General features: G+C 36.9%; 2 protein-coding genes across 2 annotated transcripts; both read right to left on the bottom strand.

Annotated features, from left to right (window-relative positions):
- Positions 1–1,281: 1,281 nt before the first annotated feature.
- LOC132556456 (glutamine synthetase-like) lies at positions 1,282–17,512 on the bottom strand. The gene is made up of 6 exons (XM_060220868.1): positions 17,335–17,512; positions 12,736–12,897; positions 12,178–12,324; positions 4,587–4,714; positions 3,983–4,182; positions 1,282–1,576 (listed from the first exon to the last, which is right to left on the bottom strand). The coding sequence occupies exons 1-6, from the start codon at positions 17,510–17,512 to the stop codon at positions 1,282–1,284; spliced, it is 1,110 nt and encodes a 369-aa protein (XP_060076851.1).
- Positions 17,513–30,073: 12,561 nt separating this feature from the next.
- Positions 30,074–42,644, bottom strand: LOC132556455 (uncharacterized). Its single transcript, XM_060220867.1, has 11 exons — positions 42,247–42,644; positions 37,593–37,806; positions 34,638–34,750; positions 33,564–33,597; positions 33,320–33,406; positions 33,062–33,141; positions 31,786–31,935; positions 31,144–31,327; positions 30,702–30,855; positions 30,331–30,422; positions 30,074–30,145 (listed from the first exon to the last, which is right to left on the bottom strand). Exons 1-11 carry the CDS (start codon positions 42,642–42,644, stop codon positions 30,074–30,076), a joined length of 1,578 nt encoding a protein of 525 aa, XP_060076850.1.
- Between the last annotated feature and the right edge of the window lie 18,304 nt (positions 42,645–60,948).

Genomic DNA, 60,948 nt, shown 5'->3' with positions numbered 1-60,948 from the left:
GTTACGCCCATTATAGTTCTCTGTACTAGAGATCGTAACCTCTGGAGTACCGATAAGCTAGATATAAATAGCCCTAGTGCTGATAAAACATAGGGTGAGCAAAATTAGCATTTAGTTTATGTAAATAAGATTACGTACCAGGGATAGACAGAACGGGGAGAGATTTTTTATCCTTCGTAAAAACTTACGACACGCAGAGTACGTTCATTGGGCAGAATATGGAGTAAGTCTATCAGAGTTGTTTCCCTTGTTTATTGCAGCGATAGGATGTGAAAACCAATTAACCTGACAATATAGGTTCCTAGTATTTGTTGAAAAGAGAAGGAATCGTTCTATAATACCATATTCAAATTTTCAAAAATAAGAGTTTAGAATTGGACTTTTCGGCATTTTTTAAAAGTTAGATTTGGTGCGTGTAACGGTCAAGTGAAATAAATAAAAATAGAATTTTCAGAAGATAAAGATGATTTATTTCTTAACGACAAAGTAGATGTAAAGTCAAGGGCAAAAAATCTTAGACTTTCTTCTGTATATAACATCATAGAAAAATATTATCAAAATATATTAAGGTATTCTGAATAACAAAATACACAAAATTCCGATAGTGATATTTATAAATAGAAGATAATCTTTTTATATATAAAAAATAACATTAGGATGAAGCATGGCAAGATGACAACACTATATTGAAATTGATATGTTCATGGACGTCAACCAATCTGAATCCAATTAGACTCGGCAAGGACAAGTCTTATTTTAATCTGTTTGGTGTGTTAATTAAATGTAACAAATGGAGTATTTAAATGTATCAAATCGATTTTGATACGAATTAAATTAGTATCAAAAGATATCATCACCTCCGTAAACAGTATAAGAAATTTATTATAGATAAATATCATAATATGTGTATTGGTGATAAAGGTTGTAAAGTTAAAATAAATCCATAACGTACCAGTACATACAGTCAAACCTGTACTAACGACCGCCTTCATATAACGACCCCCTGCTCATAACGACCATATTTGAACCGGCCCTTGAGATTTACTATATATTTGCACCTTTTATAGCGACCCCCTGCTTGACGCGACCGCTATATTCACTAGTTTTCGGAAGTTTTTCCATTCATTTTTGACAAGTGTCAGTAGTAATGAATGTACCATATTCAACCAACTGGTACGTAAAAAAATATTTTTTCTATCTTATTTTTTTTTATCATTTCATTAATTTCCTAAATAACAGCTGCATATTTAAAATACAAGTTTTTTTTCTTATTAACAGAGTTCAATCTGTCTCGTCTAGAATGGTAGTTCTGACTAGAAGTTCAGTTACTCGGTAGGGATCACAGTTTGAAGATGGTCGTCGATCTTCCAGGTATCCCTGGTTATCGGCTGCCACCTGGCGGGGTATCCGGATACTGGCCCCTCTATTGGCGACACCTGCCGAAAACGCATCTATATGAGCCGTTTCGTGCAGTCCGGTTAATCTTCGGGCATTGTCGGCACCATCCGTAGGATCGTATCCTTTGATATGTGTCTTGTGTCTTTTTTCCAGTTTTGGGATCGCTTCTTCTATATGTCTGAAAAATTAAACAATCTCATGAAGACAATGATGGTGCAAACGAATATCAACACGCTGGTCATAGCGACGACATCATCATCATAGTGTGTTTAGACTGATGCCAAAATAAACTCGCATTTTTTTTGACAAAGAAGCTTAACGAGGCAGCACACAATACACAACGTCATTTTAGCAAATAAAATCAACTCGCGTCTTCAGACCGTCAAAAGTACAGAGAGAATACAATAAACGTAACGAGACAACACACACTGATGTAACGTAATGAGACAACACACACTGATGTAACGTAACGAGACAACACACACTGATGTAACGTAACGAGACAACACACACTGATGTAACGTAACGAGACTACACACATTGATGTAACGTAACGAGACACACACTGATGAAACGTAACGAGACAACACACACTGATGTAACGTAACGAGACTACACACACTGATGTAACGTAACGAGACAACACACACTGATGTAACGTAACGAGACAACACACACTGATGTAACGTAACGAGACAACACACTGATATAACGTAACGAGACAACACACACTGATGTAACGCAATGAGACAACGCACACTGATATAACGTAACGAGACTACACACTGATGTAACGTAAAGAGGCAACACACACTGATGTAACGCAACACACACTGCTGATGTAACGTAACGAGACAACACACACTGATGTAACGTAACGAGACAACACACTGATATAACGTAACGAGACAACACACACTGATGTAACGTAACGAGACAACACACACTGATGTAACGTAACGAGACTACACACACTGATGTAACGTAACGAGACAACACACACTGATGTAACGTAACGAGACAACACACACTGATGTAACGGAACGAGACAACACACACTGATGTAACGGAACGAGACAACACACACTGATGTAACGTAACGAGACAACACACACCGATGCAACGTAACGAGACAACACACACAGATGTAACGTAACGAGACAACACACACTGATGTAACGTAGCGAGACAACACAGTGATGTAACGTAGCGGGACAACACAGTGATGTAACGCAACGAGACAACACAGTGGTGTAACGCAACGAGACAACACATACTGATATAACGTAACGAGACAACACACACTGATGTAACGCAATGAGACAACGCACACTGATATAACGTAACGAGACTACACACTGATGTAACGTAACGAGACAACACACACTGATGTAACGCAATGAGACAACGCACACTGATATAACGTAACGAGACTACACACTGATGTAACGTAACGAGACAACACACACTGATGTAACGTAACGAGACAACACACACTGATGTAACGTAACGAGACAACACACACTGATGTAACGCAACGAGACAACGCATTGATGTAACGTAATGAGACAAAACACACTGATGTAACGTAACAAGACAAAACACACTGATGTAACGCAACGAGACAACACATACTGATATAACGTAACGAGACAACACACACTGATGTAACGCAATGAGACAACGCACACTGATATAACGTAACGAGACTACACACTGATGTAACGTAAAGAGGCAACACACACTGATGTAACGTAACGAGACAACACACACTGATGTAACGTAACGAGACAACACACACTGATGTAAGGTAACGAGACAACACACTGATGTAACGTAACGAGACAACACATACTGATATAACAATTAGACAACACACTGATATAACGTAACGAGACAACATACAGATGTAACGTAACGAGACAACACACATTGATGTAACGTAACGAGACAACACACTGATGTAACGTAATGAGACAACACACACTGATGTAACGTAACGAGACAACACATACTGATATAACGTAAAGAGACAACACACACTGATGTAACGCAACGAGACAACGCACTGATATAACGTAACGAGACTACACACTGATGTAACGTAAAGAGGCAACACACACTGATGTAACGTAACGAGACAACACACACTGATGTAACGTAACGAGACAACACACACTGATGTAACGTAACGAGAAAACACACTGATATAACGTAACGAGACAACACACACTGATGTAACGTAACGAGACAACACACACTGATGTAACGTAATGAGACAACACACACTGATGTAACGTAACGAGACAACACACACTGATTTAACGTAACGAGACAACACACTAATGTAACGTAACGAGACAACACACACTGATTTAACGTAACGAGACAACACACTGATGTAACGTAAAGAGGCAACACACACTGATGTAACGTAACGAGACAACACACACTGATGTAACGTAACGAGACAACACACACTGATGTAACGTAACGAGACAACACACACTGATGTAACACAAGGGGACAACACACTGACCATCTAAAGCGAATTGATTCCTGTGATCGATTTTACAATAGTTACCGTAGTCCGTCCTTTTCCCTCATAGCTATTGTACTGTAGTTACAATGTGCCCCGGAACCATTCCAGTTCCCAGTGATAGGTTTAGGGTCAAGGGTCACAATGACTCCAAAGTCTTCAGCGACCCGGTCCATGATGTAACGAGCAATCCATAGGTGGTCCCCCATCTCCATTCCTTCACAAGGTCCCACCTGGTATTCCCACTGGAACATGCGGAAACATTTGATACTTCAACTATCTACTGCAAAATCCACATTACAGGCTCTGACTGACCATCGTTCTAGTTAGAAGGAATTCATTTAATTTTGTTACCTGAGCTGTGGAGCTAATATATTTCTCATGTTGTCGTATACGTGTTTCAAAGTAGGTACAGGACCTTGCAATTAAGCAGTGCTGACGGTCCACCTGTTCTCGCCAATGCACGCGTTTCATTTATCGGTGTGGGGTGGGAATTGGTACTTCGTGAGAATAGGTCGGTGACCAGTCCTGGTATAACGGATTTGGCTTGAGAATAAATTGAATAAAGCAGGTCGATTTTACACTATACTGAAATGATATACCAAAATGCATTGTAGTAAGTCAAGAAACAGTGACGTCAACGACTCACCTGTCCAGGCATCACCTCGGCGTTACAACCAGCTATTTTAATTCCTGCGTAAAGACATGCGCGGTAATGTGCCTCAACGATATCCCTTCCGTACACCTTGTTGGCCCCAACTCCACAGTAGTAAGGCCCTGTCAACAACAACAACAACATCAAAAATTGCATTTATCTCTTATTTTGTGAAAGTCTGTCTCAATTATACACATACTGATGTGCGAGCAATGGAGGGCACAAACAATAATTAATACATATCCAAATATTTTTAACGATGTTAGCAAATTATCAGATTATTTTACAGGTGATCAATTATCCCCTAAAACTAGAAAAGGTTGATATGGGAGACAGTATCAGGAAGATACAAGAAATTATAAACGCCACAGCGGATTTGCAAGGAACATGCCGCATTCCGGAACACTAGATTCTACATATCGTTCCTGTATGAAAAAATACTTCGGTTCGTTTCATTACATATGTTTCACATGTAATTATGATGTTCTTCGTAAAAATCATGTTAAATATTAATGAATAGATACTGACTTCAGGTGAGGTGCCCTACATAGCACGTGAGGGAGGGGGCATTCGAGTCATATACCATTAAAGAGACGCGTTCAAACATACCAAACTGACACAGGAGTTCGAAGTCTTATGTTCATATTTGTTCTTAATTTAACATGAATGTCGAATTTATTTGTATAACGCTTGTAAACAAGGAAGTCGTCATGACGGAGACGAACTTTACACTTTCTCCAACTAAGACAGCATCTGGTTTTATATAACTCAACATTTTGACACTATGGGACGAAGACTCAAGTTTCCCATCATATCTAATTAGGACTCTACCACCTATCCGTCCAAAAGTGCCTATATTGTTATAGCAGGTAGGCAATCCTGATAGACGAACAGGCAAAATACATTGTACAATGTATATATGTATGCCAACTGTAGGTGCCCTAATCCGATTGTGACATTTCGTATTTTTCATAAAACCAGCGCGGAAAAGGAATGTCGACATAATTGGTGCTAGTATTTCTTGCCGGAAAATAAAACATACATGTCCTGATATTTATACATGACTTTTCCTTGTTGTCTGTTCAAGAAGTTAAACTATATGCGATGTATGATTCCAATAGGTCCAGTCTTTAAATTCATTTATCTGACTTTTAATCAATTGCTGTAAATACCATCCTGTCGGTATGATGTATGATGCAGGGCCTCTCCCTTAATATGGATGTCAAGGTTATGTAATTCATATTGGTTGATATTGACATATTCGAAATAACCTCGCGAAATCTTTCCAGCTAACAAAAATAGACTTTATGGAGAGTAGGAAAAACATCAGTAAATATTCAGTTCTGGACAAAACGTTATAACGCAATTCATAGTATATTATACCTTATGTGGAGAGAGAGAGAGAGAGAGAGAGAGAGAGAGAGAGAGAGAGAGAGAGAGAGAGAGAGAGAGAGAGAGAGAGAGAGAGAGAGAGAGAGAGAGAGAGAGAGAGAGAGAGAGAGAGAGAGAGAGAGAGAGAGAGAGAGAGAGAGAGAGAGAGAGAGAGAGAGAGAGAGAGAGAGAGAGAGAGAGAGAGAGAGAGAGAGAGAGAGAGAGAGAGAGAGAGAGAGAGAGAGGAGAGAGAGAGAGAGAGAGAGAGAGAGAGAGAGAGAGAGAGAGAGAGAGAGAGAGAGAGAGAGAGAGAGAGAGAGAGAGAGAGAGAGAGAGAGAGAGAGAGAGAGAGAGAGAGAGAATCTAGTAAGTAATATCGACGGTCCAATATTGTTACTGGATCCTAACAAAACAAATGTTCGTTGGATGCGAATTACTGGAATAGACATATGATCAATGAAGTAATAACATCAGTGCAAATGTCAACTTTTTGAGGCAACCTCCCCCTTTATCAAGACGCAACATTACTCAAATGCATCCCATGGACCTGGTATCTGAAAGTTAGGCACTTTATGTTTTGTAAGTTCTAGAATGTGTTTTTATCATTTCGGGTACGGACTATGTTCGATAAGACCGAGAGGATGAATAATTTACAGTCAATATTAGGCGAGACTATGTTCGTTTGTTTATAAGTCAGTGAATTGCAGAACTCGATATCAGCTCAAAATATTATCAGATTTGTCGTGATCTCGTGTTCATTATTGACTGGTTCACGTGTATATCCTTGTTCGAAAGTACACTTGAATCAGTCAGCCGTGGTGAACACGAGGTCATGTTGTGATCGAGAAGTGTTTCCCTTGAGATTTTAATATATAAAGGATGCTAACTACCAACCGCGTAAGATCTGACGGGTAGCACGTGCTCTCCTAGTACTATCGGGTTATTCTCTATTTGTCCATTTTTTTTTACATATATAAAGATTTAATGGGAAATGTTGTTTCTCTCCTTTATAGGAAAACTGATAGCTACACACTCCATACAATATGTTATATAAATCACATAACACAAATTTCAGAAAAAATACAGTACCAAACGAATGTATATGGAATATCTTTACCAATAAAAAAGTTCGTTTTTTTATCCATAAACTGTGTTATTGTCCATACATTGATAGATTTGTTTGTAAGAATTCTTAGTGGAAATATACGGAAGTGAGTGTTTCATACCGGTCAAAAACTGGGTCACAGTTTCAAACTCTACCAAGGCTTCGTCATGGGAGATTAACATGTGTACGGTAATAATGTATTCATCGTTTTCGCTCTAATAATTTTTATATAACACTGACATACTGGGACACATTTCTTAGGTCATGGTTGTAAACATGGCATCGATGTGGCTATGTGCGTGATCTTTGGAAGGCCAAATAGAAATTAAGTGTGTGCAACCTTAATGTTATACTTTTCTGTCTCGCATGGAAATGATGAATGGAAATTACCAAGATCCGTGAACTTTGCATCCAGTGAAGGTTGTGTAACAAATTAAGGTTAACGTTTATAGATCGTAGCGCAAAAGATTTGTAATTTTTGTGACACGTCATGAACCAGATCTATGTGAGATCAAGAAATCCAGAGATGAACACTAGTAGTTGACACATCTTTGTAATGGCAACCATAAACGTCCTTCTAGTTTTTCATTTGTTTAGAAACGCAAATCTTTATTCGTAAATATATATATATTAAGTATATATTTCTTTTATAGCTATCTTTACGGTAACGTGCATGTTTGTCCAACGAGTCCCTATATAGAATTTCTGTTTTCAGTGACCTGATGACTATGTAGAATTTCTGTTTTCAGTGACCTGATGACTATGTAGAATTTCTGTTTTCAGTGACCTGGTGCCTATGTAGAATTTCTGTTTTCAGTGACCTGATGACTATGTAGAGTTTCTGTTTTCAGTGACCTGATGACTATGTAGAATTACTGTTTTCAGTGACCCAGTGACCTGGTGCCTATGTAGAATTTCTGTTTTCAGTGACCTGATGACTATGTAGAATTTCTGTTTTCAGTGACCTGATGACTATGTAGAATTTCTGTTTTCAGTGGCCTGGTGCCTATGTAGAATTTCTGTTTTCAATGACCTGATGACTATGTAGAGTTTCTGTTTTCAGTGACCTGATGACTATGTAGAATTACTGTTTTCAGTGACCCAATGATTATGTAGAATTTCTGTTTTCAGTGACCTGATGACTATGTAGAATTTCTGTTTTCAGTGACTCAGTGACCTGATGACTATGTAGAATTTCTGTTTTCAGTGACCCGGTGACTATGTAGAATTTCTGTTTTCAGTGACCCAGGGACCTGGTGACTATGTAGAATTTCTGTTTTCAATGACCTGGTGACTATGTAGAATTTCTGTTTTCAGTGACCGAGTGACCCGATGACTATGTAGAATTTCTGTTTTCAGTGACCTGATGACTATGTAGAATTTCTGTTTTCAGTGACCTGGTGACTATGTAGAATTTCTGTTTTCAGTGACCCAGTGACCTGATGACTATGTAGAATTTCTGTTTTCAGTGACCTGGTGACTATGTATAATTTCTGTTTTCAGTGACCCAGTGACCTGATGACTATGTAGAATTTCTGTTTTCAGTGACCCAGTGACCCGATGACTATGTAGAATTTCTGTTTTCAGTGACCTGGTGACTATGTAGAATTTCTGTTTTCAGTGACCCAGTGACCTGGTGACTATGTAGAATTTCTGTTTTCAGTGACCTGGTGACTATGTAGAATTTCTGTTTTCAGTGACTCAGTGACCTGATGACTATGTAGAATTTCTGTTTTCAGTGACCCAGTGACCTGGTGACTATGTAGAATTTCTGTTTTCAGTGACCTGATGACTATGTAGAATTTCTGTTTTCAGTGACCTGGTGACTATGTATAATTTCTGTTTTCAGTGACCCAGTGACCTGGTGACTATGTAGAATTTCTGTTTTCAGTGACCTGATGACTATGTAGAATTTCTGTTTTCAGTGACCTGATGACTATGTAGAATTTCTGTTTTCAGTGACCTGGTGACTATGTAGAATTTCTGTTTTCAGTGACCCAGTGACCTGGTGACTATGTAGAATTTCTGTTTTCAGTGACCCAGTGACCTGATGACTATGTAGAATTTCTGTTTTCAGTGACCCTGTGACCTGGTGCCTATGTAGAATTTCTGTTTTCAGTGACCCAGTGACCTGGTGCCTATGTAGAATTTCTGTTTTCAGTGACCCAGTGACCTGGTGACTATGTAGAATTTCTGTTTTCAGTGACCCAGTGACCTGGTGACTATGTAGAATTTCTGTTTTCAGTGACCCAGTGACCTGGTGACTATGTAGAATTTCTGTTTTCAGTGACCCAGTGACCTGGTGACTATGTAGAATTTCTGTTTTCAGTGACCCAGTGACCTGGTGACTATGTAGAATTTCTGTTTTCAGTGACCCAGTGACCTGATGACTATGTAGAATTTCTGTTTTCAGTGACTGAGACTACTTTCAGATAAACCCAGTTACACACTTGCACCAGGACGAGGAAGAACCTGACTATCACATATAAATGTCACAGTTGAAGTTCCACTGGTACTTGTAATTGATGCTGACTTTGTGTTATCTCTGGATTTTTTTCTAATGACTTTTCTCTCCAAAACTACTCAGATTCAATCGATACAGTGCCAACGTGGCCGAATATTTGTCATCACCACTTCAGTGACAGATAAACTACAGAAAAGTGAGAAATTTCGTTCAGGTTATGAAATTAACCCAGATTTGTGATTGTCTACCAGAGCAGGCATGTGTTGTACTCCTCGCTTCCTCAGTCTATCTGCCCGATGTGTTACTGTCATTGGTTGTGTCCTGCAGAAGTGCAGGGGTTAACATGACCTTATTGTGTATAACATGAAAGGGAGATAACTGTATGTACACTACAGGCCTAGTTGTCTGAAGGCAGTTAGTGCTGATGTACCAGAAGATGAGTCACACTTGTGGGTAAATGAGGTTGGATATATTAGGGTTTATCCGAGCCAATCATGTAAGACTTAATTCAGTGCTCCGTCAGATAACAATCCATATAAACACCACCAGCAAAACATACCACATTAAATGTAAATTTAATAGGGTTTATCGGTTAAACATGAACTATGTAATTTTGGATTTAATCATATCTGATTAAACCAAAATGTATCTAATGAGAATACTTTTTTTGCAAACGTACACGCAACGTGTGCATGACGTATTTATTCAAGAGTTGTGTATATATTTGGTATTCAGTTTCACCTTAGTTAGCCCATTAATGTTAGATAAAAAACAATTACTGAGTCAATTTCGCATGCAAGGACACAATCTTAACATTGAACTAGGTCGTTAAAATAACATTCCCAGAAGTCAGAGAATTTGTACAGTTTGTGATCAAAATGATATTGAGGATGAAATACATTTTGTACTACTTTGTCCTACATATTCTGATTTAAGAAGTAGATACATTAAAAAGTACTATTATCGCCATCCAACTGTCTATAAACTAATAGAATTATTTTCCTGTAAAAGTGTGAAGGTTTTAAACAAACTTGGTAAATATCTTTTGCATGCTACACATAAAAGGGAAAACTCTCCTCGGTCAATAATTGTTATTATGTTGGAATAATTTCTGAAAAATTACTGTTGTTGGATTAAATGTAATAGACCTCTAATGTTCGTTAATTGCATACTGAAATATACTTTAAACAAACCCTTCGTGTATTTTTGGATAATTTAATTTCTGTAGTGGTGTTGCATTTGTGTTACCGAATTTCATAACGTCATGTTTATTGCTATGTTGTTTGTTTACGAATATTTGCTACAGTGTTTCTGTCATGCTGTAATGAACGAAACGTCTGGACATAATTATGTCTTCGTATAGAATTGTCCTCCGCCATCTTGTACGTTAATTAAGAATTTGACACAATTAATTATGTATATATATACAAATTCTACAACGTCCCCCTGACAACCATTCAGAATGTCGGCGTCCATGACATCTTTCTCGACAACCATTCATGTCTTTAACAAGATCTCGAGTTCCATAGCATCCCCCAAATTGTTCTGTTGCTTTCCTCACAACAGGAGCTGGGCCCATACTAGCTTATCACATTCAGTTGTTTGTTTTAGTTTACACACTTCAGTAGTTGTATCGTTTACATTTGACAATTTCTGTTGTAAACAGTTAACAAAAATGTACCTGATGCTTTGGGCTATGATACACACTGATGTAGCGGAAAGTGTCTCGCTGTGATTAAAAAAAATCTTGTAATTTACTGTACACATTTAAATTCTTTTGAAAGAAGTAAAATGTGTACAGTGCAGATAGAAAGGACAATCAGTCGACTGTTAAAGCATACATCTTTATACTGTATCTGAGAGCAACAGTTGGCAGTCTGAACGATATCGCTGGCCATTATGTTCTCTCGACCAAAACGACTCTGGACCGAGACCATACCCAAGAGCACTGGAGGTGCGGAGAGCCACATTGGGCATGACTTTTTCATGGCTTTAAGGCTATATCTTGGCTTGAGGATTATCACTGCACCTGAAACTGTTTTTTTTCTAGGATACCACTCGAGAACAGAAAAGGAAACTCATTGTTTTTTTTTCTATTAGCCATTATCAAAACCAAAACGACCCGAATTTTGTTCAGGTCAATTACGCAGAGATTCACAAGACATGCGGCAACACGACAAAAAACATTCACATAAAATGCAACGTCACCGTTTTTGATCTTACGTTCATTATCTTCAAGCCAGTGATGTGTGGCAGCTTAAGATACATCATATACAAATCAGCTTGATATTGAGTTTTGTAAGTTTATGCACGAGTTGTCACTGATTGAATCTCCAGGGACTATCGAGTACTTTGTATCACAGGAACTTGGCACGGATTTCCAATCCTTGGACTATATATATATATATAATAGTGACAAGGTCACTATGATAAGTATATATGGTCCATGGGTGGGAAATTCGTGCCAGATGCTTATGGTTTGAATAGTTTGGAGTGTTGATGAGGTTTATTGAGATATGGATGTTACCGAGACATCTGCGTTAGGGGAAACGATATAAGATACGGGGGCAAGGGCAGTCAGATATTTATTTACCCTGGGGTCGGGAAATTCAGACTAGATACCTATATGAGTACAATGTAGTTACCCTGGGGTCCTGGGAAACCATTCTTCGGCCAGCCGTATGGATGTCCATCACTGTCCAAGAGGATGTATTCCTGTTCTATTCCGAACCATGGTCTGGAAGACTTGACCATCTCCATGGCAGCAAGACAGGTGTGACGGTGGTTCGTCTCTGTTAATTCAGGAACAAATGTTATGGTAAAGTATCACTGTTACCTTGGTAACATATACAACTGTACAAACAGGAAGTGTAACCAGGGCAACATACAAACAAGGATAAATGTTATGGTAACATACCACTGTTACCTTGGTAACATATACAACTGTACAAACAGGAAGTGTAACCATAGCAACATACAAACAAGGATAAATGTTATGGTAACGTATCACTGTTACCCTGGTAACATATACAACTGTACAACAGGAAGTGTTACCATAATAAACATAAAAACAGGAACAAATGTTATGGCAACAGACCGCGGAATTCAATAAGTAATTTTTTATTACTGACTTTGTCCAAAAATATGGAAAATATTTTATACTGTTAAAACTGTAGTATGAAATATGATACATGTATGCGTACCAGCCGGCAGATCGTTGTATTTGTACACATCACAGAGACACAGTTTGTTATTTCCCATCCTGAAGGGGTCAGGGAAAAGGGCCACAGGATGCAGGTACATGTCTGAGTTTGATCCCTCTGACTGACCCGTGCTTGATCCGTCAAAGTTCCATACCGGACAATCTGTAACAAGAGATGCTTACTATAGAACGATCAGGACAACAAAAGCTGTGGAATATGGCGTATTATGTATGAATTACCAACAGCAAAACCAAAAGAGGTGGTATCATTATTTGGATAAAATCACAGTATCCTGATGACACATTACCTAGGGCACTGCCAATTCTCCTTTACACCTATCTAGGGCGTTGTCTATTCTCCATTACACCTACCTAGGGCGTTGCCTATCCTCCATTACACCTACCTAGGGCGTTGCCTATTCTCCGTTACACCGACCTAGGGCGTTGCCTTTTCTCCATTACACCTATCTAGGGCACTGCCTATTCTCCATTACACCTACCTAGGGCGTTGCCTATCCTCCATTACACCTACCTAGGGCGTTGCCTATTCTCCGTTACACCTACCTAGGGCGTTGCCTTTTCTCCATTACACCTATCTAGGGCGTTGCCTATTCTCAATTACACCTACCTAGGGCGTTGCCTATTCTCAATTACACCTACCTAGGGCACGGCCTATTCTCCATTTCACCTACCTAGGGCGTTGCCTATCCTCCATTACACCTACCTAGGGCGTTGCCTATTCTCCATTACACCTACCTAGGGCGTGGCCTATTCTCCATTACACCTACCTAGGGCGTGGCCTATTCTCCATTACACCTACCTAGGGCGTTGCCTATCCTCCATTACACCTACCTAGGGCGTTGCCTATTCTCCATTACACCTACCTAGGCTTTGCCTATTCTCTATTACACCTACCTAGGCTTTGCCTATCCTCCATTACACCTACCTAGGGCGTGGCCTATTCTCCATTACACCTACCTAGGGTGTTGCCTATCCTCCATTACACCTACCTAGGGCGTGTCCTATTCTCCATTACAATTTAACTAGGGCGTTGCCTATCCTCCATTACACTTAACCTATGGCGTTGCCTATTCTACATTACACCTACCTAGGGCGTGTCCTATTCTCCATTACACTTTACCTATTACGTTGCCTATCCTCCATTACACCTACTTAGGGCGTGGCCTATCCTCCATTACACCTACCTAGGGCGTGTCCTATCCTCCATTACACCTACCTAGGGCGTTGCCTATTCTCCATTACACTTTACCTAGGGCTTGTCCTATTCTCCATTACACCTACCTAGGGCGTGTCCTATTCTCCATTACACTTTACCTAGGGCGTGTCCTATTCTCCATTACACTTTACCTAAGGCGTGTCCTATCCTTCATTACACCTACCTAGGGCGTTGCCTATTCTCCATCAGTTGGCTACATGAAAGCTACGAGATATTATTGATATGTATTCAGATGTAGGTTTTTTCATTTTTGTAACACACGATCTCATCCTCAATCAGAAAAATAGATTCTTGATAATTTTCTAGTCATCGAGGTTACCATTAACATTCTACTGAGAAGATCATCCAGTATGAATTGGTGTTTTTTTAATAGTTCAATCTGCATGTGTCAAACAGGAAATCACTGTCGATAATGATATTTCTTTGTGATGATGTTCTGGAATGATATGAAAGACACACACTCTTTATATCTATGCTTTTATGCTGTATATTAATTTCATTAAATCAACCACTGTTCCGCGCATGTCTATTATGATTCCGATGCACTTGGTAACATCCGCGTAGTCACTGAAGCGCGCATACACAAGAGGTATACATCAAACACCGATAAGAATTACAGTTGTTGTGTCATTTGTATGAACAACGCTGCTCTTATTATAAAACTACCTTAACAACTCGCTAGCATCATTTATTAAGTTGCATGTAACATGCTGTGATTTTATTGTTATTGAGCAAAACCTTAATTTCACTGTTGAATGAATCTGAAATGTTTGATATGATAACGAATACAATCATATCTGGTTTTTGAACAACAAAACGCATGTATCATTACCAACCTGTTTATAAACAACACAGAAAACAAATCTATGTACAAATGATACCCACACCGGCAATCAGCCAGGCGACGAGAGCACATGTATTAGCTATATGAAGAGAATAAAACGACATGATCGCCCTATCTCCTGTTTTGGACTTGTAATAACAATATATACATATATGTAAAACACACTCAGCTTTCAAACAAATAACAAAAATTTTGATTGAGTATAAATGACGATAATGGAAGATACGGACAAATGATAACACGCCTTCTGTCGCCGCTATTCTTGTCCTTTTCACATAATCTATATGTTGTCATTGTGTTGTAGAATCCGAGTCGGAATTTTGATCTTAATCTTTGTTGTTTTATTCTGAATGTTTACTCTCGTCCTTGACACGGAATTTCTATGCCATTGTAGGTTTGAGTGGTTATTTTGTAATGTCAGTTCATCAAATGTTTCTACTTCGACAACCGTCACTACATCTGATGTTTCTACTTTAACACCCGTCAGTTCATCTGATGTTTTTAATTGGACACCCGTCAGTTCATCTGATGTTTTTAATTGGACACCCGTCAGTTCATCTGATGTTTTTAATTGGACACCCGTCTCAACATCTGATGTTTTTAATTGGACACCCGTCACTACATCTGATGTTTTTAATTGGACACCCGTCTCAACATCTGATGTTTTTAACTGGACACCCGTCACTACATCTGATGTCAAATCCGCATAATATCAGATGAGAAACGGAGAAATGACGACAGAACCACAAGTCAAAATCGGAGCATATCAACATTCTGCATCTCTCCTATTTGTTGTGTTGTGAGATTAAGCTTTTCGCAAGTACTTAATCATTGTAAAGAATGTCGTGGTATTCTCATTAAGTTTTGCAAACTTGCATTGATGTAGCTCTTAACTTACCTCGTCAAGCTTGGGATACAGCCTATCGGCGCGACGTCTGATGAGCGTATTTAAGTTCGCCATGATCAGTTTGATACATGCCGTCTTTTTCAGACTAATTGCACGAATCTTACAGATTACGCTTACTGTTTATAAGAAGATACCATAATCAACGTGGTAATAGCTTTATGTTTTAGTTTGACCTTTTCTTTCCACTTTTACATATCTGATGGTCTTCAGTCGGTACACAAATCACGTGATAGCCCTATCGTTATGTTAGAAGGTGTTAATAGGGAGTATGTTTACCTATTAAAGTAGCAATGGGTAATGAATACAAAATGTAACATGCTAAACAAGCACCGAATCTATGGTGAAGAGTGATCATCTGTCCGGCACAAACGGACAGCGAACCAATGGTGAAGAAACAGAATTTGTTCAGTACAAACGGACAGCGAACCAAAGGTGAAGAAACAGAATTTCTTCAGTACAAACGGACGGCGAACCAATGGTGAAGAAACAGAATTTGTTCAGTACAAACGGACAGCGAACCAATGGTGAAGAAACAGAATTTGTTAAGTACAAACGGACAGCGAACCAATGGTGAAGAAACAGAATTTGTTCAGTACAAACGGACAGCGAACCAATGGTGAAGAAACAGAATTTGTTCAGTACAAACGGACAGCGAACCAATGGTGAAGAAACAGAATTTGTTCAGTACAAACGGACAGCGAACCAATGGTGAAGAAACAGAATTTGTTCAGTACAAACGGACAGCGAACCAATGGTGAAGAAACAGAATTTGTTAAGTACAAACGGACAGCGAACCAATGGTGAAGAAACAGAATTTGTTCAGTACAAACGGACAGCGAACCAATGGTGAAGAAACAGAATTTGTTAAGTACAAACGGACAGCGAACCAATGGTGAAGAAACAGAATTTGTTAAGTACAAACGGACAGCGAACCAATGGTGAAGAAACAGAATTTGTTCAGTACAAACGGACAGCGAACCAATGGTGAAGAAACAGAATTTGTTCAGTACAAACAGCGACAATGGTACAGAAACGAATTTGTTCCTCAGTACATATACGGACATGCGAACCAATTTTTTTTGAAGAAACAGAATTTGTTCAGTACAAACGGACAGCGAACCGAAGGGGGAAATGAGAATTTGTCCAAGCCAAACGGGGGAAAACGATTACAACATCGTTATCCATGAATAAGATTCAATACTTTTGATGTATAGAGGTATAGGATAAACTGGTAGTTTATAAGGTAATCCCTCAATATAAACTCGTGGAAGGCGTTTGGTCCCTCGTTTTCGTAATATTCCGAAAACCAAAAAGGATAATTGCCACATAATGTGTATGTCATTTAAGTTTTTTTTAAAAACATGTTCTTTCTAATCATAACAGCGTACAATTACAAAACGGATATTGATCCGTGCTAACCACATAATATATACATTCATGTGAATACCAATTTTTTTAAAGTAAATGCATCATGTTTGTGTCAGTGTACAGCAAACTAGAATATATATATTTGTAGTTTCACCTTTTTATTCCAACCAAACAAACCGCACCAATAGGGACACTGACAAGCAAACCCTTGATCATAGCTAACGACCCTACATCTATTTGTTACCTTTCGGGCTTTGGGGTTCGAAGTCCATGGTTTTGCACTTGCTCCTGATGCCGACCCCCGTCCCATCGATCCAAACGTACTCCACCTGGACTGTCCTATCAGGCTGGGGGATGTCCAAATACCGGGACAACACCTGCTTGTCCGTGTTACTTCCGGAAAATGGGAGAACTGTCGCCATCTTGTGTGTTGTTCTAACTGTCTGAAATGAAGATCGACAATTCATAATACTTTGGAGATGGCAGAGATTTTATATTCAGTAGCATATATATGTACTCGCTGAGATATGTTTCTTCAGATTAACCTACTAAAGTCTGTATGTTTTGTTTCCGAAAACTTACAAAATCCATGGGGTTCTGTCGGAACCATTAGTACAGAATGCAATTGTTTCTTAAATAATCATCGAAACTTAGGAAAATATTGAATCCATGAGTTACTGTTCCTGCCTAACTAGGGTAAGACATTTGCAACGATCAATTTGGATTTTCTTCCGACGCCTCCTATGTTTCAATAACGTAGGCCTTCCCTGACGAATTCTAGCTAGAAGGATGAAACAGCTGTATGATGTAGCATCACTGACGAGTTCTAGCTAGAAGGATGAAACAGCTGTATGATGTAGCATCACTGACGAGTTCTAGCTAGAAGGATGAAACAGCTGTATGATGTAGCATCACTGACGAGTTCTAGCTAGAAGGATGAAACAGCTGTTTGATGTAGCATCACTGACGAGTTCTAGCTAGAAGGATGAAACAGCTGTATGATGTAGCATCACTGACGAGTTCTAGCTAGAAGGATGAAACAGCTGTATGATGTAGCATCACTGACGAGTTCTAGCTAGAAGGATGAAACAGCTGTATGATGTAGCATCACTGACGAGTTCTAGCTAGAAGGATGAAACAGCTGTATGATGTAGCATCACTGACGAGTTCTAGCTAGAAGGATGAAACAGCTGTATGATGTAGCATCACTGACGAGTTCTAGCTAGAAGGATGAAACAGCTGTATGATGTAGCATCACTGACGAGTTCTAGCTAGAAGGATGAAACAGCTGTATGATGTAGCATCACTGACGAGTTCTAGCTAGAAGGATGAAACAGCTGTATGATGTAGCATCACTGACGAGTTCTAGCTAGAAGGATGAAACAGCTGTATGATGTAGCATCACTGACGAGTTCTAGCTAGAAGGATGAAACAGCTGTATGATGTAGCATCACTGACGAGTTCTAGCTAGAAGGATGAAACAGCTGTATGATGTAGCATCACTGACGAGTTCTAGCTAGAAGGATGAAACAGCTGTATGATGTAGCATCACTGACGAGTTCTAGCTAGAAGGATGAAACAGCTGTATGATGTAGCATCACTGACGAGTTCTAGCTAGAAGGATGAAACAGCTGTATGATGTAGCATCACTGACGAGTTCTAGCTAGAAGGATGAAACAGCTGTATGATGTAGCATCACTGACGAGTTCTAGCTAGAAGGATGAAACAGCTGTATGTGGCTGTTTCATTATTTGACTCTAGCGTATCTTATTCAAAATTTGCATTGAAAGGTGCTATTTACTTTTTGTCTCTTCTACAATCTGAAAAAAAATTTTTTTTATCTTTTACATAAACACATAATACCTATCACGGACGCACGTAATACCTATTACGGACGCACATAATACCTATCACGGACACACGTAATACCTATCACGGACACACGTAATACCTATCACGGACACACGTAATACCTATTACGGACGCACATAATACCTATTACGGACGAACATAATACGTATTACGGACGAACCTAATACGTATTACGGACGCACAGAATAGAGGAATATACCTATGTCCCCTCTGTACCAAAGGTTTTATTATAAAATGTCATGCAATACGTTTTCTTCTTCACTGGGTCATGTCGGCCCTAGATCAACTTTTGCGTGTGTATGAAAAATAGATATTGAAATAGCTCGGAAATAACTTTTAGTAGTGTGTCAGTGTTACCCGACAGTTGCAGTTCTCACATTGATAATATTACCAGAAGAGTAAGGGTGGAATGTTACATATTTTATAGCTGTCTGTATAATCAACCCTTTAAAATAATATAATGCCTGGATGTACAATCATTTTTCATATATCTTGTTCCACATCGCTGTACAGGTCAACTGTGTGAACTGACACCTACACCCCGTACCCATCAGCATTCTAATATTGGACATGCATGCCTTAACATAGCTGGTAAAGTTAAAAAATAACCCCGCTTGACATAGATGTGCACGCCCTGTAGCTGACCTATAAACATGATGTCACTTTGTTCCCTAACATTTAGTCGAGTTTAAAAAAAAATCAGCTTTCATCCTTAAAGGACATTTAAGGTAAACAGACCATGCTTCAAACACGTGTAATATTAAACTCTAGATTAGATGTTTTCTTGCATACAAATAAGTTCTCAAGCACGAAAGGTTCGTGTGTTCCAAATCCTTCCCTTTCCGATTACCTAAGCAAAATTGTCAAAGTTCAACATACCATATATGTATATCTCTAATCTTACAATGTTTAATGGGAATCTTTTAGGGCACTTATTGAAACATAAAATTTATCAATTGAGAAAATTTAATCAGTGCTTCGCATTTTGCACAAAAACGTCTGGCTAAAATGTTGTTATAGTCGTGTCACTTTCAACGATTTCATACAAATATACAAATATATATCGTATGTAACGATACCGTTTTATCTTCCTTCAGCATTTCGGGGTATAAGTTCTCTGACTGTGTTGACTTTAGGTATTGGCAACGTATAGAGAAACATTTTGCTGTAAATAATTCATCTTCGGGGTTACAACATGGATTAGAATGATGCAGAGACGTACATGACACCAGACGTCGTGTCTTAATGTGCTTTCACAGACGGAAGAGCTAGAAAAAGTAATAAGCCAGGAAACTTTGGCCATATGTGGTCTGTTTCTTTTCAGAAGGTGCGCTTAGATACACTTTGTGACAGTCTTTTGATACATGCATCAAGATGTTTCCAAATTTCTTCGATTTTGTAGAAGACAATGGAATCTTATGCCAAAGCTTCTAAGTTCATTTTTTCGTGTTTCTGGTAATAAGACATCCCCGAAACTGTTGAGTGTTGAAGATATGAGTAGTTTTCTGTAGATTTGACCTCGACCTTGGTGTTGGTACTTTCTTAAGGCTCAACATTTAAGACAAACATGTTGATACTAACACCTAATTATTCAGGTTTTAGTTCTTTACTAGTATTTCTACGCGCGTTTAAAGTCCTCTAAACAGCCAGGGTAAAAAAAAAAGACGACCTTCAAAACGGACAAAAAGTGGTAAGGACAGACAGGAAAGAAATGACAAGATCGAGGTGTCAGTGTTGCAATGGGCAACAACTCTATTTTGACCTCCTCGGTGCCCCATTGATGATTGGTGGAAATCACAAAAGAAAATCCTCGATTCTCTATCGGACCAACTTTTAGTCGCCTCAGACGATCATGCACAGAAATACAACAGGCCTATCGTTGGGCTCTCATATATCACTTTAACAGCTAGATGACGCCAGAGAAATTCTTTCCGACATGCAAGGACTGAGGTTGAACAATTAGTCGTCCCGTATGATATGCAGTTAGATACACGAAAAGGTACACTGTCTCCTGCAGGTTTATGGACCATGAAAACAGTAAACGTTGACAATATTTTAAAATAATTCGGTTTATATTGCGCAATTTTTCGTTAATTATCATGTCACGATTAATATCCTGGATACAGCTAGGAACAGATTCTATCATCTGCATATTCCACTAACTTCTGATGTGTAATTCATAAGTTATGTACGTGATATGAATATGTAGGAATGTTTGCATAATGTGCGCTGATTGATTGTTCAGATAAGGAAACATCTAATGGTGTTTTCTCGGAAAATGAGAGCCCAACCCTATGTGTTATTTAAATCATGAAGGTCAATGTTCTCAAGGGTTTATACAGTGAGAGTTTCTTATACTCCACGCTCTTACTATTAACATGACAAAAGACTAGACGATAGTCATAGGCTGAAATCAATATTCACTCAAAAGTGTTTATTACGGTATAAAAATGTAACCGATAATTTATTAGGAACCAGCAGGTATTTTGTCATCAGTTTATTTTTTTCAAAGGAAATTTAGAAACACGATGTGAATGAGAAATATTACATCGATGATAAATCCTTAGGTATGATACTTCCCCAAACATCCTCCGTGATGATTAATTTAAAAGTTTGTGTATCGATATTGCGAGTAACCAAAACCTACCATATTGTTAAATAGGACGGATAATTATCACAACAGGAGTGATTATGTTGTGACAAATAGGAATAACCCAATTGTTTCGTGCAAATTACAAAATGGCGCCATCGTTTACGTTAATACAGGATTAACCGTACCTCATGTGACGTTCGTCCTGACCCGAACGATGTACCCTCGTTTTTTGTCATAGTGATATGAGAGTACTGACAATCCGATGACGGGTATCACGTGACTCTATAGGTAATTATCCAATATATATACTTATATATTTTTTACTAAAGTGATATCGACTTAATGCCACTCCGGTCAACCGTGAACTTTATTCAATGCGATTAATGCTACATCAAAATTATCTCATATATTGGTAATATTATAATGACACTCCTAACGGCCCGTCAACACATAAAAGGAGCATTACGGCCTCGGTAAAGTACATTGCATACCACATCACATTTCTGAAGGAAACACTACACTTGTGTAATTAAAGTAAGCTTTATTATCTACAAGGTACCATAACATATACCCTTTAAATGGCGTACGGAGCTAACAAAGGTAAACAAGTTATTTATATGTATATAAATCCACAGAAGTGTATATCTATATACAAACAACGAGTCACACTTAAGGTTTTCAATCCAGAATAATTGCTCCAACTAGACAATATTTGTTACCAATTCTGTGACGTGGATTTATTTTCTACTTCCTGGTCTAAGGATTACAAGTTCTTTTAAAAATAACTTCAAAATTTCCAGAGAGAAAAAAACGTTGTCTCCATTCATATTGAAATAGTACAAATTTTTACACACATTATGATCTAGATACAAAGAAATTTTACCAAAAATCAGTTAAGATTTAATCGGGATCAGAAATTCTGATCCTAGAAGTCGTGGTGGCACTTAATATAGTATGATATCTCTATATCATTCGTCATACAGTTTGTCAATTATAAACAATCGAATATTTTTGGACAATTGTTATTTTAGGTAAAGTATTCATCATAATGAATGTTCTATACAGATCCTTCATGAAGACAGAATAAAGTTTCGATCCTCCAATAATAAAAATGTATAATTTTATGGAGTTATTAAACGTCTATATAGATACATACTTCACTCTACATTCCATCATTTCTCTCTCTGGTTTATGATCCTTGAATTAAATTTCAAAATACCACAGGGAAAACTCAAATGAACCGATGTTACATTACCACAGGGAAAACTCAAATGAACCGATGTTACATTACCACAGGGAAAACTCAAATGAACCGATGTTACATTACCACAGGGAAAACTCAAAGGAATCGGTGTTACATTACCACAGGGAAAACTCAGATGAACCGGTGTTACATAACCACTGGGAAAACTCAAAGGAACCGATGTTATATTACTACAGGGAAAACTCAAAGGAACCGATGTTACATAACCACTGGGAAAACTCAAAGAACCGATGTTACATTACTACAGGGAAAACTCAAAGGAACCGGTGTTACATTGCCACAGGGAAAACTCAAAGGAACCGGTGTTACATTACCGCTGGGAACGCTAGATAGAATTGATACATCTCTGTACATTACCATCACCAACTGTCGTTTTATGACAAGAAATGATAACTTCCATATACAGCAAATCATGCCTTGGACTTTTTTTCATGAAGTTAATTACCTATTAATTATCTATATATATATATATATACATATATAACGATTTAAATCAAGCTTACCTTTATCAAATGAAAGAATGGAAACCTGTCTTTCACCTCTGGGATCTGTACATTTAAGCTGTAAAAGATCTACTGAAGTTCGTACACACTATGATGAGCTCGCTGGTTTTATACCGACCCGTAACGCTCTGTAAGTCAAACAGGTTTGTATCGACTAAAAAACTTTCTTACAAGGCCGTGTTCACGTGCTACAGGCGTGAAAAAAGAATATTGTTGACTATTTTTTCAAATTTGTGTAGACATATATATATGTAGATATATGATCCCTTAATAACACATGTAGATATACATCCATATACTAATTACATGTCCTATATGTTAGGTATGTGGTGTATACATAAACACTTTTATAGAACACAGACACTTCGTCCGTGCACACTTCCGGGTACATACAAACATGCACATATACATTATTCCGGGAACGCATCCATACACTTGTATTTGGTGGCCGGGTAGAGCAATGGTAACGTTCCCGTCTATCATCTACACGTCTGGGGTTCGATTCCTTAAACGGACGTGAAACGGTAAGGGTCGCGTGCCCGAATACGAGCGCTTCCCACGGGTACCCTAATAGTACGACTACCATCGTGTTCCAATCCGGACCAACAAGAGTGGTTAACATAAGTTGAACTGCTTGTTTGGCCTTTGTTGTGCAATGAGTAGTTTTCTTATATGTTAAAGTAACAGTAATAATAAAATTTGCCCTTCCTCACGCCACCTTTCGCGATGATGCACACTGCAGGAAGAACGGATATTCATCGTATCCTTCTAGTAACATTTATATACATACACACGGGTATATTTTCACTTCCATGTGCATGAAATTCCACAACTCACTTACTGACCATTTTATATTATCTATAAAAATAATAAATATATATGATATATAATGAAAAACTATCCCTTGACTCAGTCTAGCATTGTGTTTCCACACGGACTTTCCTATGTCAACCACATTTTTGCTGTTATTGAATATTAAATTACCTCACTGAAGGACAAAAGAAGTGTATCATTCAGTTTAATTTCAGCATTAATTGATATATTTTGTGTAATCCTTCACAAAATCTTGGGACTTAAGTCGTCCTTTTGTTTGCTGTCTCGATATACCCACATCAGGTTAATATTGGCATCACACCATGACAGATTGGTGGAGCCACACCATGACGAAATAACATTGTCATTCCATGACAGATTGGTGGTGTCACACCATGACGATTTAACATTGTCATTCCATGACAGATTGGTGGTGCCACACCATGACGAATTAACATTGTCATTCCATGACAGATTGGTGGAGCCACATCATGACGAATTAACATTGTCATTCCAGGACAGATTGGTGGAGCCACACCATGACGAAATAACATTGTCATTCCATGACAGATTGGTGGTGTCACACCATGACGATTTAACATTGTCATTCCATGACAGATTGGTGGTGCCACACCATGACGAATTAACATTGTCATTCCATGACAGATTGGTGGAGCCACATCATGACGAATTAACATTGTCATTCCATGACAGATTGGTGGTGCCACACCATGACGAATTGACAGTGTAATTCCATGATAGATTGGTGGAGCCACACCATGACCAATTAACATTGTCATTCTATGACGGGTCGACTGTGCCACACCATAACAGACTGACATTGCCATGACGATGAGAGATTGACGGAAACTGATTATCCAAATATAACTCTAAAGACTTCTACTGGAACATTTAATATCATGCCAAGCTGTTGTTGCCGTGATGTATCTAGTTTATTGTCGTCGTTCCTCTGTATTGACCCTAATGTTTGGTCGTCATTTCTCTCCTTCAAAATATCATCAATCTTTCCTAACTTATTCCTAGCCCCTTGTGTATACAATATGCTTAGTGATAATTTTTCTGAGCATTTTCTTCAACCTTTCCTTCCTTATTCCTAGCCCCACCTTGTGCTTACAAAATTGGTCCTAATGCTTAGTGATAATTTTTCTCTAACCATTTTCATCAATCTTTCCTACCTTATGTGTTAAATATTAGTCTTGATGCTTAGCGGTCACTTTAGTCTGTCCATTGATTGAAGAAGGAACAAATCTTGTCAACGCGACGCGAGTTTTCGCGGACAAATGACATAGAGTAACAACTGAATATGTCTAAAAGAAGAAAAAATAAAATCTATCAAAGTCTACAAATCTATTCTCAAACCGGAAGAATCCCTCATCGCAGAAAACTGATAAAATGAATCGACAAATTAAAAACTGAACTAAAAGAAACACGTGATCTGAAAGAAACACGTGATCCAATTTACGTCATTTCTTTGATTTGCTTAAAGAAATAAATAAAAAAAATATCGACTTCAATCTCATGTAAAGACGCTTTTCCAGTAAATGTCGGATATATTCGAAGAATGTCTGATAACGAAGAGATCGTTGGACAACAATTACCAGTAGTTTGACATTTCTCGCCTTGTCCACTTCTTTTCATAATTACGCTACTGACTTATAAAATCGCCCCCATTTCAAAATACTTCCTGATCGCGATAATTGCTACACAGAAAATTCCGTTTTATATTAATCTGTCCCTTGCTTTCAACCATAACATAAAGTATGTAAGCGTGACTGTCATAAATTTCAAATGAAATAAATCAAAGTTACGAAATATATTTTATGGCCCGGATGATAAAAACTTTGAAGTGATTTGAAAGGATTTTCACTTTAAATTTTTTCAATTTATCGAGAGAGAGTGGTGATTATGCTCTTCATTTACATGCATCGCTGCCTTCCATCAGTGAAATGTAAATCTTGGTGATATACACAGGACTTAATTTCATTCTGGATTTAATGTTTTGTTGACGTCTTGTTGATCTATGTGATGTCAGCGTTTGTACATCAGATAACAGAACTATACTAAGCGTTCACATCACTCTGATTTTAACTTTTCTTATATATGTATATATATAATGAAAATGTCAATAGCTCAGTATCCGGTTCAATATATACATGAAAGCGCTCATGCTTTACACTTAAATGCACATCGTGTTTCTGATTATTATTCTCATATATTTTTTCAAAGGAAATCAATAATATTGAACTCAATTTCAAAACTATCCGGTTGGGATGACTTGATACAGTCAATGTGTACTAAAATCATCTCATTTATGAAAATTGCGAAAAAAATATAGGCTCTCAGAACCATTGACGCGTGTTAGAGGGACGAAACAGCTGTATGATTTAGCATCACTGACGAGTTCTAGAAAGACGAAACAGCTGTATGATTTAGCATCACTGACGAGTTCTAGAAGGACGGACAGCTGTATGATGCAGCATCACTGGCGAGTTCTAGAGGGACGAAACAGCTGTATGATGCAGCATCTCTGACGGGTCCTAGAAAGACGAAACAGCTGTATCTTGTAGTGTGATTCATTAAAATGTGCAATTAACGTAAGTGCATGTATTTTTTACCAAGTTTGCTTTTGAAATAACATTAAATACAATATGACGATCGTTCCAAGGATGTAGATGGATATACAATGGTGTCTGTGAAGTACAGATTTTACCTGAAGAGTAATTATACATAGGTTCTACCTGCATGCTACCCATCCCTCCTTACTTAATGCATCATTATTCCGTTGAGAACGTTAATACTTTTAAAGCACGTGCCTAACCATTACAAGGCTTGATAGTATAAGAGCTTTCATATCCTGTAAATTTTGTTTAAGTCATAATCCATTAACGTCTTCATCACCACGTATACATAACACATTATTAAAAATGTCACATTCGAAATCTAGTTTCGGATCAAAAATAAAAAAAAAAGTATTTTCACATAAACGGTTGTGTTTAATACATGCCAATTGTTGTAAAGTCTTGAGAGAAATTCAGAAAAAAAATGATGATGTCTTCTGATTCCCCCCCCCCCCACACACACACACATTTCCCTATGGTTTTATGAAGTCATGCCATTGATAACGTCACTGAAGAGTAAGAGTTGACATTCCATAAAGAAGACGCTATTTGGTTGCTTCATTGTAACTCCACTCAAGCAGGGGCGAAGGAAATAGGTGTGGTAGACCTTAATTCAAGATGATATCAATGTACACAAGCTTTAAAGGCAGGGTGACGTAATCAACTGTCTTATTATAAGCATAACGCATAGAACTTTTTTTTCTCTTAAACAAAATAATATACAGAATATTGATTAAGTAGTTAATTATGCAAAGGTAAACAACTTTATCGCTACATTCATCAATTTTTTAATTATAGATCGATCATCTGGAAAACAATTACACGTGTTTACTAACACGTGACAATACACATTACACTTCAAATGCAGCCATGCATAGTAAACAGTTCGACAATACCAAATTATCACAAAGCAGATATGTTGAAATATGCTGCATTTAAACCACAGATCACAAAAAATACATAACCTTTATATGTACAGCGTATAACATGATTAAACGCTCCTATTCATCATGGAAAGTTTTATATTGATGTCATCCACGCACTAACAAGCATTTTCAAGTCAACAACAGAAACTGAAGGAATCTCATTAACGTGGAATTTACAATTATTTTATAAATCTAGATAAAATGGTCACTCTTTTCATGGTCTCGCACAAATTCAATATTTTCTCTCACATAAACACATTATTTTCTTACACAAACTTCTTGATTCTTTATTAAACGAATTGCTTTCAGACACGTACAAAGTTGTACTTAAACTGTTTTATTATACAGATAAAAGCCATCAGTTGATGAGAGTGTAAGAGTTGTGTATTGAGAGGTTATAAATTTTCACATTGAGAGAGGTAACCTGTATATCACAACATACTCTACTGATGGTTCATGTATACCAAAATCTCAGTTTATTTCTGTATTTACGAACATATTTGCCTTTTCATAGGTATTAATATTGGACATAAACACAGTTAAAATAACATTTTGTTACATATATTAAAGATGCAAAGGACAAAATGACAATGGTGTTGTCGACTAAAGTCATCCCCAATACTCCAGGGGTTATGATCACTTTCGTTCCTCAATACTCAGGGAGTTACGGTCACTTTCGCTCATTCTCAATATTCCAGGGGTTACGATCACTTTTGCTCTCTTCAATTTTTTGATCAGTGATTGGTATCTCGATGAGAAACAAAAATAAAATGTTTTAGGAAATAGAAAATTAACCGGGTGTATGTTTCTTTCTTTCAGGGATGATAGCAAGAGTACACCTAATTTAAAAAAAAATGCATTAACATACACTATAATCATCAAACATATGCATGTTTGGATATAGAAAGTTATACCGACTTATCAAACCTGCACTATACTTAGTACTAATTAAGGAACCAGGACTAGCATTAATATGTGTATATATATACACATGTTACTAATTACTAGTTACTAATTTATCGAGGAAATATTGAAAATATTGAAAACTGTTCTGTCTTATACCTTACAATTCTGAGAAATGTCAAAATGACCTGCACAATAATCATACAACGTATTGGTTATATAAACAGTTTTACATAAATCGACCTGTTAAGACGTTTCTATATGGGAAGCGACATAACTCTATATGACAACATTGCATTTTCAGTTAGTTGTCAGAGCATTAAACGTTGAAATAATTAAAGAAAAGTGCATATAGACATAATTTTTAGGAATTATCATAACAATAGTAAGTGTTATGTAACAACATATATTTGCACTAAACGCTCGAAACATGAAGGGATAAACTAAGATAATCACTAAAACAGGTGTGATTTAGCTCAGCAGCTGAAATTGTTAATATTCATAGAAAAGTAAGTTAAGGCCAACATTATCTCACTTGAAAAATATTCACTTGGCGATGGTGTAAAAATAATGAAAGATTGTGAAAAAACAAACAATGAACAATGAAGACATAAATAAAAAAAAATGAAAAAAAAGGTTAAATCTGAAACCGATAAAAATTCCATGACACTGAAGCCTTACTCAGGTTAAAGTATTTTTCTATGGAAGAATATACATAAAGATGAAGATATTAAAATGAAAAGCCAGTTGCACATTTACACCCTAAGAGTCAATCTCTAAGGGTCCTTGTGTTTACATAGACAGCAAATAAACATAACAATGAGTATACCGACATGTCAACAACATCTTCCTTCTGACTTAAATTCGATACAACAAAACATGAACAAAAAGAAAAACATTTCATGGAGACCCGTGGAAAATTGCAAGAAAGAACTTTGACCATGTTCTCCAGAAGGATAAGCGTCTTTTTCTTCAGCGACAATACTTACTACTTGGTCGATCCAAGTAAGTGATGTCGGGTTTCCAAATGACCAAAACGAGAAAAAGGTTAACAACAATGAAAGCACCAGGGGTTATAAAAGCATCGATCACGCCCATTTCCATACCACACAAGGAAATAGACCATTGTCTTTTGCAAAATGGATTTGATTCTGCCTCTATTTGTGATCTTAACCTTACTTCAAATTAGTGTCCACGGTGTTTTATAAATAACAGAATGCTTTGTCATATAACGATAACAAAATTAATGTACTTTATTTCATTACACTTGCAAAATTAATCCTTTTACCTTAAGATATTTTGTCTTTACACAAATCATGCCACACCAATATTCTCTGTTACATAAAGCATACATGACAATAAATTGTGATTGATATTTGTTTATCAGGTCCTTTGCTTGACTTGTGAATTTACAGTTTTCTTTCTTTTAAAAGCAAAATGAAGTCCGTCGTCTTTCCTTCCTCAGAACATTCATGCCTTTCTTGTGAATGGTTTTGCTTTCCCTGCATGACCTTTGTTATGCAAGTCAGTTTCCAAGAATCCCTATAAAATAAAAATTGTGAAAAAATGAGTAAAGCTGAAATGTTTGACATCTTTCAAAAAATATGAAACTTTTTTCAGCAAATTATCGAAGATAATGATGTTCGTTGTTATTTAGCTTTGAAGGGGAGAAAACGGTGGGATGATGTTTCATTTCATATGATTGTTTGATATTGTATTACACTTGCCTTTACTGCTGCTCCTACACAATTCAGATCCAACAAAAACGTGTCATGTCCAAAAAGTGAATCCAACTCATAAAATGTCACTGCTTGATTCCCTGTACAACAATAAAAATTCAAACATTATAAACTGTTAAACACCTTAACACATGCAGTTATTGTGCATATAACCCTTCATTAAACAACAATAAAAGCGTGATATTATAAAATTGTTTTATAAATCAAGGAAAGGAGAAGGAAAATGTCAAAAATGACTTGTCTTCTTACTGCGATCAGGACACACGGAGAATAGTCTTTTCTCTATTACCATTCATTCGTTAAGTATCGTCATTCATTTATCATTCAGTTTGATAAAAGGAATTGTATAAAATACAAACCGGATTCTTTTAATATCCGTGCCAGTTGACGCTGTTGCCATATGGGAAAGAGAATGTCTGTCTGAACACCTAGAACCATCGTAGGGCATTTAACGGTGGAGAGACCAGCGTGAAGGGAGGGATATCCCTCTGACATGTCAAACAGATCCATGGCCTAGAACACATAACATAAACACGTGTTTAATCACATGGAGGGGACATGACATATAAAACAGATCCATAGTCTACGACACAGAATATAAACACGTGTTTAATCACATGGAGGGGACATGACAGATCATAGTCGACGTCACACAATATAGACAATAGTAGCTTTTTCTTTATGAAATACCTCTTTCATCTTATCCCGGATATGTAGAAATAATTAATATTTTCATACACGTACAGAATAGTTCGGTATTGAAAAATACATTGTTTGTGTATATCTATATACTAAACCTACCTTTGAAATGTAGAGAAGAGAGTTTGGGTCATACTTGGTAGAGAAGCTCTCGCCTTGGTGTTCCAAGTAACTCTCGATAAGAAAAGAAGGACACAGGGACGGGCAGACGTTTTCATCGATCTTTCCCCGCCCGAACCTCTGATCCCACTCCGGACCACTTCTGTAGGTCAAGGTTGCAATCTCCCTACCAGAAGGAAGTGATTTTATGTCAACAGCATGTATCTAGTACGTGGCAACTGTTCTTTGGCCTTGTGATATTTATTATCACTAAAGTCAAAACTATCCAGTCATTCTAAAGGTTTCGACTTATAAAAAACTAGGTAAAGGCCACGAGAAAGAAAAGTGAGTTGATATTTAGATATCAAAACATATGTTCCAATGCTTATCGACATCAAGAAAAAGTACGATGGATTTGAGTAGCCAGCAGTAAGTGAAGGAATTTTTAAAAAATCTCCAAGATTCAAATGTGCTTTTGACTAAATAAAGCTTGTGTCGTAATATTTTTTTTTACATTTCGTTTTGTTTTTTATCTTATTGTTTGTAAATGATAACAATTGCTTAGATTCTAACAAATAATCAGTCGCCCAATCCATGCCCTTATGTAGATATATCTATAAAAAAAGAACAAAGCGTGTCTCTTACCTTGCTAGTTTCATGCCAATCTTCGGGAATGTTCCATTGTAATAATACCCTTTGTTCCAGTTCGGGTCACTCATTATTGTCTTTCTCTGCAGGTAACGCATGGATATGGATGTAGGATGGGACTGAGCACAGGAGGATATGGACACCACCCTACAAACAGTACGGTAACAAAGGTTAGGTAAATTTTATTTATGTACTTAGATTGCATGGTATAGTAATAATGACATATTAACATTGATGAATATCTTCCTTGATTATAATCTACATTCATGAAACCTTACCGTGACATTTCCTCTATAAGCTACCTGCATACCAATAATACGTCTTAATTCATTCGAGAAGTGAAACTGTGTAAAATATGTACATGTGCTTGAAGTTCTTTTAAAAATTATCTGACATGTAGAAATTACAAAATTCATTTAACTTTTAATTTGTATTAAATGTTGCTAATCACTTGTCTTTTGTAAAATCTTTATTTAGTTGTTAAATTGACCTTCATGACCAAGCAAATGACATTCGTATAGCGGGTAAATAGGACTTTTCATGACCTTCTATAGTGGAACTGCACGAGTACTAGATACAAGGGACGACTGCACAACGTTTCGTTAAAATCAGTTTAGCTAGTGTTTTATTTAAGTTGTCTCCCCTCCTACAGGTTTGGATTAGTATAAATGATGGATTTAATGCTATTATTACATCGCATTGTTTAAGGATGCCAAAGTAAGGTATTGTTAATACAAAGTCTCACTTAAATGTTGTGAACTGGGTAGTTGATAACATGAAAACGTATCTGGTCATATTAGGCTTCAGAAAACCGGTTTAAGATGAATGAAACTATTATTATTTATAGATCGGATAGTTGATGTTGATGTCATGGCAACAGCAGCGTAATATTAGGAGAGTACTGTGACAAAAGGGTCTTGATAATCAATATTCTCATTCTAAATCCTCGTCACATAAATCAATCCGAAAATTGTGTATTGTTTTACATTATACTTTAAAAGAAGATGGAAACGAAACGATAAACAACAAATATGGTGATGCAGGATAGATAACTCCCAACGTGTTACTTTAGTAAAATAGCAAATACAGAGAAACAAAAACGACGTGGCGTTGTACAATTATAAAGTGCATTTTCTCTAAAATATCTAAAGGAGAAGTATCATTACAGTGATCTCATTATTAGTTTTTGCTCCTCGACTGAGTTTATATACTTGACTAGATACTTAATCCTAGAAATCCCACATGGAACTATATCGTAACTACATGTATTTACCTTTCAACTCGATGAGGGTACAGTGATGCTGACGTTAAGGAACACATGCCTCCTAATGAAGATCCAACACTGCTGTAGATCTAGAACAGACATAGGTATCAGAATTGGTCACCAATGTAAAGCAATAGATAATGTATCGTAATATACCATTATATCTACAGTAAAACGGACAGTCAGTTAAAAGTTTATTATCTTTTGTATTTCCGTATTTTAACCTGTTTGTGTATATCTATCTCTCAGTATATGATTTAAGCCTACCTTCTCAATTCCAAGGTGATCAAGCAGCAAAAACTGGGCATTGACCATGTCGTCTATACTGATCACAGGGAAGGTGGTGGCATATTGCTGCAACAAAAACCATCCTTTTGAATTCTAGACATTTTTGTGAAAAAGGTTTTGATTATACCAGCTTAGTCGTAGACTTTAAGAAATTTTACTTTGACACCAAATCGACTCAACCATCGAAAAGAGTAACAAGAAATATGAAAATGTGTATAGTTACCTTTCCAGTGAGAGGGTTGACAGAAGATGGACCCCTAAAATGTTAGATAGGATAAGTTATAATACATCATTAGGGTGAAATATGTATGTTCTACAAATTTTATATGATATGATTGGATGTTTCATGAATACCGGTATGTGAAACTGTTTTAACTAGTTTGATATATTTCTGTGGGAAGCATGAAATGAAAAATACAAAAAAAAAAAAAAAAAAAAAAGTCAAAAGCGCCCACTCATGAGTTGTTGATCATGAAACCAATATATATATAACATTTCGTGTGGAAGGATTGGGCCCTTATCTGATAGGTAGGTCTTCTACGTGTATCTCTAAGTAATATTTATAAATGTACTAGGAATGCTGTATTGTAACACCTCATTCTGTCAGAGCTGAAATAATGTCACAAATTACCACATATTTATCTATTTTCCATCATACTAAAACCATATTGTGAGAGGAAAACTATGTAATATCAAATGCTGTTTGTCACGTTAGTAATATACCAACATAAACATATATTTCATTGTCTAAAATATTGTAAGTTTCAGTTGTAATCATTACGGATACAAAACCTAAGTAAAAACGCAATCCTATAGAAATAATTGTTTTAGTCGTTTGTACCAGGGGAAATCATATTTACATTATAAAGGTCTATTGAGTCGTGTGTACTGGGGAGAAGTCATTTTTTACGTTATAATGGTTTAATGAGTTACTTGTACTGGGGAGACATCATTTTTACATTATAAAGTTTTAATGAGTAACTTGTACGAGGAGAAATCATATTTACATTTAAAAGGTCTATTGAGTTACTTGCAATAGGGAGAGGAATTGGTAGAGACTTCTAGTTTGTTCTTTTGGAGGTTTATTTATTTTTTTATTATTTGTTTTTTTCTTGTTTTTCATATTTATAATTGTACTGGTATTTTGCAAACGTTGGAAATAAAAGAATTATTAAACTAAATCAGGGAAATTTGTTAACGAAATATAGAGAGACCAACTGAATGTCTCAATCTACGTAAGCTTTCATCACTTTGATCCTTAAGGATGTTAATAAAACAATAAATAAACAACACTTACGTCGATCCGTAACAACTGCCTATATTGTTCATACAGATAACAAAGTATTTATCTGTATCTACAGCACATCCAGATCCCACAAATTTCTCCCACCAACCAGGCAACATGTTATCCTGTAAAGACAATCGTTAAGTTCACTTACAAAGTTAATGTGTTTAATGCTAGTGTGATTTTCAGAATATCGTGCACATTTGATTAATATAAATTCTAAAAACCAACCAAAATGCTGAATCTATATAAAATTCCCGCTAACAAAAATACAAGACAAAAACTTGATAGTGATAAAACGTACTACAAGATAAAACCTATAATGAAAACACAATACGGGTAAAAGACGTTAATAATAACGATATGCACAAAAGAAAAGGAAAAATGGATTGTGGTTAAACATCAGAATGATCAAATCGAGAACGTTTAGAGTGTGCCAAACCAAATCATATTTGATATGAAATGGTACCTAAAAATTCTGAAGTTGTACATCATTTATTACGATACATGATGGACGCATGCTTGCTAGCCTCTTTGTCCATTTCAATATTTAACAATTCACAAAAAATCATTGTGATAATATTACTTCTGGTGCTATTCCGTGACTTCAGTAAACGCTAACATTTTAAATTAATTTTATAATGTTCATCAAATAAAACTTTGAACTGTCTGACTGTAGTAGCATTGCTAGAGCAAGCTGATCCACAAATTTACAGTTCGTTGACTAAAGAAATGTTTCCTAATGTCTAATCGCGAATGTTTTTATACAGTATTTGAAAATGCCCTCTTGTTGTGGTTGTGGTACACAAATAAATTTTCAGTAGCTCTCTTATCATATATATTGTTCATAACTTTTAAAAGTGTTTATCATGTCTCCTCTCATCCTTCGATGTTCCAGAGTCGTAAGATCCTGTCTTTCCAGACATTCTTTATAAGATAAGTTCTTGAACCCAGGTATCAACATTGTAGCACTCCTTTGGACGTTTTCAATAATATCAATGTCCTTGGCATGGTGTAGATTCCATACGTTTGTCACGTATTCAAGCTTGGGAAAGAATTTTCACTGACCAGGACGAACCTATGATATCGTATTTACAGCATGGTTTGCTGTAGGTGTTAGCTTTTTTACATGGATTCTAGCATTTGGGGTCATAATTCATGCATGATTAGTTTGAAGAAGTGATATTTTTACTATATGGTTATCTGTATAGGAATCAATTTGATCAAAATCTCTGCAAATATACTGGTGTATTACTTTGTACGGATATATGTACACAACATTATACCAGAATTAATACTATCCTTTTCCCTTGCATTGCATAAAAGTACTTAAATGACACTGCAACTGAGCCACAATTTCCGTTACAAGCTTACGGGGATAGAATTCAGGACAATATATAAGTATCATTGGAAGACGCTGAACTACTCAAACACTTATTGAAAAGGGTTATTTTCATACGAATTTGCCATGATAACTGAAATCGTGGCAACATTGCTTTATTGAAGATGGACCTACGACAAGGAAGCGACTGTCTCTGTTTAGAACTACCATAACTAAGAAAGTGACTTCTAATCTGTATTTAGGGCAGCTGATCACGTTGCAGCGTTTATGTAAACTGGAAAGGTCACAGTATACACGGTACTGCTTATCTCACCATCACGCTTGACACTGTTGTATAGTGTGGGTCAAGAAAAGGGTCAAGGTACAGAGGGACAAATCAATATATATATAGCTCGGCAGGCGTGTCATTAGGGCTAGCCAGGCCCCCTACTTTAGTATGAAGTGAATCCAGAATATGTGTACTTAAACATGAACCAAATTTAGTAACATGGTAAAATGCGACAGTCTTATATTAACTTGGTTCAATGCCTTCAGTCTTGTTATGATTTAGATCGCATGCCGTTCAACAACCACAGTCTCGTCACGGTATTAACATGCTTCAATGACCACAGTCTCGTCACGGTATTAACATGCTTCAATGACCACAGTCTCGTCACGGTATTAACATGCTTCAATGACCACAGTCTCGTCACGGTATTAACATGCTTCAATGACCACAATCTCGTCACGGTTTTAACATGCTTAAATGACCAGTCTCGTCACGGTTATAACATGCTTAAACGACCACAGTCTCGTCATGGTTCAGTTACTTGTAAAAATATTTTACACTACCGATTAGCTGTTCCTACATAGTGAGAGCAAATTATATTGGTAACCACAACGTCATCTTCGTTTCTTCAGCAAAAATCAAAAGTGTCTTTGTTGACATGAATGATAATTTTATTGTGTGACGTTATCTCTCTGTTGTTTACATACACTAAATATTTAATCTGAAATATTTCCCTTGTCCAGGAACTGTCACGACTGCGGTCACTCAGACAGGTTTATATAACACAATGTCAGTATATAGAACTTGGTTACAAAGTCCATCTAGGTCCGATCAAGACAAACGTAATCCGGGTTCTACTGGGTACATTGTTTCGTAACGGTATCTACAGACCGCAGATAAAAGAGCAAACATAATGCCAAGTAATTGTTTCGTTGACAGAAATAGTTTGGTCTCTAGCTAGTTTGTTGATAAGGAAGCGATCACGAAGTAAAACAATATTTTCATTACAACTTGGGTAAGATTTCAATTGATTTACATATTCGTTATCATTAATGGTTTCGAGCTCATACTTTCCACCAAACATTTTAAGTGAAATACCTAAATTTAGCAGTACTAATATATGTATTTTCAAAGTAAACACAAAAACAAATGTCACGAGTAATATATTAAGTTTTTGGTTTTAGATTACATATCAAGATAACATCTGCTTTCTCCGTTATGCCAGCTGCCGACTATGTTTATATGTCTAACCAAATAGTTTTTGTCTTTTTCTGTGTCTTTTAAGGAAGGACCACCAGAGTGTTTTAAAGTCTTGTGTCCCGCTTTGTCTATTTGTTGGAGTATAACCCCGCCGTACCTGATGACTCTTGGCGTGCGAGCTAGCGGACAGTCCGGCATTGATGACCACCACGTTACTTCGGTCCTCGTTCAGCTTTCCCCATGTTTCATAGGCGATTGTGATTTCGGGTAGGACCGCCTTGTTGTATTTGACAGTGAAGGGGGAGTCACTTGTAAAAGTCTTGTAACCAGAGGAAATCTTATCATAGTCTGGTTCTGGACCGGTCATCTTGCTGCAAGGATAAAACAAAGGATTATACAAAAGATAGTGATTATCCCCTACCTAATAAAAGATTAAATAAATGACGAAAAAAAAATGTATGCGACAATTTCCTAATAGGACTCTTAAGGCTTAAGGGAGGGGAGCGATGGTAAGGATAATAAATGTGAAAAAGGACGGAAAGAAAGACAGAAAGAACTCGTATGTCAATACTTTTAGCAAGCGATATTGTTGAATTATATCTAAATGACGTCATTCTGAATGGTATAATTATCTACAAGAAATTAAACGTGTTATATTCAAATAAGCAATGCATATCTGTCATACATGGCGACGGTCTTGGAATATTTTGCTAAGACGGACAGCGTCGTTTCGCTTTGTACAAATACAAGAACAGCAATTATTGCCATTTTATTCATTAAATATATTTTGACAATTTCGCAAGTCTGGGCGGAATCTAAAGTGCGAAACTTTTCGTGAAGTAGATGGGTGTAATCGTCAGTGAAGTGCATGGTCATAGTACTATGATACCGAAATCACCTGATTTCGACAAGTATGAATGGAAAGATACCGTGGGACATCCTAGACACTGACGTACACGCAGTCTACACATGTGACCGATAAAACAAACACATGACCTATCACTTTTGTAGTACTTTTAAAAGTGCGACAAGGATGATGTCACGAAGCAATGTGTGTCAAATCATCCGATTTAGAGCAAGAAATGAAAGATGACATAAGACAATAAAATGACACAAGATCTCATGATGGCGAGACTAAGTAAATCAATGTCTCGTACACGAGACGAGATAATCGCACGCGCTACCTAGTGCTTAGGGATTTCATGTTTGGTACCTTTACTAGATATTTTGCGTCACAATGTTAAGATGACGTCATATTCATTTGTCTTTCAGAGGCATAATTTCGAATCTAAGAATTAGCGAATGGAACTGGTGGAGAAATTTCTAAGACTTTTTGACAACAAATACTTAACGAGAAAACAATATTTATCTTAGTTTCGGACTGACATCATGTAAAGTCCAATGCTCGACCTCAAATGAGATTCTGTTACAGAAAGTCAACCCATGACTGAGATAAATCGATCTGGCACACACACACAGGTAACATATTCTATAGCACTGCGTTCCAGATATACAACCCGGTACAACAACATTTACACACAGGTTCAAACCGACATCACTATCAAACTCTCGAGACGGTTTGTTGAGTTCTTTGACCTGACAATTCCCAAGGAATATATTCATGTCAACGTCTTTTATCAACCTTATCATGATAATATTAATCATTAGGGTGTGAGACTGTAACGTTACATATTGTGTTCTAGGTCTATCGGTAACTAGCTGACGTAATACATGTGACTCGACAGTAAAGTTGTAGTGACCCAATTAAGGCGAACCTTCCCGAAAACAACTCTTACGTGGGTAGCGAAAAAACGATTACAGAACGTGACCATATTTTTTAATCCACAACTATTTCCAGCTTCTTCGTTCTCTGTGAAATCTTTATTCCATATACTACAACCGACAATATGAGTGATACAATCCCTCTTTCTTCCAATGTCTAGTATCCCGTTTTAAGTGGAGAATTTTCTAGTTGTATTTTAAAAAAAATGATTTGGTCTTGTTTCCCACTTCTGAAATTTAGTTCACATCGAGATTGTGTTCCCTGTAATGTTATCTTCGTCACATCTACATCATAAACAATATTCCCCCTGTAACATGAAACATAGGTCCTGATGCCAATCATATTAGTCCCGTTATCAGGCTTATTTTCCGATCAAATTTAATCTTGTGGTTTTGCTATTTCATTTGATTTCAAACATTTTAATGATAGAAGTTTCAAAAACTGGGTTAAGGCTGTTAATCACATTCTGTCAAGTTTTCCTGGTCGTCATGTATTTCTATGCCTCGCCACACGATTTTTTTAAATGACCATGGAATAATGTGTTAAGTCTAGTGTTCTGTCTCGATTCTATGCTGACTAGCATGTAATAGTTAGTGAACGTCATCTTGCGCAGAAGCGCCATTATCGGATTTGTCAGGAAATGATTTTTGACAATCAATAATCAATATCTATAGACTATCGATGATCCCATCATCAAGACTTTTTCTGGGACTGGGCGGGATAGGTCTGTAAAATACCTGGTAAACGATTGAGGAAATAGTTAAATTTATAAATTACAACTAAACGAAACTGAAACGATGATGATCCTAGAATTTGTCCAAGGATGGAGCCAATTTTTATTGGTAGTTAAGAAATTTACACATTGGTTAGTCTCATCGGAGACCATTCCATTTATGCTTGTTGAAGATAGAAATTTTATTTTAAAATTACCAAACCGGAAGTGACGTCTCGTCAGGAAATAATTCTTTTAACCAGTTAAAGAGAACGTTTTTTTGACTGTCCCAATTTGAGAAAACATGTTTGATTGCTGTTAATTAAAGCTGAATTTGACGTTGCCATGGGTGATGATCAGACATAAAGAATGAAGCCATGATCGTACAATGAGAAACAAACAGCTACCGACATGTCAAATTAATCAAATTAATTTGAAACGTGGGATAAAGAAAGATTTACACGGAGACCTTAGAAAAGGGAGGGGGATATAAGACCAGGTTATCCGTAAGGGAAGGCGTCTTCTCCTTCGTCGACAACACCTGTCATGTGGTGACGTTTTTTTTTTTTTCTGAAGGACCCGGATGTCACTCTCTCTCTCTCTCTCTCTCTCTCTCTCTCTCTCTCTCTCTCTCTCTCTCTCTCTCTCTCTCTCTCTCTCTCTCTCTCGTTTTTTTTTCGTATATTATAATTGTATTTAAACATGTCGTCTTGTCTTGCTAATATGTATTATGTAAAATTTTATAGGAAAGGGCTTTATATAAGTTAGAAAACTTGTGCCCAGTCCTGCTTGTATACTTTGTACAAATAAAATATGTTTAAATCAAAACCTGTCATGTAAAATTTGATCAATCCACGTAATCGCATACAGTCAATAGTAATTGTGTTTTATCTTTTATGATCAGTGAAACATTTTATCAAATAACAAAACTGTATATGTTTATAGGAGAAATTACAAATTGACCTTTCATGCTTTGTTGGGTTATCTTTGTTTTATATATAAAGTTCTTCTGTTCTTCTTCGAGTTATAAAAACAATACCCTGTTTGGTATCGTCATCTTGTCTCCATGGTTAGCGTTTAGTACTTATTGAATCTATATAACCAAGACTTTGTGACGTATTTGTTTTACGGTATTTATCTTGCAATGATTACAAGTGTTGTGAAAAAAGATCTACATTTGTTTATTTTCATGTTTTTTTCTGTCTTTGTACATTAGAGAGACACTACAGCCTGATAATACATCAAGTTGATTGGTCTTGCCGCAAGAACGATCTATTTCGTCTGGATTTCGTTTCTAAGCAATGTTCCCGTTTTTCTCAATTCTAGCACACTTTGCCTATTATTAGCGTTAGAGTTACTCTAGTATCTTGTCTTTTTTAACTTCCAATCGTTGTTTTGACATGAGATATCGATTAATTTTCTTTGTTTGTGTTTCCTGTTGTGTATATACACATAATACTTAAAGCGCTTCACTATTTATACAAGGAATCAGAACTTTGACCTACAAACTTTGTCCAATAGAACTACCCGACCATTAACTGTCCAATAGAACTACCCGACCATTAACTGTCCAACAGAACTACCCGACCATTAACTGTCCAACAGAACTACCCGACCATTAACTGTCCAATAGAACTACCCGACCATTAACTGTCCAACAGAACTACCCGACCATTAACTGTCCAACAGAACTACCCGACCATTAACTGTCCAACAGAACTACCCGACCATTAACTGTCCAACAGAACTACCCGACCATTGACTGTCCAACAGAACTACCCGACCATTAACTGTCCAACAGAACTACCCGACCATCTGTCAACAGAACTACCCGACCATTAACTGTCCAACAGAACTACCCGACCATTGACTGTCCAACAGAACTACCCGACCATTAACTGTCCAACAGAACTACCCGACCATTAACTGTCCAACAGAACTACCCGACCATTAACTGTCCAACAGAACTACCCGACCATTGACTGTCCAATAGAACTACCCGACCATTAACTGTCCAATAGAACTACCCGACCATCAACTGTCCAATAGAACTACCCGACCATTGACTGTCCAATAGAACTACCCGTCACCTTCCCAAGTGAGAACATGGCTAACAAAAACGAGATCTTACATAGAATTTCTTAACCTTTCCCAAATAAATCTTAACATTGAGAATGAAATAAGTCATTGTTCTACATTGTTTGTAAGAATTCACGTGCACTTATTTGACTATATTATTGTATGCCGCTATTTGCACGTGTTGATTGAACAGAGAGTTAGAAAGAAAAAAGGGTTGAGCGCATTATTGCTACCTACTTTCTGGTGAGACAGGGAAATTCGGTGACCATTCCTTTAAAGACCTCCTCTGTTGGTGTGTCCACTTGAGGAAGATCACCAAAAACGTCATCTTCTAATATTCTTGGTCGACTGAGTTGATAGTTGACGTCTGTGGATTTAGACAGCGATGGTGACACCGCACGATGAAAATTATTTACTTGTTCACATAAAAGCCTTCTACGAGGTACCAAATTAACATGTTTCCTGTTTCCAGCACAAACAGCTAACGATTCTCGATGATGATTTCGAGATTTAGCAGACGACTGTTCCAAAGTTTGTAAATTTCTCCTCAGTCGGCAAAAACTTTTCTTCAGTTTGAGTGGTTTTGGACGAAGCAGTGAAGTATTCCCCGCCCCAGTCGAAGCTAGCACGGACATTTTCGATGTCAGTGTGTAAAACCTCTAATTGTGAATGAACAGTGGTACACGAGACAGATCACTGTTTATATGCTCTCGATCGTTCTCAAAATTCACCCCAAATCCAGGAACATAAACACGTGTTTCATGACGTAATCTTTCACAGTGGTTAATTTATCCGAAGCGAACTGTACTATCGCGAACTTCTTGATGACAAAGCAAATAAAACACCTTTACTTTAAACGGATGATTATATCAACTACATGTTCAGTAGATCAATATGTAAATTTACCGGTGTGACCGTTGAAAATTAAGTGTTTAAACAATTTCGCTTGTTTATATATTATTTCGATAGGTGTACGAACAAGATTTATTGACAATAACAACAAAGCCATGTGCTCTTCACATGGTCAGCTTGTGACGTGGACAATCGACCTCAACCTTTATCGTGCAGGGGCCGCACAATACGTGATACAGCAATCACATATTTCACTATATTCAATATCATGTTCAACTCTTGTGCTGTGACCCATCACTACATCCTTAATGCAATTATTCAATGTGATGGTTTCCTGAGACAAAGTTCAAGGGAAATCGGGACCTTAATATTCACTTATCTATATATTAACGTGGACATTCAGCATTAGAATCAGATCAAGGACATGGTTGCGTGTGCGCCTCTATTCTAATGAAGCTTACATTAGAAATATGGGACACGATTTTACTTAATACAACAGACTCAAAGGGTTTTTCCCCAAATTACATAAATAATGTCTACATGTGCACCGGTATTTTAGTTCGCAATGTCTGTCCTCCTCGATTTTAATCAATTTGTTGATATTAGTTAATTTTGTTTAATCATACCTTTATTAATTTTATACTACCCCAGTTCCAAAGATCTAACAGCACAGGCCTAAACAATAACTATGACAAAGCCATAACGTAGATGGTAAGCACAATTTTACATCTAATGAATTCCAGAGCTTTTCAATGGTTGGCCCGTCTTTCTGAAACAACAAAGAAAATACCGACAACAAAATCTTGATTCAAGCACAAATTCCATGAAACTAACGCAAAACTGAGATTCTTGAAAAACTACATGGGGAATAAGACCAGGGCCGTATTCATGAAAGCATTCTCATGCTCAAGCATAGATTTTGTGCTCAAGCAAACTTTTGAATAATTCGCCTAAATCATATAAAGTAATACAAATGTCAAATATAAACCTTGAATATAACTTTGACATGAAGTCCTTTCAAATTAAAACAAAATCTTTGGCAAAATCAGCCTTATTTATTGATTTTTAACTTAAACAAGACATAAGGCTTGAGCACAAAATTCATGCTTGAGCATGAGAACGGTTTCATGAATACGGGCCCAGGTGTTCCGGAATGTTAAGTTTCTTTTACATCATCGATGACACCTGCCATGTAAATCTTGGTGAAATAGTCTCTGGATTTAGAAAGAAAACACTTCTATTGACATATTACATGCGTATCATAACGGAGATAGCATATGCTATGCATAAATTCAGTACCAATTCGTCGCCCTAGAATCAAAATGTTCTAAAGACCCACAACTCTGTTTCGAGAAAATCAAAGTTGAATATTCAGGACATGAAATCATGTGTTGTTTTTAGAGCCATTGTTTTACCTTTACGTATATGCTCATTTTTAATCAAAAAATGATTAATTGTATCATTTGGATGTCTGAAAACAATTAAAACGTGGTAAAATAGACATTTCAAATTTGGAGATAGAACATTTAAGTTCTGATTTTTTTTCGAAATGTTTTGAAATCAAAATGTGCTTGGACATAGAACATAAATGTTAAGAGTTAAGTGGTTGAGTTTTTGAGACTGCACGGCGGATGCATGACCAAAACAGGACGAGTTTTTTTTTCTGGGAACCAATCGTCATTCTTTAATTGTTCGAGTGTCAGCCGTCTCAAACTTGACAATGTTTACATGATTTTGTCAAGTTTGATTGATTATAACGATTTCTCTATTATAGATGACGGACAGTTGTTTTCCTTTCACACACCTAAGTGTCGTAGTTTTAGTTAATTCAATATATACCACACAACACTCAGTTTTCTAAAATACAATTAATTAAACAAACCAATGATATTTGGCATGCAAATGCACCTACCTCCTCAGCATAGTTTTCTCTGCATCCATTGCACCATCATATACCACGTGACTCATATGGCCAATACCGATTGGTGGATGGATTTAGAACGTTTCTACTCTAAAGAAAAGTGCTTGGATGGATATAGAACAAAATTGCATTGCAAATATTTTAAAAATCAACGACAGTTGATAAACATGAATGATATAGGGAGATAGAACATTAAATTCCGAATCAAACGGTACCAATAAGTAATTTTTTTTCAAAAAGTGGACTTAGAACATTTTGATTCTAGGGCGACGAATTGGCATTCATGGGTGTATGAATGCTAATCAGGTATGGGCTAATTCAAGCATATTTGCACTTCCTTTGAATTTTTTTTATCCTGTTGACATTCATCATGTCTAGAATGCCAGCTAAACTACCATCAGGGCTTATAATCACCATTTTCAGTTTACATCTTATTTGAATGGAAAGCAACCTCAGCTTGCATACATTCATAACATTATCCCTACTTAAATTAAAAATGACAGTCTTCATAGTCTTATGCCTTGCGGAAACCTAGAAGAAACAGATTGAAAAAAATAAAGCGATATAGACAGGATGTGTTTATGTGCTAGGTAAGTAGTTCTCTCATTTAATCGTAAGTATTTCGTCAGTTATGTCATGGAAACAAATTTATAAATGTCGCGCTGAAAAAAAAGGCGTTAAACTCGAATTATTTGTTATTTGAGAAAGAGATGTAAATAATTGTTAATGATTCATAACTTGTCAGTCCTAGTAAAGGTTCCTTCGAGCTGACTTTAACAACCCGGGAAGACCTACTGACCACAGACAAAAATTGAAGTACATATTCAACAGATTGCTAGTTTGATTGAATGCTCCTCGCCATTTTGAGGAAATTTCTCAAACATCTAGGTCATGGGTGTCCGATCTTAGAAGTTCATTTCCTCACTACGGTTGAAATTAATCTGTTTTATGTTCTCCTTACTTTCCTGCGCTCGTTAGAACTCGTCGGCTTTTTCGAAGCGTAGCCAAGCGGACAGTAGAAAAACTATGACGGGCAATCCAGTCTATTAAACCTTCATTTCCTTATTTAGTTTAAGGTACATATGGGGCACCTGTGAAATGAAGTTCAATGGAGTCAGATATACATTAAAACCCATTCATAGCCGTGTATTTTTTCACAATTTAACTCGAAGTAGACAAACTAGCGGACATATCGCATTCTATTCAGCGCAAGCGATGCATTTTTTTTCGGAGGAACATTTTCCCTTTTTTCTCGTTGATCTGACCGTCCTTCCTTAACATTATAACTCCAGAGTAGATTTTATTGACAACGTTAATGGCGACGGAATTTTACTATCGGTTAAACATTGGGATTTACCTTTCACCTTTCCTTACATAACAAGACGACATAGTTGTAAAACATGAGACAAACTTATCTAAACCACAGATTTCATTGAAGTGCTCGTTCTAATTGAAATAGAGTCCATGTTTACTTTGAGATCTGTTATCTACAATGTGCCTTTATCACCTTACATTGAATACCTTCTCTAACAGACTGGTCCCTACAGGTGACAAGGAAACGATATCCTTGTTTGATCTTACTACATGTCGTAAGAGGCAAGTATTGGTGGGGCACCCCTGCAGTCAGGATTGGTTTTCCATCACAGGGCCAACTGAGAATCCATGATTACAAGAATACGGTCTTCTATATTCCACTTCATGATCACCCCCTTCCCCATCCACTCATTTTTACCTGTTTCTTTTCTTTGTACTCTGTTTCGTTCTCCATTCGTTCTCACCTGGCCTGGCTGTTGAAAGGACGTTAAAACCCATGACAACAAAATGACAACATGGTCAACCACCTTTTTTCGCTTACGTCCTTATGAACTGATACTCCAAATGCGAGAATCATTATCATTTTAAACATCTATCTATAACCATGAACCGCGCAGCTGTGTATGCGAAATGTAGCTTCATTCAAGAGCAAGATCGGCCTCGTATAGCAAAATACATCCAGATTGAGTGATGAATTTCCTGTAGATGAAGTCAATGGAAATGAATGCAACACTGTGTTTGTATGATATCTAAACTTTATAGCAATTTAAATGATTTTTCTTTCGATTTTTAACGCATATACCAGTTCAACTGGAACCCACGCGCGTGGGTCGTGATAATTCACCGAGTATTGACTCGGAAGTGTCGTTAGGTTATCTGCTGAAGTTCATGGGCTCCCTTAAGTGTTGATCAAACAAGGATTTCTGATCACAAACTTGTAATCGAACTTTCAACGGCCCACTTACAAATAAATCATAATTATTGTTTGAATCATATTTGTAGAGTGATTGAGTACATCTGATATGAAATAACTTTATGTATCTTATAAATGATACGTATGCAAGCGGTTATATTGCACGACTTTGCACATGTATTTGTTTCCCCAATAATATTTTGATTCATGTTTTCAGTTGACACTATAGTCTTATTTCAAAACGTTGTGAAAGATACACTGCAGCTGGGAACACTTCACAAAGTTGATCAATTACCCATATTTGTTTTTACAACATAAAACAAACAGGAACGTTAACAGGAAACGTGCTCCTTGTGCGCGAGCCGTGTGAAATCGATTAAAGGTTAACCAAAATCGTCGATGTGGTTTTAATGTCTGTCTTGTTAGTCTGAAACATGGCTTCGCTTTAATGATGAATTAATACTACCCTCTAAACACAAGGTAATATGTCTGTATAACGATATCGTGACAATTCAGTTTAGGATATCTAATATCTTACACACTACCAACTCTACAGCGCGTCATCAATCGTGATAGTTTAATACTCCAACGGACTATTTATAAAACACTTGCGTGCTATTTATAACATCCATCGTTTCCCCCATCAGCGATACGGGGTTGCGTGTTTAAAAATACCGCTCTTCGCTAGAATAAACTGCGTTTAACTCCCAACAGTTTTCGATGAGTCAAAAACAAGTAAATTAATATCTTACTGAATGTTCATGCTACAATTTCCCGCCAAATCGCTCTCCTGTGTTTATTCAGAATGGAATCGTCTGCTAAACGGGGATGCTGAGTGACTGACAAAAAGTTATAACCCTGCCGCTGACGTCAGTCCGTTGATTAGATAATTGGCCTAGTCTCGCCGGTTTGTTGATGTTTTTGCGTCAGGTGAAACAAGGAAAATGGTAAATATGTCAGCCCGCAGGAAAGGAGTTGTGAAGTACGTTGACGTGTGATAAAGTGTTGTAACGGTTTAGACAGGAGAACTGGACATTTCGAAGGCACGTGCACGATATCAAATGATTATTTGTGGCGGTGAAACATAGTGTTATAGTGTTTTCAGAGTTTGGCAGAGGAACAAAACTACTGATGAACCTAACCTGATATAGACTTATAACATCAACTTGGAGAAAATGGCGAGGAAAGCACCCAAGGAGAAGAAGTGGAGAATTAAAATTGAGACGGAAGAAACAGATTGTGAAGATTCGGTAAGTCATATCACATGCATTGTACGATCTAAAACTCGCCATTATAATGCCATCTGAAGAATTGCCTAACCCAACTTTAATCACCTTCCTTCATGCTCCAGTTAATATGGACCTGTCTCCATGGTCTTTTTCCACATAAACATCTTTGTCTTCTAGATCACTCCCACAATGACATGCTCCATATCACCTGGATAACTCCCCCAAGGACAAGCTCCATATCACCTGGATAACTCCCTCACTGACATGCTCCATATCACCTGAATCACTCCCCCATTGACATGCTCCATATCACCTGGATAACTCCCCCATGGACATGCTCCGTATCACCTGGATAACTCCCCCATGGACATGCTCCGTATCACCTGGATAACTCCCCCATTGACATGTTCCGTATCACCTGGATAACTCCCTCACTGACATGCTTCATATCACCTGGATAACTCCCTCACTGACATGCTCCATATCACTTAAATCACTCCCCCATTGACATGCTCCATATCACCTGGATAACTCCCCCATGGACATGTTCCGTATCACCTGGATAACTCCCCCATGGATATGCTCTGTGTCACCTGGATAACTCCCCCAAGGACATGCTCCATATCACCTGGATAACTCCCTCACTGGCATGCTCCATATCACCTGAATCACTCCCCCATTGACATGCTCCATATCACTTAAATCACTCCCCCATTGACATGCTCCATATCACCTGGATAACTCCCCCATGGACATGCTCCGTATCACCTGGATAACTCCCCCATGGATATGCTCTGTGTCACCTGGATAACTCCCCCAAGGACATGCTCCATATCACCTGGATAACTCCCTCACTGACATGCTCCATATCACCTGGATAACTCCTTCACTGACATGCTCCATATCACCTGGATAACTCCCCCATTGACATGCTCCATATCACCTGGATAACTCCCCCATGGACATGCTCCATATCACCTGGATAACTCCCTCACTGACATGCTCCATATCACCTGGATAACTCCCCATGGACATGCTCCACATCACCTGGATAACTCCCTCACTGACATGCTCCATATCACTTAAATCACTCCCCCATTGAGATACTCCATATCACCTGGATAACTCCCCCATGGACACACTCCATATCACCTGGATAACTCCCTCACTGACATGCTCTATATCACCTGGATAATTCCCCCATGGACATGCTCCATATCACCTGGATAACTCCCCCATGGACATGCTCCACATCACCTGGATAACTCCCCCAACAGCATGCTCCATATCACCTGAATTACTCCCCCATCGACATGCTCCATATCACCTGGATAACTCCTTCACTGACATGCTCCATATCACCTGGATAACTCCCCCATTGAGATACTCCATATCACCTGGATAACTCCACCATTTACATACTCCATATCACCTGGATAACTCCCCCATGGACATACTCCATATCACCTGGATAACTCCCCCATGGACATGCTCCACATCACCTGGATAACTCCCCCATCGACATGCTCCATATCACCTGGATAACTCCCCCATGGACATACTCCACATCACCTGGATAACTCCCCCATCGACATGCTCCATATCACCTGGATAACTCCCCCATCGACATGCTCCATATCACTTGGATAACTCCCCCATGGACATACTCCACATCACCTGGATAACTCCCTCACTGACATGCTCCATATCACCTGGATAACTCCCCCATGGACATACTCCACATCACCTGGATAACTCCCTCACTGACATGCTCCATATCACCTGGATAACTCCCCCATCGACATGCTCCATATCACCTGAATCACTCCCCCATCGACATGCTCCATATCACTTGGATAACTCCCCCATTGACATTCTCCATATCACCTGGATAACTCCCCCAACAACATGCTCCATATCACCTGGATAACTCCCCCAACAACATGTTCCATATCACCTGAATCACTCCCCCAACAACATGCTCCATATCACATGGATAATTCTTTTAATGTCTGGAACACTTCCCCATAGACATGTTTCTTGTCCCCTCGATCATTTCCCCATTGACACATTCCTTGTTTCCAGCTGCACTTCACTGCTGACATGTTACGTATATCCTGAATCACTCCCTCGAATGACACATGTTTATTATCACCAGGATCACTCCATAAAAAACGTGTTCCCTATCTCCCTTGATCAACCCCCTCCCCCACCTCCCTTTTTACATGTATCTTATCACCTGTATCACTCCCCAAATGACATGTTCCTTGTCACCTTGATCACTACCTCATTGACATGTTCCTTGTCACCTTGATCACTTTCCCATTGACACATTCCTTGTACCCAAGATCACTCCCGATTGACACCCATTGACATGTCCCTTGTCCCCTCAATCACTTCCCCATTGAAACATTCTTTGTTTCTTTGGTCACTTTCCTTTTGACATGTGCGTTGTCCCCTAGATCACTCTCCCATTGACACTTCCCTTGTCCCCTCAATCACTTCCCCATTGACACATTCCTTGTTTCCTAGCTCACTCTCCCATTGACATGTCCCTTGTCCCCTAGATCACTGTCCCCATTGACACGTCCCTTGTCCCCTCAATCACTTCCCCATTGATGCATTCCTTATTGCCTAGATTACTCCCCCATTGACACTTCCCTTGTCCCCTAGATCACTTCCCCATTGATGCATTCCTTATTGCCTAGATTATTCCCCCATTGACACTTCCCTTGTCCCCTAGATCACTTCCCCATTGACACGTCTCTTGTCCCCTAGATCACTCTCCCATTGACATGTCCCTTATCCCCTTGATCCCTCCCCCCATTGACACGTCCCTTGTCCCCTTGATCACTCCCCTCATTGACACGTACCTTGTCCCCTCCGTCACTCCCCCCATTGACACATCCCTTGTCCCCTCAATCACTTCCCCATTGACACATTCCTTGTCCCCTCAATCACTTCCCCATTGATGCATTCCTTATTCCCTAGATTACTCCCCCATTGACACGTCCCTTGTCCCCTTGATCACTCCCCCATTGACACGTCCCTTGTCCCCTTGACACGACATGTCCCTTGTCCCCTAGATTACTCCCCCATTGACACGTCCCTTGTCCCCTAGATTATTCCCCCATTGACACGTCCCTTGTCCCCTTGATCACTCTCCCCATTGACACATCCCTTGTCCCCTCCATCACTCTCCCCATTGACACGTCCCTTGTCCCCTCCATCACCCCCATTGACACGTTCCTTGTCCCCCCATCACTTCCCCATTGATGCATTCCTTGTATCCGGGATCACTTGTTCTATGTTTCCAGGAATCGCTCTCACATTGAAATGTTCCTTTTCTGAGAAAATAGAATCTCTTTGTTGTAAGTGTTCAAGATAAAATGATTTACTTTGGGGGCTGTAATTCTGTGTAACAAAATCTCATTTGAGATGATTCCTGAGACTGAGATAAGTCAATTTCTAACATGTATGAGTAATTGAGTATCTTTTTCCAAAACTATTCTATAAAAATTGTCTATAACTTCAACTGTTTTCAGATACAAATTATCAAATTTAATTTGATTATCTCACTCTTAAGACAATGACATAATTTTAATCATGCTGTCACTTTGTGCTAAACTTGAAAATCATTTGATTATTTTGAAATGCCAAGTGCTTGTTTGTGAATTTAAAAGCTAGAGTATAATTTGAAAAATTTGAAAAATGAAAGATTTTGTCATCATGCACACTTCATCCATTACTTTTGCAGCAGAATGAATACAACAACTTAATGAAATAAAGCTATCATCAGCCTACATAGTTATGAACAATTGTTTTAAGCTTGGAATTTGTTGGAATTTGAAATATTGAAGTAAATAATGATTCAGATTTCTTAACAAAATTAACCCTCCTACCTTTTATAGGAATGTGATATTTTAAGACATTGAGATTGACAATTTGCTTCCATTTCTGAGACATTCTAAGTCTTTGGTATGGAATTTTTGTTTTCTTAAAAGCAAGGTGTCCATGGGTCATGTGCAACATCAAATCAACTCTGGATAAAAGGAGAGTATGACGTGTTTGTAAGAATATGAATCAATTTAAAAGTATTACCGTATAAATCCATAAAATAGTCATGAACACACAGTGACTGTTTTTCAGCAAACATTTATTATCAGGGCTCTCACACCCCATTTTGGGACTGGGGCCCGGGGCACTTAGAATTGGGAAAAATATCAGCATTTTCCTTAAAATTGGGAAAACTTGGGGTCCGAATATTGGCCCCAAATGTGAAAGATCGAGAGCCCTGCTGTACTTATGTTTGGTTTTTATCTGATTCAATCCGCTGTTTAAGTAATTATAAGCTACTCTCTTTTCAGGCTTTAGTATATTTGAAGTAATATTGATGACATACAATCTGGATATACTGTTAAAAAACCTCCAGAAGCCAACAACACTACCATAGCTGTACATGGTAATTTTCTATGAATATTAGTGTTTCCAAGTGTCACAATGTGTTTCTAATTAAAAAATTTAAGAATTTTGATTGAAGTTCTAAATGACAGTTGCTGATTTTATCAGAATAGAGAATGGAACCCATACGTAATACAACACTGTTGCTTCATTGTTAAAAGTATGTTGACTTCAAAAGGGATTTTACAAATTAGATTTGCTATGAATGTGATGTGGGGATTGATACACTAATGTGAAAATGTCAGATATTTTTGGCAGTTAAAATATATCACCTTCAGGAAGCAAGTTATTGGAAGTTATCTAGGTAAGATATTTTATTATGGATAAGAATTTTATCCTGAGCCAAATATCCCGAAACAAGGAATGTAGGTTAGAATCATAAGATTAAAGAGAAGAAATTGGAATAGTTTGTATGAACGACTTTGAAATCCTGAAGACTGGGCCAAAGTTTTTGGGGTGAAGCCTCGGTGTACTAGGTTAATTAGGGTAGTTAAAGTCTATAGATTACAGAACACTAGCCTCCTTAGCAATAGATACACTGCCACACTGTGGTAAATATCCTTAATTTGTAGCAATAGATACACTGCCACACTGTGGTAAATATCCTTAATTTGTAGCAATAGATACACTGCCACACTGTGGTAAATAAACTTAATTTGTAGCAATAGATACAGTGCCACACTTTGGTAAATATCCTTAATTTGTAGCAATAGATACACTGCCACACTGTGGTAAACATCCTTAATTTGAAGCAATAGATACACTGCCACACTGTGGTAAACATCCTTAATTTGAAGCAATAGATACAGTGCCACACTGTGGTAAATATCCTTAATTTGTAGCAATAGATACACTGCCACACTGTGGTAAATATCCTTAATTTGTAGCAATAGATACACTGCCACACTGTGGTAAATATCCTTAATTTGTAGCAATAGATACACTGCCACACTGTGGTAAATATCCTTAATTTGCAGCAATAGATACACTGCCACACTGTGGTAAATATCCTTAATTTGTAGCAATAGATGCAGTGCCACACTTTGGTAAATATCCTTAATTTGTAGCAATAGATACACTGCCACACTGTGGTAAATATCCTTAATTTGTAGCAATAGATACACTGCCACACTGTGGTAAATATCCTTAATTTGTAGCAATAGATACACTGCCACACTGTGGTAAATATCCTTAATTTGTAGCAATAGATACACTGCCACACTGTGGTAAATACCCTTAATTTGCAGCAATAGATACACTGCCACACTGTGGTAAATATCCTTAATTTGTAGCAATAGATACAGTGCCACACTTTGGTAAATATCCTTAATTTGTAGCAATAGATACAGTGCCACACTGTGGTAAATATCCTTAATTTGTAGCAATTGATACACTGCCATGATTAATACCAAGTTATACTTTGATAAGTATCCTTGATATATAGAAATAGTACAAAGGGCCACCACAAGTACTAAAGAGACAATAAAATTCACTTGGTTTTAATGCTAAAAAACCTTTATGATATTTTTATACCCGCAGATTGTGGAGGGGAAAGGAAGCAGTTGACTTTCTTAAGGTGTATATATACTACTATATAGAAATTTCATCTATAAGAATCAAACAAGATTCAGAAGTAGATGTTGCATGTCCTCTTAATTGATCAAACATACATGTGAAAACTGAAATGCAGAGTTATTTGTAAGTATTATTTACTGGCGAGTTGGTAACAGAAAGCTGGGAAGGAGTTATTTCAAAGTTGATATAAAATTAATTTATTGACAACACCAATCTGTTTAACAATGAAACTTGGTCTTCATGTTGATAAGAATTTGTTCAATGTTGATTTTTTGGAACTCCTTTCTTAGACCTGAATGCGTGCTTTAGTTAACCTAACATATGTCCGTCCTACAGTGGTGCTAATTAGAAAAATAATACATATGTCAGTCATACATTGGTGCTAATTAAAAACACACCACTTGTAACACTTATAGAAACTAGGTTTCTAGAAAAATTAATGATGAATTACAAAATTGTATGGTTTATGGCTTCATGTCAGAGGTTTATAAATGTAAAGAAAGCTTACTGATAATATGTAGATAATGACCTATTTGTTATTTATAGATAAGCGTTCTTTTCATAAAAGTACAAAAAGGTTCAACAGAAATAGATCCATATGTGCTACATAACTATCTGTTATGATAGAGGTAAAATATCTGCAGATCTCTACCTCCAAAATCTTGAGTACACAGGGACTTTAAGTTTGGTAAAGTCTGAGCTTAATGACCTGTCTTACTGATTTTTTTCTGAAATATTCAAGTTGGGTAGTCACATTCTTCCTGTTGTTTGCTCTACTGACCTTGTTTCTTGCCAGGCTCTCTGGCAATAAACAAATGAACTGATGCTGGTATCAAATTCTTATGAATATATTTGAAATTAACGATTCATAACAGGAACAACACATGCAAGAAAGAGAACTTTTTTGTGGTTAAAATCAATTTTAAAATGGGATATTACCACTGTAATATGGATTTTCAGTTACTGCAAAAACATGCTATATCATTGAGGAATAGCACTAATTACTGTTGTACTGGGATATTGCAGCCTTCATAGCAATATTATTTTGTTAGCTTAGCTCTGTATTGTTTTCAAGTTTTAAATGATTTTACTTGTCTGCCTGTAAGAAAGAGTTGCCTCCCCTTTCCCAAGTATTGCAACTTTTTACGCCACACTTTGGGACGTTCATGATTCCTGTTAATGATAGTTAAGCGTTTATATATTATAACTTGACATATAGATTATGACTTGTTCATGTCTCTGAGCCTCATTGTTCCAGGGTCATCAATGGGAAAATGCTGATTGCTTTTTGTACCTTTATTGTAATATATCTTTCGCTAGTTTTTGTAGTCGAGGAAAGTACCACAATTGATGCAACATCATTTGTTCTTTAATGCCATGGTGATGCTATAAATCATAGAGATATTCCAGCTCTCATTTTTATTAGAGAGTAGTTTAATCTATTCAATAACAAAGAAGTTGATTGCGTAATATTAAAAAAATCTGAGATTTTGTTAAAAGAATGATGTATTTTCATGTAATGCAGCAGAAATAGTATGTAGCTGTGGGAAATGAATTCAAACTAAATTAGAAACTTTATTGATTTTTTAGAAACGCTGACACAGTATTTCTCCAAATATCTCACGTTACGGTTGCCTCAAATATCTCAGATTACAGTAAAATCTTTTGCTCAAAATATCTCCTGTAATAGTGAAATATCCTGGTATCTCTTGGTCCAAATATCTCACGTTTCATTAAAACCTCTTGGTTAAAATATCTCCTGTTAAAGCATAATTTCTTGGTTCAAATATCTTGCATTATAGTAAAAATCTTTTGGTTTTGATCAATTGATTAAACAGTGATAGATGAGTGAATTAAATAGTGACAGATAAGTGGATAAAACAATGACTGATCAATGGATTAAAAATGACAGATCAGTGGATTAAACAATAACAGATTAGTGGATTAAACTGTGACAGATAAGTGGATTAAACAATGACAGATTGGTGGGTTAAACAGTGACATGTCTGTGGATAAAACAATGACAGATTAGTGGATAAAATAGTGATAGATAAGTGGATTTAATAATAATATATTAAAGGGTTAAACAGTGACAGATTAGTGGATTAAACAGTGACAAATTAATGGATTAAACATTGACAGATTAGTGGGTTAAAAAATGACAAATTTGAGGATTAAACAGTGACAGATTAGTGGATTAAACAGTGACAGATTAGTGGATTAAACAGTGACAGATCAGTGAATTAAACAGTGACAGATTAGTGGATTAAACTGTGACAGATTAGTGTTTAACAGTGACAGATTAGTGGATTAAACTGTGACAGATTAGTGGATTAAACAATGACAGATTAGTGGATTAAACAGTGACAGATAAGTGGATTAAACAATGACAGATTGGTGGGTTAAACAGTGACATGTCTGTGGATAAAACAATGACAGATTAGTGGATAAAATAGTGATAGATAAGTGGATTTAATAATAATAGATTAAAGGGTTAAACAGTGACAGATTAGTGGATTAAACAGTGACAGATTAGTGGATTAAACAATGACAGATTAGTGGATTTTCTTGCTATTCATTCTTCACAAGAACAACATCCTCATCAGCTTTATATTGTAAATATCAGATCAGGGGATGACAACCTTGCACAATGTTATCCTAAGTTCTAAACCAAAATACAGCCTGAAACACTCAATACTTCAATTTAAATATCATGCTGATGCTGTTGAAAGTTGATGCATGGTTTTTACATTGTACATATGATTCAATTTCTGTTGGAAAAATGTGAGAAATTGTTGTTAATGATGAGCTGTTGTCTACATAAAGTAGGTATTGTTTTGAAGTGAGCTGTGTATAGCATTGCTTTCTCATGTCTATCTGTTATTTGAGATGTTTGTGGCTAAAAATCAATACAATTTCTTAATGACCAGTTTGCAGCAAAGTCTGAGAAAAGAGCTTTTTAAACTAATATGTCTCTCATGAGAATATCTTCTTGTTGTAAGTGACAAATTAGGACATCTCTCTGAAATTGCAGTTCTGCAAAGTGAATTCTAAGGTTTACATGTAATTAGTTATTTATGTAGGTGACAGGTTTAATCTAATGGTGCTCTATATTTAACTTCGTACATAATCATTAGATCCAGTGGTCCATGTTTTTGGTATACGCATGTGGCAATGGCTCTCATCCAATTAAACTTAATTTACTACCGTTTTTAGTTTAAACTGAAAAAGAAATCTTAAGTAACATGTAAGATATACATAATACGGTATTCTAAAATTTCACAGGGTAATTATACTTAGATTCAGTATGTAATTTATATCTACTGAACAAACATCTTACACTATAGTAAATAGGATTTACATGTAGTTATAGGTCTTGCTAGTCCCACTTCATTAGAATGGAAAAGTTTCTTTGCAAAATTCACTAAAATTTATATCTTGCTTGCCCACCCCTAGATACCAAAAGTTATATATCTCACTTGCCCACCACTAAATACCGAATTTGTATCTCGCTTGCCCACCCCAAAATACCAAAATTTATCCCTCATTTGCCCAGCCCAAAATATACTCAAATTTCAAGTTGATTTTAAATATTAGTATGTAAAGTTGTTTCAATATGACCATTGAATAAATCTGAAAGGAATAAAACATTAAGACATCAGATAATAATTTTTCAAAATCTTGTCCAAATATCCATTAAAAAAATGATAATAAGAGATAAATAAAACTCGTGTATTCTATTTGTTAGGTTCAGATGTTTAAACTACAATTTAACTTTATATTCCAGGTTTGATAAGATAGCACTTGAACTTAATGAGAAACTGAGCCCAATATAGAACTGTAAAGTCCAGCTTCTCAGCATCGCAAATTTTCAGAGCTGCTCTATCGTAAAAATCTGGAAGATGGTCTGTAAGTGATAGAAGTGAAATATGTGTCAAGTTTGTTTAAGGTTGGACCTTTACTTTTTGAGCAGTGGATCTAAATGTAAACATTTAAAGGGTGTGATGACAATGTTGTCCCCACCACTGCTGCTTAATGCTTCTGTCAGAAAAGTCCTGTCTCAGTCTCACCTCCACAACTTTCATCCCTAGTAAGACAAAAACCATGGAGTATATAAAGTAAAAGCAATACACTATAGTCAGAAACTGTATTCTAGATATTAAACCATATCAAAAGTGAAGAAAATGTGGATTGATGTTGGAAATTTCTGATGCAATTTTTTTTCTCCAAATTTCAATAAAATAATTTTTGTATAAGAGGGCTCTCATTCTTTCATTTATTTTTTAATTTTTTCTCTGAAGTATATTGTTTAGTATAGATTACCATCCTTTCTGGTACAATTTAAACTCAAAATCTGGTATTGTATTTTAACAAGGAAAGGGAGATAATCACAACCATTTTTAAATAGACTTTCTCATCCCTTCTTTCTATCTTTCCATTTATATTACTCAACACTTCATCTTTATTTTTTGGTGATTCATTCACATATATTGGATCCCATCAAATAATTCAGATATCAGAATTGTTTATTTTTTTTAGCTTTTGCAAATGAAAATTAAAACTTCGAGATAAGTTTCCTAAAATCTCATATGAAATGAAAACGAATTCAAGAATCGTTTTAAGATAACTCAAATTACATTTGGAAATTCAAAATGTGGATGACAAAATCAAATGGTTTTGTCAATATGATGACATCACACTTTATTTTTGACTGGCACGATCAAGGAAAACCGCACAAGTCTATATTACACTGGTGACAAATACAGAGATATTACATAGGTGTATTGACTGGATAAAACAGGTCTGTTATGCTAAGAATATCAATTTGTTTGATTTAATTCACATTTTGAAAATATCTTATGTAATATTGTGTGGAAAATGTATTTCTACCAAATATAGATTTGTGAATACGATGTTGACCTACAGTTTAAAAAGAAAATAAAAAATAAAAATGAATTACGAGGAACTGTATGCTAGCTGTCTTTTGAAATAACCATCTGAGTTAGAATTAAGATTAATGTGTGTGCCTAACATAGTTTAAAGTGAATGTCTGAAGTCAAGACTGTGAGATCATTTTTGACTTTATGTATGGGCAGGTTGTTTCTCAGAAAGTAATAAGGACAGAAAATTGATTTCTCTATTGTTAGTCACTTTAGCATGGAAAACTCTCAGTATCGGCAGTTGTTGCCATGTGTTGTCAAGGATGATGGAGTGTTGCTAGGGTGGTCCGTCTGACAAGTCTGAGGACCCTTATTACAAGGTCAGAACAAAACATTTATATGTCTCCAGTCACAAAGTGTCTGTTTGCATCTTACACACTTCCAAAAAAATGGAGAGTTCTGTCAGAGGTATGAAGTAATAGTTCTCTCTGTGAATTAATAAGAACTAAGTATCTGGTTAAGGTAGGAATCTCTAGGGCTATAATTAATGGATAGAGGATTTAACAAGATGTAAGAAGTCAATTTGTCATTGAAACTTCGGGGAACATTGTACTGATGGGCCAAAATATTTCGGTGAAAGATCAACTTACCATGATACTGCCTTCAACTGATCACATGACCATGATATGTACTGCCTTCAACTGATCACATGACCATGATATGTACTGCCTTCAACTGATCACATGACCATGATATGTACTACCTTCAACTGATCACATGACCATGATATGTACTGCCTTCAACTGATCACATGACCATGATATGTACTGCCTTCAACTGATCACATGACCATGATATGTACTGCCTTCAACTGATCACATGACCATGATATGTACTACCTTCAACTGATCACATGACCATGATATGTACTGCCTTCAACTGATCACATGACCATGATATGTACTGCCTTCAACTGATCACATGACCATGATATGTACTGCCTTCAACTGATCACATGACCATGATATATATACTGCCTTCAACTGATCACATGACCATGATATATATACTGCCTTCAGCTGATCACTTGATTATAATACTGCCTTCAGCTAATCATATGACCATGGTACTACTTTCAACCAACCAGACAGAGAGTTTGAGTAATATGTGATTTTCTTTACTATTTAAATTCAAATTAATGAAAAAAGTAAAACCAAAAGAGAACAGGAACCTGTTTGTAAAGCGAAGAAAATTTTATGCAAAATACTGTTTCAAATATGAAAGGTGAACTTTCCTCTGCAATATTCACAGAAGGAGACAATTTCACAAGGCTTCCTCCTGCATTGATTATTTACAAAATAAATTTATAACTTCAACTGTTTTAAGTGTCATTAAACAAAACTTTAGATTTGTTTGGCCTTACAGTGCTTTATGAACCTGTGGTGTTGTACAGGTATACAATATCTCAAACTTTCCCAACTCCACTTTGTTGAGAACTTAAGTGAAACTAATAAACATTCAAATATCAATTTGTAAGTATTTTGGGGTTTTTGGATTTCTAGTGTAGGTGGTCTCTAAAACATGTGTTTTAGAAGATAAACATAACTGGTTTGTAGAGGGAACCCATTTATACATCAGATGGAGTCTGTCTTGTGATCAGCTATAAATAGTAAAGATCCACAAGTTAATGAGAGAACACTGACCAGGTGGTTCATTTTACCCCACTGTTTACACCTGTACAACTGCACATTTATATGTAGCTATACACACTATCATTTTGTTATGCTTTACTGT

Source organism: Ylistrum balloti, unplaced genomic scaffold (assembly GCF_031769215.1).
Source record: "Ylistrum balloti isolate Yb309-2 unplaced genomic scaffold, AGI_CSIRO_Ybal_v1 Utg370570, whole genome shotgun sequence".
NCBI classification, from domain to species: domain Eukaryota; kingdom Metazoa; phylum Mollusca; class Bivalvia; order Pectinida; family Pectinidae; genus Ylistrum; species Ylistrum balloti.
Note: the sequence above shows the minus strand (reverse complement) of the source record. Positions and strands in the feature narration are given on the sequence as shown.

What these genes read in the sequence shown, in the direction of transcription:
- LOC132556456 (XM_060220868.1), bottom strand. Translation starts at nt 17,512, where the DNA reads ATGGCGACAGTTCTCCCATTTTCCGGAAGTAACACGGACAAGCAGGTG. An exon ending in ATACAACGATCTGCCGGCTG is followed by an intron (nt 12,325 to 12,735) that starts GTACGCATACAT and finishes CTGAATTAACAG; the next exon opens with AGACGAACCACCGTCACACC. An exon ending in AGGGAAAAGGACGGACTACG is followed by an intron (nt 1,577 to 3,982) that starts GTAACTATTGTA and finishes TTAATTTTTCAG; the next exon opens with ACATATAGAAGAAGCGATCC.
- LOC132556455 (XM_060220867.1), bottom strand. Translation starts at nt 42,644, where the DNA reads ATGTCCGTGCTAGCTTCGACTGGGGCGGGGAATACTTCACTGCTTCGT. An exon ending in TTTCCCTGTCTCACCAGAAA is followed by an intron (nt 37,807 to 42,246) that starts GTAGGTAGCAAT and finishes TTATCCTTGCAG; the next exon opens with CAAGATGACCGGTCCAGAAC. An exon ending in ATCACCTTGGAATTGAGAAG is followed by an intron (nt 33,142 to 33,319) that starts GTAGGCTTAAAT and finishes TGTCTGTTCTAG; the next exon opens with ATCTACAGCAGTGTTGGATC.